Source organism: Dufourea novaeangliae, unplaced genomic scaffold (assembly GCF_001272555.1).
Source record: "Dufourea novaeangliae isolate 0120121106 unplaced genomic scaffold, ASM127255v1 scaffold16, whole genome shotgun sequence".
NCBI classification, from domain to species: Eukaryota; Metazoa; Arthropoda; class Insecta; order Hymenoptera; family Halictidae; genus Dufourea; species Dufourea novaeangliae.
In genome coordinates, this window is record NW_015373891.1 from 1,286,150 (window position 1) to 1,358,238 (window position 72,089).

The following is a 72,089-nucleotide window of genomic DNA, read 5'->3' on the forward strand; positions in this document are numbered from 1 at the left end:
AGCCAACTTGGGTAACGAAGAATTTCACTGTATTGAGAAAACATAATTGAGGTCATTGATGGAAAAAAGGTACATATGCTAAAACACCACTTTAAAAAAATTGACTTTAAAGTTTTCATTACAGTATCACTGAATGAAAAGTAATGCAATGAAAGCCAATTTTTTTTAAAAGTATAATAAAATATCCTTCAAACGTTCTAAAATAGAGGTTATTCGTTTACAGTATATATATTGCTTTTACCATTAAAAAATTGGTTTAGGTGGCCTTTTTCCATCACTGGCTTCAATTACAAGATTCTTTTCTGAAAGAAAAGTCTTGCGAAGGATACCGATTTATCTCCTCGAAACATCTCCAAGGATCTCTCGAATCCGCGCGTAAACTCCAGAGGCGTCACGACAGAAAAAAAATTGTTTAAGGATAAACGGTACATGAATCACTCGTCGCTGCCCGTTAAGCGGGAGTTTCGGTGACGCCTCTACGCGCGATAAGGCGCGCGCCCTCCGTTCACGGTCTTTCACACAATGGAGCGAACGGTGTTTCGGTTAACGAACGTTCCTCGAACTTTCACGCTCCCCTGGCTTTCAACGCGGCGATTTTCCGTGATGGCGGAAAATTCTCTAGCTGGAGTCGGATCGAGATTGACGGTACACGAGATAAATGTACGACGGTGGGCGCGGAAAAATGGCTTCTTCCGGCTGATCGACGCGTGAAGGGAATCGTAAGAAATGGTCCATTTGCGTGGCGATGTCGGGTATCTCGATTGGAACAGTTTTCAACAAAATTTCGAAGATTGATGCAAATATAGCAATATGGTAACGAAATTGGGAGACTTGGATAATTGAGGATTTATTTTATGATTGCCGTTTCGTGATTCAGAAATTGGAGCATTCCATACAAATTTTGGGCAAAACTGGGGTCGACACTAACGATCATTAGACAACAGCAGTTTATAGAAATTCACAATTTTTTATACTAATAAAAGATAAGATTCAAAGTCATTTAAAAGCCATGATGTCAGAGGTCGTTAAACTTTTAATGGTAACTGCAACGTCACAGTGTAAAGGCAAATATAACTTTCAAGATTACCTTAGGGAGACTTTTTTCTCATCATCGCTAGATGCACGTTCTGAAACCATATAAACTTCTGCTAGTCATTTTTTCTTACTTCCAATAGCAGCGGAAGTAATCTAGATGTTTATTACAAGTAGGACACCTTGTATAAATGTCAACATTGGAGAGAATTTTGTTTCCTGTACTACAGGCTTTAGTAGGTTGATAGCAATATATAAATAGTATTAAACTTTATTGGAATGTTTATTTCAGTACGTTTTGCAAGTTAGGAATGCGCTATAAATGTACAAATACGAAATAGTGATTAGTGAGATACAAACTAGTTTTTTTGTAACACAGACGTTACTCAGGTAAAAATCGTTTTACAATAGTAAAATTCTCAACCTACAGAATCAATAAAGAAATGGAAATGGAGTGTTGACAGAGAAGGATAAATAATTATTGCCCAGTGATGTGTTTCAATAGGAATCAGTGTCTGTACGTTCCTTAGGAATATTCCCAGCCGAAATCAATTGTAAGCAGGGTAACGGTATGTTTTCGAAGTCTTGATTCAGGATGAAAGAAAATATGTCTTGTGGTAACATTCTGCTAGCAAGATAAACAAATTGACCGAGAATAAATGCACACTGCCAGTCAAAAGTCTAGAATCACTTATCTTTTTCCTTCTTAAAAATACATCGTACGATGTTCAAGGTACCTCCGAATGGTTCTTTTAGTCAAGAAAAGGATGATTTTACGTAAAAAATAAATCGAGTATAGATAGCAACAATTTTTCACGCGAGATGTGGTTTTTCAAAAATTCGTGTTTGGAAATTTTGTCGAGCAGTGCGTTTGGGGGTTTATGTAATGTCTGACCATTATATGCCATTTCTACTTGAAGTAAATATTGATCGTGATACGATGTTTGTATTTCATCGACCTTGTTTTCTTCCATTAATTTACATGAAATTATTGTAGAAAATAAATAATTCATTGTCACTGACAATGCTTACAAACAACAATATAAGTGGATATAACCTGTAACAGTCAGACGCGTGAGCTAAATGGTGCTTAAATGCACGCGTACGGCGTAATGTTTCAACAACGATGTAATAAAACTCAAAGCCTCATATAAAGTTACTTTACAGTTTCGACTTACATATTCAATGAAAACTCACTTTCTTCTGGATTGTACTAATACTTCGATAAAGTATTACAGCGACAAATCATAATTATCACTTTCAGCAACAACATCTGAAACCATAGTAACAAATCGTGTATAATTCAATTTTCACCGAATTTTCAATTAAATATTCATAATTTCCATCAAATCAAAAGTAACACTATTCGCAACCGATCACCACAAATACAAAGACATCCGGTATTTTCACAACTTTCAGCGATGCTCACTGAATTTCTTTTAACCTTCAGCTCCATTTTCATGAACACAATTATTTATAGTTACCGGAATTTATTTGCTCAACGTCCATTAGATCACAAAGTGAGTTGAATCTCTCGAACAGCAACGGAAGTACATTCATACAGAATTTATTCAATTCCTGTTGATCGAATGTATCTCCGAAGGAAAATATTTGCAAAGTTATTCCCCTGACGTTGCAGTGCGGAGCATTTATTTTTTGTTTTAGCTTTCGATGATACACGGATTACTTTACGTTGCATCGCTTGGGACATCGATATTCATTTTTTTTTTTTGTAATACCAACGGGAATACGTGGAAGACGTATCGGAAACGGTGTGCCTCCTTCGCATTTTTGTTTTCAAGAGATTTCAAATTGCTCGTTCAGTGACACTCGTGCTCCCCCTTCTACAAATATGATTTATCCGCGTGATATCGATTTCTTCACTGGCGAGGCAAATGAGCCACGTCGGCTGGGAACTGTTTTCCATTTTTATTTCTCGTCGATTCTTATTACGGCTGCAATATCGGGAAGGAGAGGTAGACATGTTTTTCGATGGACGTAGAAAATTGCTCGTCCTGGAACGAACGATCTCCATTAAATCCGGTGTTACTGACAAAGTGGTCTCATTAACTCTGACGAATGTCATGCGATAATTGGATGAAATAAATTTCATTCGCGAATCTGTTCCGTGTAATATCGAGAATGTTGAAAAAGTGCTGGGGAATGTAGAAGACTTATGAGATAACGTTTTCGGTAAATTGTTATTGGTCCGAACGAAATCGAATCTGTATGTTTTCTTTCTATAATGATTATGTTAATACTTTAATATCTTTAATAGATTTGTAACCACAAGCTGATTTTTCTTCAAAGTTTAATGTACAACGATCATTCAATAAGCAAAGTGACAAAAGCTTTATTTTAAATAATATCAGAATATCATATGTCACCAGCACCGTGGGTGAAACGTATCACGTTCTTCCCATTAGTGATTCGCCAAGTAAACGTCTTAACTAATTAGATTACCGTCAGAAGTTTCGCCAGAATTCGCGTGAAGTACGCGCTTAAAATAAAGATTTCTGTGTGCACTACGTGGCAGAAATAAGTTTGGCTTACGGTGTTCCTTAATCAGTTTCCTGGCTTGGACTACTTAGTCTTGTGAGGGATGATTGGGAACTTGCAGTTTTCAGATGGGGTTGCCACGGACCAATCTCCGAGGAAGTGAACTCTGGGAGAGGGGAGATTTCTGGGGATCATTTACGGATTATAAAACGATTGATGTCTTAGCTAGCCTTTTCGGTTCCAACTTCTGTAACTACAATAATTTTGTTTCTTTTTTTCTTGTAAATCGTTGACACACTTTCGAAATAACAGTTGAATGCAAAAATTTTGATTAGATATCTGTTTATGGATCTTCGGTGTTTTTTGGTTTGGCATTCTTTTGGGATAATTTTTTCTTATTTTAAAGTAAAATTCGGAGTTCAGTACGTATGTAATTCAATCGAATAAATGCGACAGTCTTCCGTGAACAAATTTTTGAGTCGTATTTCTGGGTTCGAGGAGAACAGATAAACATTAATTTTGCGTATTTTTCACAATAAAGTTTAATAGAAAAAAAAAGACAAATAAAGTTTAATAGAAAATTAACGTATACAACGATATATTTCTCACATTAATGTTAGAAAAACAGACCTCCAGGACAGGAGATTGCTCCACGTGCAAAAGTAAATCGAAAAATATAGAATAAAACTTTTCCGCTTGTTACTTCGTTTCGGAGATAATGGAATTTGGAAACCTGCTGGAAACGCGTGCAATCCTATTGGATTTAACTACGGCGTCTGTTCATTACATTCTTCTTCTATTTGCTGTCCGCGCGAATGCATACGTATTACATGGAGTTGGAAAATTGATTATTGTGAAAACAAAACATTAGTAAATCGGAAACATCGAATAAAACTTTTTCGTACGTTACTTCATTTCCGAAATAATGGACTTTGGAAGTCTGCTGGAAACGCGTGCAATCGTATTGGATTTAACTACGGCGTCTGTTAATCAGTTCTTTTTCTACTAATTTTTAACTTGACTAAACATTGGACGAACTTTCAATTCGATTATCTCTCTAAAAAATGGTATTCTCCGTTTTCGAAATATTTTTGCATGCAGCAATGCAGGTAATAAATTCATGTTCAGGTGTACCACCCATTATTGCCCATCCTGTACAACTGAACTTTGCCACACTGTATTTCACTTAATTTCCAACATTTCCGACATTTCTTGATTTTAAAATACGCGTTATATCCACCTAAATGATTGCAAGCCGTGGAAATGGTTCGTATTATGGTCGTTCTTCGATCCAACCGAAAACAAACCGTTCATTTCACCCATTTAATACACATGTACCCTTTTAAAAGATCGTGAATTTGTGTTACGGTGGCCAGAACTACAGAATAGGAACCAGTAACGCTTCATTATTGTCGCGATAAAGAAGAACACTTAATGCACCTGGAATCTGCATGCAAATGAAATTCCCGGAAGCTGGGAAGGTCTCTGCGCGTTTAAATACACTTTTGTCCTACCCTTAGCCAGCAAAATAAAACGCACTCGGGTCCAGGTAAAAAAAAAAATTAACGTTCGTCGGTCCCTTCGTTCTCGGGGATTTTTACGACCTGCTCGAGAACTTTTATTTATTCAATGATTATTCGAATACGATTTGCCTGCTGACGGATTATCGTTCGTGAGCGTCAATGGGAACGCTCGTCTGGCGGATGAAATATCACCGTGGAACCCCGTCGAGGCGAGACGACGGAAATTACGCGTGAATGGTTAACACAAAAAAACGCTCGTCTTACGAAACCATTCGAATCTCCGGGCTGTTCGGCTCCGCTCGTTCTTATGTGTCCCCTCTTTCGATGCTCGGAAAAAGCTGGGGTGCCGGAATACAACAACGTTTTCGTGCGGTTTTTAGGAGGAATTTTTCTACGACTTTTCACGGAATTGTAATGTAGTTTTATACGTTGGATGTTTTGCCTCTTGACAATGAAGAATCGACGTCAGTCGGTATTGTTAGGGCTGTGATCCGGGAGCACTATGGCGACTGGCGTCGTCACATTATATGAAGAAACGTTCCACTTCAATGGTGAAAATTTGGACAGTCAATATTTTAATGTCTTATACAAACACGTAGTTCGGTAAATATTTTTCCAAACACCCTTACGCAGAATTTGATATTTTATCTGAATACGAGAATAAATATTAGGCATTCTATTTAAGAAATTGCAAGTGACCTTCATATCTCGATAAAAATGCAAACTAACAATAAATCGATTACAGAACCATGTATCATTGGCGTAACTAGAATTTTTTCTGGGGGCGGCCAGGTCCCCTGACTTTTACCAATTGACGAATGTTGTTTTAATATATTCCCATAACTTCTGGACTACCTAGTTACGCCAATGCTATGTATCCCCCTGGAAACCATGCAACTTCTGTGTGAAACATTTTTTCGTACAGAAAATAATTTAACGAATTATTTGAAGTCGTCATGCTTCGAAATTCGTCACGTATAGAAACAGAAATTTCATATGGCACAACCCAATACAGAAACGAATCTGTTAGCCATCCTATTCGCTTTGACCAGTTCCGATCAATTTATATTACCAGACATCAAAAACGCTACTTTCATTACCCAATCACAAGTCAAAGTTCAAAATTCCTTAACGACCCTAAACGTACGAAGTCACTGTAGCACGAACTTCCCCGACGACCTAATAAGAGGATAATCCCCTAAGCACAGACGGTGAAGCGGAAACTTCGAGAATTCGAAAGTTTTCAAATTTGTAAATTGGACAGATTTTCTGTCCGTTCTCGCGAAATCCACGAAATGGAAATTGCTCGCGACACGTTCGTTCGCGAGGGACGTGTCCACGCCCCTGAAATGAAGTTACACACCCTCCACCCTCCTCGAAGTAGCCCACTCCCAACCGAGTGAATTCGTTTAGCAAACAAACGAGAAGACCCCCTCGGTGGCGTCCATCGTTTCCGTGTTTTTCTTCCCGGTACGCCCGTCGTTTAAGCGGCACGGACCGCTGGAACTGTTCCGATAAACAAAAAAAAAAGCATTGACCCTATAAATCTCGCCGGTTTGGTTCACCGAACGGGACGACGCAGAGTAATCGACTCTTCTGAAAAATGAGACAAACATGACAAGAATTATTCTATAAATTGAAGAATTTTATTTATTAGTATCTGATACGTGTAACTGACAAGTTATTTTTCTGTTTGATCTAATTTATAACTGAACAAATTGAAGTAATTGCAAGTTATTTCAATTTTAATAATAATTTTTCTATTCCACTGAAATGAGAATATGTTCCAAATTGTTGAAAAATTGGAAATCTGTCTTTAAACTATGACCATAATCAACGAATTATTTAGACAACGCGGTTTTGGAATATCCTTTAACAAGAATACTGGTACGTATTGGAATGATTTGTTTCTTATTGCATATAATAGAATAATCGTAGAATAATATATTTTTTTAGTTCTATAAGCTGAAAGTCACAAATTAGCTGAAGTGCCCTCGAGCACTTGAAGGTGGTCAGAATGGTTTTTGGCCATTTGACCAGCACAGGAGTTTCTCAGACACACGTCGGTGCACTGTTATCTCTTGAATAAATTTGGAAAATCTGTTTCATACGCTTTGTATTACGTCGAACCCCGTAATAATAGGCCTCATAGTAATTTTCATTAAAAAAAGCTGTCATGCTCAATGCCAACGTTTAGGCCTTACTTGACAGGAATGATAGATTTATGTACGAAGATTAACCCTTTGCACTCGGAATTTCTAATTTTCCATTCATTTTGTCGTCTCAAAGGCGACAGTCGAGTGCAAAGGCTTAAGAAGTATGTTTAATACAATTATTTACCAACAAAGTAAGTTTTCAAGTAATACTGATTTTTGTACTAATTTTTAGAATAATCGACCATTCTGCGACGCGGTCCCTCATTACGATAGTATACCAGTTACCGACGATTTTCCTCGCGGGACCACGTGATTGGAGAGTGACAGGCCAGGGGGATATACGTTGATTTACGCGAATATCTTTGGTTTATCGGCCTCGTTCCAGGCACACGAGTTTCGTTTCAAGGGGAGCCGTAAAACGAGAGACCGTCGCGGTTAACTACGCTGTGGTCTGTTCCTGGCTTTGGATATAAAATTGTTTCGTTGTTCGGTTCGACGACGGGGGAGGGGAGGGAGCGTTTACGAGTGGTTTAAAAATCTCGGGGGTCGAAGTAAGGTGGTCCTGGTCGCAGTCTTCTTTGATGGTTTCAGAAGGCAGTAGAGTCGGAAGGAAGTTATTGGAAAATCGAAAGCAATTGGCCAACAGTGCGTCGAAAGGGGTTTTGTAGAAGGGAGCGCGTTACAGTTGATTCTCGTGAAAAAGTGAATGTGCAACTTTGTAAGAAGATGCGAACGAGTCCAAATAGCTTAGGAAAAAGGCTGCGCTAAACAGTTAAGTGAGTGACAAAATGTGATCGGACAGTTAGGACGTGGAAGTGAAAAGAGGAGTGTAGTTTTTGCAATGATTAATTGACTGACATATGTGCATATCATCTCATATTAGACACCAAAGTTATTACTAGCGAATATTCTTTTATTATTAACGACATAGACTGCAAAATTATAATCTGTTGTTCAAATAATAATAGATCATTTTTATGGTAACAGGAAGGGGCATTAATATACAATTCAGAATAAGCATCCATGGATGCTTTGTTCTCTGGATTTGTTATTTTTAAGATTTGGTTTATTCTAGTCAAATCGTTTCTGCAGGTCTGATGGCTTAAATCTTTGCAGTCTATCCACTAGATTTTTGTCTAGTACGTGCGGTACTAACTCTTTAGAGAAAGTCTCGAGTCTTTTTACGTAGTGGATAATGTATCTACACCAGGGATGGTAAATAAGATTTGATCTACGTGTCAATATATGGTGAAATTTATTGTGATATCAATAAGTATTTCAAATATTTCCACGCGTGCCATTTATTTGCCATCCCTGATCTATACCATAGGTTCCAAAAGTGGGCGATACGGTGGGCTTAGATGAAATCTGAGGGGGGGTTCTAGTTATTTAATTTTCTTTAATTTCAATTTAACTATTTAAGATTCAAAGGTGACATGCACTATACTTGGAAATTTTGATAAGGTGATGGTAATCGAAAAAAGCCAAAAAATCTTTGGAAACCATGATCTATATATTCCAACCCACTAAATATTTCATCCAACCAAATTTTAAACTGCAAGGACAGATTTATTTTAAAAAAAATCATTATCCAACTACCAACAGAAATTCCATAACGACGAAAGTCCATAGTTTCGAGAGCCCAACATATTTTTCAAACTTTAAACATGCTACACGAAAAAAAAGGATGGGTTATCCTCGTGTTCCGAGAGGTACGAGGAAAAAATGCAGAATTCATTTAACGCGGAAATATTCAAAGCGCGAAAACTTCATTCATTCCAGGCACCACGTGCGGGGACTAATGAAACACGAAAAACGGCCCGACGAAATTCCATCCTTTGTACGGCGAGCGGGGAAAGCGTTGGAAAGAAAATTTTTTTCGTATCGTCGAAAGCGTAATTAGCCTCGGCCCGCGGTTTCAGGCGCATCGACGATTACGGCCCGGTTTCGTGCAAACTCGTCGTTCGCGTGGCCATCCCCCTGCTACCCACGTTTTCCGCATACGGTCGCGGGATCAGCGTAATTACAGGTGGATTCGGCCCCCACCGCTGGAATCGCGGTGCACGAACGAATATGCTCGGCCGTTCACCGAATTCCGCCTATACGCCAATTTTCTCGCGTGTGCCAGTCGTGTTCCAGCGCGCGAATTATTGCGCAACTTTGCCGTGAAGATGATTGAGTAGCCCAATCGATCGTGCTGGTCGCTGACACGGGTTTATTGCACGGTTAGAGATTTTTTTTTTGAGTCCATTAGAAAGCTTGGACGAAAACGTGTCCCCCTTTTTTTTTTTAATTAAATGTGCGGTATATACACGCCTTTGGAAGGGTTTGTATGATCTTCGATGTATGATTAACCACTTGCCCAATGATTTTCCTGACGTCTGCAGTTTCCCGGATTATATTGTTATCAATAATTTCCCAGAATCGAAAGGAATTCTATATTTATCGCAACTGTACTTTTATTGTAAAAGTTATATATTAATACCAGCCGGTACTTCACTTCGACTCGAAGAAAACCGTATAATATTCTATCTTGTTGAATCGATTTTCAAATCGTCAACACAAGTCTGACTCGATTTTATAGGGCAAGGGGTTAATATTCCTTAACTTCCTTGAAGTCGCGTGATTTTTCCGTGCATAGTGACTCACCGATTTTTAAATGGTCGATACATGGTTATATCATTGATGAATATAAAAGACCCAAAACTTTTTATTTAATTTTTAATCAGATTTATTAGATTTTTCGTATACACATAAAGTTCCGTTTTGAAAAATATTGCCATTTCTGCACCAACTTAGCAGTTTTTAAACGAAAATTCTGCCTTTAGTTATCTTGTAGAAAGTAGAGAAGATTTCAGTGGCAATGCATTCTCAGGTATTGTTTATAAATTATTTCGATTTTTTTTAAGCACACTCTCTTCCTCTCTGAATTATAATCATTATTAGATAATATTTTATATCTAGAAGCTAGGTCTCAAGTTAGGTATGTGTAATAAAAGTTCAGAGAAAATAGTTCGAAAAGTTTTTCGACTTGTAGGATCGATTAATCCCTACTTAGGAGTTTTAGGGTTAAGGCGGGACGTCAGATGATCAAAGATAGTGTATCGTGTTTTTAACACTAATCGATCGCATATTTTCGACCGGAAGATACGTCCTATCTGGTTGAAAATTCGACAAAGAAGCCAGTCGTGAATGGAAGGCTCAGCAATGAGGCGAACTTTCTTGTAGTCGTTGCGGATGCTACCAACAAGTCTTCCCTCATTTGCAACTTTTCTTAACTTCCACTCGGGATTCGAGACAGCAGCCGGCGAATAATTCCCTTCCCTGAAAGTGGAAACCCTGAAACTTTCTTGACAGACGCGGTTGGATCGAGGAATAAATTACGCGACTCGGGACAGGTCGAGGTATTTGTATGTTCTATGTGTTCCGATTGAGATTGGGCGAGCGACAATACGCTGCTCGAGACAATTGGCGGAGCATGTGAACGTCTCGAATACGAAACTAGATCGACTGTGTGAAACGAAAAGCGTGGAAAGTTGTTTATTGTGTCACATTGTTAAATAATTAGTTTATAATCATTATTATTAGGAGGTGATAGTAATATTATACGTACACAACACAGTTCTTTGAATTTTTATTTTTATTGAAGCAAGTTTTTCAGATTTGACTTATCGAACATCTGTATAATGTAGTAGAGACTTCAATAAGTAATGTAGAGTTGTTTCAAATTTTTAAAGCCTAAAACAATAAAATAATGTGGCTTGGACATAAATGGTCTGGGTTAGATATACATATACGTATCATACTTTGATTTATAAAGATATATATACACTTTAAATTTACAATTAAATTTCCCTAAAGTTGATGCAAAGTTACGTCTAAAAGTAAGTATTTTTAATTATTGTAAGTATTTACTCATTTTAATATACAATAATCCTATTCGCGCAAACGGAAGGTCAGGTGAAATACGTCCGCTGATGAATACGAGAATTCGAAACAGTCTATCAAAGTTACTCATACTCGTTCGAAATTACCCTATATATTCTCTAGTTTATCTCTATGTCGACTACAACTAAATTTCGATGAAAGTATCCCTAGGATTTCAGTAATTATAAAATAAGAAATCTGAAATTCGTCATTTTGACGGGTTCGGTAATTCCAGTGTTAGCGTCTGGGTAACAATGCTTGTAAGGGTTCTGTGAAATAATTAAAAACAATGCGGATATCTGAACGGCCACTTTAATTCGAGGACCATATAGACGAAGGAAATTAAATGGGGTTCGTAAGCGTGTAACGTTCCAAGAAACCATGTTGTAGGTACGCTTCTGAGAAATGTTTCGTCGCGCAGGTACGAAGTGTGTGCGCAACAGGTGTAGCAGTAGGCTCGACTGCCGCATAGGCCGACCTGCAGTTCCGTCCTGGCACCGATCGCCGATTAAGAGACAGATTCCGTCGGGGTTTCCCTCTACGCGACTCCATTAACCAACGCCTCCGGTTCGAAATCGAGCGATCTATCGATCTATCGATCACGGGACAATTGGCCGGTAGTAACGTCTTCCATTTGCCAGGGAGATCGTATTCGAGCTTTAATGGAGATCTAAAGAAGGTTATTAAAATGATCACAAGTGCGATTGTTATATTTTCGTGACGGGAACAGGGAGGCTTTATGATCGAGTAGAAATTCAGGCCGTAAATGCGACGTTCGACATATGTTTGCTTTCGATAATGATCTTGTTCAGTTGTTCCGAATTATTATTAGAGTATACAATTCCTGAAACCAAATTAATTGATTGTGTTTTCTACATGTTTTAACAACATGGAATTCGTAGCTACAGATTCTGTAATATATTTTTTACGCATTATCCGGTGAAAATAATTTCTAAATAGTGGAAGTCTTACGTACACCAAGAATAAGCTTGTAGATTCTCATCTAGATTTTATGATAGTATAGTATTAACCTTTTTGCTTTCATATTTCTATAGAGAATTTGTATTCGATGTCATTAATAATTTTGTAGTGACTGTCAAAGTTTGTTTCGTTAATATGTACGTATGGATGGCAACTCCGGTTTATGTGAAAAATGCATTGTGGGGTATGTATAATATACAATAAACTAAAAGTAGTAAATATCTAGCGTGTTATCATAGAGCATGTTTTGTTCCATTTGAGTGTATCTAACACCCTTTGAAATATTGAAACGTGCACTTTTGGAAGATAAATACACGAGCACTTATCGAATATGCAGTCAATGTTAATCAAATTCAGACAAGTTTCCTGTCAGAAGACTCTCCATCGTACAGTATCATTTCCTTCCATGAATATACATATAAACACAATGCAAAAAATATGTTATATTGTTCATAAAGTATACCATGCTCAAATATGACAAAACTTTTTCCAAAAAGCAATTTCTTAGGGATAAATGCGTAAAAAGTAGTGCGCGTTCTAGGAACCCCCCTGGGGACTTCACGTGACTGTTCGAGACTTGGGAGTTCTAGAATTAATATCCCTTAAACAATATTTAGTTCAGACTTTCAGTAATTTTAATAATTCCTTGTAACATTTACCACATATGAGTAACCGAACACTCAAAAACGGAAATGTATATTATTCTTATTATTAAGAGAGAACCTTCTTGATCGATTCTTCAAAATTTACGTTCCCTTCGAGCTTACTTGCACACAACACAAAATCCAACGACTCTTCGGCCCGCTTGAGATTCCAGCGATCCTAGTATTCAATAACATCACGGTGTCCAAAGAAAACAACGTAAAATCCCGTTCCACGGAACGTTATACCTCGCGAGTGGATTATCGATCACGTTGTTCACGGTAGGTGGAATTCAAAAATTTATTCGACGATGGATTCTTATTATTCCCGGTCGCGGTAGGCAGCCACGCGCGAACCAATAAAGACCGTCCACGATTATTTTCGAACCGACACGCTCGGTGCACGCTTGCCACGGGTTCGCCGAAACTCGTCTATCGTCCCGGTGTGCTCATTCACACAGGACTTTATCGATCGAAAAGCTCTCCGGACGAAACACGCGATCCGCGCCGCGGTGGAGCTCAACGACCCGTGCGGGGTCGAAGTTCCGACGTCCAGGGAACCGCAAAGATAAGCGCCCTCCGCAACGCCCTATAACACTCGAGCCTTTTAACGTTGGAGTACCTGAAACAAAGTATCCTTCTTTTGGATAATTACCATTTTTGGAAGGGAAACAATCGATTTTGAGAAGTAAATATTTATCATTCTAGGGTAAGGGATCGAAGTTCCGTCCGCCCTCTGAGGTTTCTTGATTGTTGTTCGGAAATTAATATATGTTATAGTCGGACAAGAATTGTATAGTCACTTTGAAACCGTATTTACGAAACCTTGTTATCAGTCTTTCATAAAAGTTCGTACAAACAAAATCGAAAATAGAAATGATTGGAGTGCAGTTTTCACTTTCCCAAAAAACTTATACTTTATACAAGGTATTTCAAATGATGTAACACTACATGAAAAAATAAGTAGAATGTATAGAATAACATTTTTTCGTAGGATGCTTCGTTTTAGAGACAATCGAATTTGAACACCTGCTGGAGACACGTGCAATTGAATAGGATTTGGTTCCCGCGTCAGTCGATTACATTCCGTTTCTACTATTGTCTCTGCGAATGCACACGTTTTAAATGAACTTTGAAAATTGATTATCGTGGAAACATTGCATCGGTAAATCGAAAACATCGCATACAACTTTTTCGTACGTTACTTCATTTTCAAGATAATCGAATTTGGAAGTCTGTTGGATACGCGTGTAATCATGTTGGATTCAACTACCGTGTCTGTTCATCACGTTCCTCTTCCACTTACTGACTTGATTGCATGTTGGACGAACTTCCAAATTCGATTATCTCGGAAACAAGGCATCGTGCAAAAACATTTTATTCTACATTTTCGACTTATTCTTGCATGTAGAATCATCACAACCTTTCGACGTTTACCGCCAGTTTGGGAACAAGTTGCATAATAATAGTGTGAAGGATAATATTTATTTATTTAATTATAATAATGGTGATAATGTTAATAATAATCGTGATAAGTGGTTGAAAATACTAGTACTCAACCGTCCTCATTACGATGGAATTAATTTATATGGATAATGTCTAACAGAATGGTGAAGATATTATTCAACTTGGGACTGCCAATCATTCTGTAGTAATATTGTCCTTTACTTCAGTTAAAGCGTGCTCTGATTGCACTTGATCCTCCTGATCATGTTATTCATTAAATCAATGAGAACATTAATTAACAGCTGAACTATCCGATTGATTTTCCCTCACGACGACTCCATTAAATTTTAAACGTCCCCTAATAAAACCAAGCCACGAAAGATCTCCACAAACTGCAAACTGCAATGTTGCAGCATCATTAGACTTCTGAAGTTTATGAAAATTCACAATTTCAGACAGTTATTTAAAAATTAAAATACAATAGAATTTTTTACTGGAAGCTTTACTGCCTAAGTAATAACACATAAAAAGTATTAAACTTTATTAAAATCTTTACGTGATTGAATTTTCCAAGTTAAAGGATGCTGCAAATGCATAAACTTTCGCAAACATCACACGAAAGTTCTGAATGCTTATATTTCCAAATAGGACTGAAAGTTCCTAAAAATCGTGTAACTTTCTTCATAATAGAATATAATCTCCTGTAAGTCTTCTTTACCATAAAATTTTTATCTGCATCTTGCAAAGACTTCCTTTGAAGAGCGAACGCTTTCGAAGATATTTACAAACTTCATCTTGTTCCCGAGAAACTTCTGGTTACCTCGAGACCGGATCGCGAAAACAACGCGAACGGTCGCCTGGCATACGCTTTGTTCGAGGTATTAAGACGTAACTTGGAACTTTTTCTAGCTACTTAAGAAGTCTGTCTTCCTTCACGGAAGGTTCACAGACGTCGGATGACTTCCGGAAAACGGTCCCGAGGATTAAGCGTGTCTGATGTTTGTTGCAAGCTGGCAAACCAGCGACCTCGCTGAATTTTCAAAAGCTGCCTTCGTTTCCTGCTTGAAAGAATTTCTTACTTTGAACTTTTTAGTTGTTCGCGATGTTTTAATTAAAACCCTGAAGTATTAAACGACGCAGTGGAATGGGGAAGCTGAAGGCCAGTTTCAGAGTATCCCTAGTTTTATGATAATGAAGTATAAAAGACGTCTACGTAAAGACAAAAGACATTTCAAACAGGTTTCGTAATACATGAATATTATTATACGCGGAAAAGACACAAGAGGTGTATTTGTTACAATTTTCTTTGACCTCTAAATGTAGTGCACGATACAAAATATTTTTTAAAAATCGTTCACGAATATAGTTTCCATAATTTTGAGTTTACTTACTTTCGAAATAATAATGAAGTGTAAAACTTGTTAGGCTTTTTTCTTATATTGTGACCTAACAGTTGAGATGTTGGATATAAGGTGATTGGATAAATATAATAAAATTTCCTGAGGAAATTTGTGAGTCACTACACATCTACTGCATTCTCTTCGTTTAGAATCTCTTCTATGCCTGGTATTGTGGTTTTATTTCATTTTTCGACAAGGATTTCTACTTTTTCAAGAACAATGGCGAAATGTTACAGAAATGACATACACTATTAAGAGTAACAGACGTTGTAGCAATGTTCAGTATTAGTAAGTTTTCTCGACGAAAAAATTACCATTATCTTTGCATACACATAATGCTTATGCTCTTTGAATAGACGATTCACTACTTTATGGTTCTTTGCATTTTCCGTCCATTTTCCCGGCCATTCGGTCGAATCTTCATCAAAGCAATGATCCTTCCTGTTCACGTTTAAAGAAAGTGCCTGTTTCTTGTCTCGGATTCCATTTTCGTGAAACAAAGCACACGCACACACCGCCTTATGTAAATAGTTGCTCTCTAATGATCTCGTTACGTAATCCCACCACAACGGCGCGATGCTCGATAAACTAACGATGGAACGTTACCGCTTTCGTAATATATGTATATTTACCCTCGAGATTAATGGCCCCTGAGGAACAAATCTTCGATATTCGCCGGTTAATCCAGCCACGTGTGCGTGTTTTTTCGGTTCGATATTGAACATACTGTAAGAATTCCAAGAGAAGCAGAGGTTGTTCAATATCGTAAATTAGTACATTTCAATCAAGAATGAACACAAATATAGATGGCGATTACATTGTAGGTTTTGTGATAGGTAGCAACTAATGATAGGAAAACTGCTTTGACATAATAAAAAAATAAAACTGGGAAGAAAAGTGAAATTTCAAATGGTTCAAGTGAGAATTATGAGTAGATTGAGAATTTTTCTGCAAAATGCCATTTTACGAAGTGATCTACACTAGATATTTAGATAAGAGTGAAAATCGAAAATTCTTTCTTCTCTCGGGGATTTAATGGAATAGAAATACAATCAAAAATTTATTAAACACGATCGAAGTTTGGTCCTTTACTGTTTTTCATGTACTGTTTGATGCTACAAGTGTGAAAAATCTTAATGAAAAATATTTGACGTTTACCAGACTTAAATGAGCAAGTATCGCGAAAATTATTGTTTCACACAGTCACACTTATATATATATTAATGCTGCTAATTATCAAGTATTCCTTCAAAATTTCACAAAATGTCTGTTAACCGAGTTCATCGTTCAAATACATATATTTACCCTGCTAATTATCAAGTATTCCTTCAAAATTTCACAAAATGTCTGTTAACCGAGTTCATCGTTCAGGTTCGATATATCGCGGCTGTGATTCACAGCGACGTCAAGAGCAACGAATGGCAAGAGTTCCGAAAATTACTTCGCAAAGAGTTTGCGGCAATCGGTTTCTGTGTCTGTGTGCCTCATCGAAGCCAATAAAGGAGAGTGTGTCGCACGATCCATCATTCGTTGCGATTGGTAACAGGGTGTATCCGGTTCCGTTCGTCGTTTTGTCGTTCCGCTTGCTCGCTGGGGAGCACCACGACAATTTTTCGCGCGTATTCTTTATTTGCAAACCCGATAATGTGACGATCTGCTGGGAATAGTGAAAGTTGCGTGGGCGACCACGCGAAAACCATTGTTCCTCCGATTAAATATCGAATGCTTGCGGGAATGGAATGAAGTTTTCCCTCGTCGGCGGACATGGGGATGTGATGTGATTGTTGGTAGGACATCTAGACATCAAGCAATATATTCTAGAACTGTAAGTATTCGGATATGTGAATTACTCGAATAATTCGAATAATTTCGAATACGAATAATTTATTCGAAGAGTTCCAATAATACGAAGTATTGAAATAATTCGAATAATCCGAATAATCCGAATCATTCGAATGATTCGAATATCAAATTCGAATTCTACTGCTATTCGAATATCAAATTCGAGTTATTCGAATATTCCTAACAGCCCTAACCAGGACTTCAGAAATTGCTTTATTACTGCACATTTTTTATGAACACGTACGATTCTAGCATTCCAAATACCATAGCGATGGACGTATCGTAAATCTGGAGACTTAGCGTTATTGCGGACCACGGTTCGTAATTATTTCGCGAGTAGAGAATTAACGTGCAGAGCACATCAATGGACAAACCTTGAACCTAATAGTTAGTTTTTATACTGCCAAAAGAAAAATTCCGAAAAGGATATTTTTGGAGCATCACGGTATAATGACCCCTTAATTGAACGAGGGGTGCATGGTCTCAGGTCAGTTGTGATTCAGTAAGTAGTTCTATATTAACACTTTGGTATGACGTAGTAATACGTCTTTCCAAAAAGAAATGCTGAGAGCGGCAAACATAGTAGTACGTATTTTTTAAATAAATACTAGAATATTAAAAATATAGGGAAAAATCGCTTCTCCTATATATAAAGTTTGACAAATAAAGGTTAAATAGTAGTCTCTAAATATTTTTAGTTTCGCGTATGTTATAACGTAAGCATACGATCTAAAGTCAAACTCCCTCGCCAGAAAAGTGTTAAACGTAAACCCTAATATTTGAAAAACGAGTGGAATAATTTAAATAAAAATAATCCATTTATTTTCCTGCACTACCTCAGAGAATCCCTCGTCTCATTTCAAGCGCCGCGGCAAGGTACTCCCTGAACTCCCGATCCGTCAACAAGCTCAAAGTTGACGGTTCCATCGAAATCCAAACTCGAAGTCTATCGCATCCGCAATATTTACCGTGTACCCACACGTGTCGAGGAACTACTGGATCCTAATCAAAGTTGCCCGTTCTTCTTCGTTTCAGAAAGCGCGTACGAAGATGAGGAGCAAGTCGCGAGGGGCGCGAGATCCCCCGGCGAGACGAACGGAATCGACGACGAAATTGGTGCTTGTGGCGAGGATCGCGCGAACTTTCCCGTGAGGATGGGTACGAACGCGACCAGACCATGGGATTCGAGCGTCGGGGGCGGCTTTCTGCGGACCGCCGGCCATCGGGTCACATTCGACCCAGAGGACCCGCCGCTGCCGCCCCAACAAGCTCACCAACAAATCATGAATCTCCTCGAGAAGCCTAAAGACGACTATAAGGTCAAGGTGAGTGGCCCAGATATTTTTGGTTAATCTGACAGACAAGCTGTAGTACAGTTAAGATTTGATGAGAGTTGAATAGGAAGTTCCTCGTGAGAGTTTTTGCTTCATTCGTGACACTTAGGGAGGGGGAGGGGGGAGGCTATGGAACATTTATTTATTATAACAGTATTTTGCTGTACAGTGAAGACGCAGCTTAAGCAATATTTTTGTGGGGTTAAGGTCAGCCATTTTCTCGTTTTACAATTTGATATACATATATTCAATTCATCTGTCATTTGCTTAGTGGCATTGTCGGAGGAACGACTATTGATTATGCGGCGTGTGATGAAAGAAACAGTACCTAACATGTCAAGATTATAATTTATTGCCATCCCCCCCCCCGTCTATGTTGCTGTGGCCAGGCTTCGGGCAAAAAATAGACTTATGAGGTGTTGAAATGATTCGCGGTGCACCGTGAAAGTTTTGAAATAGTCCTGAGTTTCGAACTCTCATGGAGCCTTCACTGTATTTCGTATTACAGTAGCTGGAAATAAGTATTGTCCCACTTGTGCACTAGTGAGAAATGGTCGTAATTCAAAAAGAATGTTACAATTATATATTAATATATATTAATAACGTTATTTATTGTTTATTCTTCATTTTTTTGTACGTAATTATACAATTACGTAATTTTGACAATTGTTCACCAATGCGCAAATGGGGTCACACTTTGTACCATTAGTATATAATTTCCGCTTCAGGATTTTAATGAAATTCGGAGAATAGTAGATACTTGGAAAACGAATCAAAATGGGGCTGAAAATTATATAGAAGGTGCGGTGGAATTCGTGTTACAGACGAGAACAAGGTGTTTCCTCGTGCAAGAATAAATCGAATGTGTAGAGAAAATTTTGTTTTATTCGTAGCCTCGTTTCCGAGATAATCGAATTTGAAAAGCTGCTGGGTACGCCTGCAATTGAATAAGACTTGGCTAATGCGTCTGGTCATAGCATTCCGTTTTTATTTACCGCCACCACGAATACTTGTTTTTCTCGAAAATGGAGCGTTGTGTAAACAAAATTTATTCTACAATTTTAGCTCAGTTTGGCATGAGAAATTATTCTGTTCTCGCTTGTGCCGCGAAGTTTGCCGTAACCTGTATATTTAAACTTGTAGTTTATTAAATCACGAGGGCAAGAATATTAAATCGTCCAAATAGAGTGTTTGCAAGCTTCGTTACGGGATGCTGCTATGTTTATTTAACCGAATAATTCAAAATTTATCAATTTTATGGTAGAATGTAGAAAAATGTACTGTAGAGGGGTACTAAAAGTGGAGATAAAGAAAATGCACGAGTAGAAATCTCCAAACAATTCTTACACTATATCGTTATTTCGAACGGATGTAAATAACTGTGTGAGTCTTCGTATCTGCTTAAAATCATTTATTGTCGTTCTTCGAAAAATTCGATTCCTCTGATTAATACTAGAACTACCAAAGCAGTCAAAATTACTGGTCAGTAAATTCTTACGACAACGACTAGAATGTGACACCAATGCATTTTCTCGGATTTGTCATCGAAATATAAAATTGAAACTTAGTTAATTTATAAATTTGTATATTTTCAATATGATCCAATCAAAGTTTACAATTTTCGTCCATTTTCGTGAAATCAGCCGAGGAGCCTTCGAGCAGGCATCCAGGATTGACTGTATTTTACTTCGAACAAAATCCCTGATATCAAATTCAAAAACTGATCAATTCGGGCGTAGAATATACTCATCTACAAAAATCTGAATTTCCATAAAGATCCACTAGTACCTACTCATTACGAATGACTTGTGAATCCAGTCCGGATATATAATAATCCCGCGAATCGCGGGACGTTCCGCCGAAAGAAGAATGGTAAAAGGCAGCCCGAACGATAACTGCGTTACGACGTCGTTCCAATTTGCGGTTTGCCGTTGCGAACCAGTGGGGAACTTCCTCCAGCGGTCGCGGTCCGTCCTTTTATTGCTTCCTTAAAAGTTCTCTCCCTCGACCATGCGATTATCCAACGATCCTCGGGATCCACGAGGTTGGAGAATAGTAACGGTGACCCCACCTCCCTGAAGACGCGGCTTAACACTATTTCGATAATCGCTGGGTAATCTGATTCGGGGCGGTGGACGTGGATGACCGCGATTTAAGCAGAGAAAGCTCTTGAATCCCGGACCGAGGAAGTCGTAGAATTATTCCAAGATCCGTTTATACCCCACCGCTGCTAAACGAGAAATCCTACCGTCGAAGTATTGCTCTATTATCGGCCATGAATGGGTCAGCAAATAAGCCCCAAGGAAATTGTTTTCCTCTGCTTCTGCGGTCCCAGGGGGCCAGCAAGAAGGCGAGGACACCGCGTACGCTTAAGCTCGAGCTTTTACGAGTTTCCCAGTGAAGCTTTCATTTTTACTGCCTCGTAAAAGTCGATCGATTTCACAGGGGGTGGGGTGCGCGTCGAAAACGAAATCTTGGGGGATGGACATTCTGGGTCCATGATTTCAGCGACGGTTTTTAGGTAGGATTCTGTTCAGTCCCGAAGACTGAACTACAGTTAATCCTCGATGAGGGTTCGAAGGCTACTCAGCACTGACAAGGAAATGTGCCCAGGTGTAACGCTGACTTTTTAATGAAGCATAGCATAGTGATAGGGGATGAAATTCTGAAACCAATGATATTTGTTTCCGCCGCATACGGCCATTAGTTTATAAAATATTTAATGGTCAATGTCGAGAAGCATTCGAACACTCATCGAGGATTTACTATAATGGACACGTGGATTCGTCTGATATAAAGTTTGAACAATGTGCATTATATTTTCATGGTTAGAAACTAACACTAAAAGTTTCATCAATATTTAAACAAGTCTCGAAAAAAAAATCAAGATTCTGATGAAAAGTTGTTAAGAGATACTTGAAATTTAAAAGTCTATTTTGAAGTCAAAGTCTGGATCAATTTGAACCAGCGTGACAACGGAAGGTTAAACACTCTCACACCACGACCCTCTTGAAGTTTACGTTGTTATTAAATTGTTATCGTTAAATCTCTATCATTTCATCAGTATGCATCTGCCATATTAACAGAGCTTTCCAAGAAATTGTCAAAGTCAACGTTCCCACAGTACCGTCGGGATCAACTATAAGTGAGACTTAGGACCCCGCGAAATTCGATTCAGGGAATTGCGGTGTTCGGTACGTAACACACCGACGAAGTAAACTTCCCCGTACTACCGTCGGGATCTACATAAACGTAAGTGGGCTTTACGTGTCCCAGCAAAATTGAAACGAAGAATTGCTTGTGTGTTCGTGACGTAACAGATTCCGTCTGATCATCCGCTGACACTATCCCCTTATCAGTGAGCCGTATCCCGGAAGCGCGGTATCATCCACGTTCATATGCATGAAAAGCGTCGGTTTCCGGCCTCTTTTATTGCCTCGTAAATGTCCTCGACGAAACACCGGGCCTGTCAACCCCAGTCGGGCTGTACCGCAGTTTCATTCAGTCGGATTGAATCTTTCCACCTCTATCCCGGATCTGCGTCGAGCTCCGCCAATCCGTCACGTTTCCTTTTGTTTCGCGGGACAGTTTGATTCACGGGCTGCATCAAAATCTCCTTCCGGGGATGATACCGCGGTCGAGGGTACGTTGACACGAAGATCGAACGAGAGTCTGCTAGAACCGAATGAATTGACAGGCTATTTCCGGTGATATCATTCGCCGAGAGTAACTGGAACATTCGTACGATATCGTTGCATAATTGTGTATAACTACCGTTTTAATTATTTTTATACTGCTTTTTCTCTCAGAAATAAAAGAAATACGAATAATTGGACAACGTAACTTTTTTAGTGACATGGATAACATCAAAAGTAAATTAACTCACAATCTTTCGAGTGTCTGCTCTTATATGGGGGTGATTTGAAAAGAACACGAGACTTACTACATATCCTAAAATATTCATCTAAATCGACGACCCAAAGTTGGGTTTGTCGGCACGGTAAAATGTATAACAAAAATTCACGAAGATTTTACTTTACTTAGAAACATACAAAAACTTTAACAATGAGAAGAAATTGTCCTTTATGTTCCAAAGTTCATAAACTAGTCCACAGAAATCTATATTTGCATAATCATATGCCAGTCTAGTGGTAGCGTTAACGGTGGTCAATCGAGCGTACAAAATGCAGTAGAACAATTCCCCGGTACGAGTAAACTGTGTGCATTGGAGAGCAGGAATCCCATTTTCCTCGACCATCTTTGCAATTTTCTCCGATTACGGATGAATCTATAATTCACGTACGATAGATCAGTTTATCATCCGTGCAATCTCTTCACCGGTCGTAGTCGGGTGTGCACGAGCGTTGTTGCGTTCTTCGATCGTCGATTGGAAATCAAGCTTACACCTTAAATGCATGTTTCTGACAAATATAATAAAAAATAGAAAGGATATGATTCTACATGCAAACGTAAGTGCCATCGTACCAAACAAGTTACTCTAGATTCTCGACATATTTTTCCACGTAAAATGACATCCTTTCGAGTTGCCCCACCATTTTGGAAACACCCTATATACAATCGAGTACCCCATGCAGCAAGTGTCCATACGTTTACTGCATTAGAAAATATAACTACGTATCCAAACGGCAACGCAATTGCATTTAACGATGAAACCATCCAACGCATCGCCGCACACGATCGACCCGGCTCGAGAACAGAGAATCCATCGTTGAATAGCAGCCCCAAAGAACTCGTCCACGGCCCCGAACATTCTTCGAGGCCTGTTCTCGCCAGTCGGTCCGCCAAGAATAAAGGGAAACCACGGAAGAAAACTCCTCGTAAGAGCTCCGAGATGAAAGCCGACGGAGTGGGAATAACGATGCTAGAGGGTAGAAGCGGGGGTGGGGCTGGTCGAGAGCACGAGGAATACGTGTGAGCCCACGATTACCCCTCTCGGCCTCAAGAAGATGACATACTGTGCCAAGGGCCGTCACTGACAGCGAACGAGTGTTTGCTTGGGCGCACCCTAATTGTCGAGCCGCCACACCCTCCGCAAACACTGTCTATCATCCTCCGCTACGGCTGCCCTCCTCCACCTCCTCCCCCTCCATGCCACCCCCTCCATTACGCCCACCATCGTCCCTTTTCCACTGGGACCAGATATACGTACATACGCAAAGGGGGCGGGAGGTGTCCTTGTGCCGAAAGGACGCGAACAATTCTATGATTAGAGTCCTGAGGGTAGGCTTAATTGCCGGAGACAGCCGCATTAAGGGTACAGGGGGATATACCGATCTCGTCTCGCGTTACAGCGACGCAAAATTTCATTTCCGTACCGCGGATCGAACGTGTTTGCGGATTCTCGCATGGAAACCCCTTGTTTCCCAGGAAGTACGTTCTATCTGGGGGATGGGGGACGGGATACGTGTTCTTGGATTAGTGTCTTGTACGATAACGCTCTCGGGCGGTTATTGTCTCGACGGCTGTGCTGTCGAGGGAACCGGGAAATAGTCTTGTGTGTGTTTAGGTAGTTGAATCCATAACGCGACGTAATGTTTGAAGAATTTATTGCATTGTTATTTACTGTTTTGCATTTTCTTACTTCACGATATCCGTGTATCGATTATCCGATAATCCGTATTTTACATTTCTCAGTATTTTACCATCTATAGCCCTGTGTGACATCACATACCGATATATCAATTTTTTTTTTTTATTAATTTAATTTTGATGCTGCTATGTGGCATGCACATCGTGCCTATAACATCCCTTTGGTAACAGATATGATTCTTTGTAACAATTATCAACTCTAGTTCAAGATTTTTATAAATTCTCAAAATGTAATGGCAGTAGTAAAGTACGTAAAATTTCAAAACACGGCGAACAATGACCTCAACAGACGCACACTAGCCCTTCCATCATCATCCTCAACATTCGACCATCTCGTGGCGCCACACGTCCCCATCGGCAGACAATACCTCAATAAAACTCCCAATATAATCACTCAAACCCACTTAAACAAGCTTCCATAAACGCGCTATACACGCTCGGACAATACTTTCTTCACATCCCACTATTACCCTTATTCCGTTCTGGAACGTCCAATTTGAATTAACAATCAGATCCCAAGGTCCATGTCAAACGGTAATCAGCGAGAAACCAGCGGTTAGAGGTCCACCCGTTTCGTAGGGTATAATCGAAATGCACGTTGTAAGCACTGACGGCGGCCCTTACGATTGCACCGAGCGCGCACTGGAAGATATTATCTCCAGCTCAAGGATTCCCAGCACGAAAGTCCGGTGATCATCCCGAATAGGAATCGCAAGGAAAGTACGCGGGTGTAAAGGTTAATACCGCCTTTGAATACTTCGCGCGCGACCGGGCTCTCCTCATTGTTTCTCTTTACGCTTGATCTTTACGTGTTGCGCTCGCGGCACATCTGGGGTATTCTTTCCTGCGATGCCTGCGATCTAATGGCCGAGGCCCGTAACGAGAAGTTGCCCCGTAACGAGAGCTTTCTCTGCCCCTTCTGGTCGAACAATGGCAGGGCTATCCGTTAGTCGTTAATTGCTCCCCTCGTCGTCTCCCACCCACGATCATCGTCCCAATTTCAACGGGAGAGCTTCGATCCATGTGCTCGTCCTCGGCCACTCGTCGCACAGAATCCTCTGGAAACGGTCAAAACCGAGCCGATGTAACCGAAGGACGTGTGCCTCGTACCACGATCGATTTCTGTTGCTATTCAACCGGATCAAAGACGCCAGCCGGATGGATCACCGACCCTGATCTCCCTCTCGCCGTCAGATGCTCCCAAAACCTGGTTGCTCGAATTTCCCGCGTCGAAATAGACCGCCGTTGTTTACCGGCCTCGCGCGTAATTGCCTTAAAGTTATTTGAATAACGCCGATATGGCCGGACGCAAAACGATAGGCGATCCCGAGAACCGGACGGTTAAACCGCGTTATTGGCCCTGTTGGAGAACGATGAAAGGGTAACGCTGGATCGATGAAATTTCGCGATACTCTTCTACGTAACGGGGCAACGAGAAGTTCGGTCTTGTTGCTTCAGTGGGATTTAGAGCAGGCATCGGCAACGTATGACCCGCGGGTCACCGAATTACCAATGTGATAATTTCAAGTGACCCACTTGAGTTCCGCAAATAAAGTATACTATATAAAAATAAATTATAAAATATAAACATTGAACGAACACTTTGAGAAAATATAAATAATAGGTTAACATTGACCCCGCGGGTCATAGGTTGCCGACGCCTGATTTAAAGTAGACAAATATACAGTAAATCCTCAGGCAGTAGACAAATATACAGTAAAACCTCGGGGAGTGTTCGATGACTCCTCGGCACGGAACATTAAATATTTCGTGAACTAATGGCCATATGCGACTGAAACAAATATCATTGGCTTCAGAATTCCATTAATTTTGCGTGTATTACAACACACAGTAAATCCTCGATGAGTGTTCGAAGGCTCCTTGGCACTGAACACCAAATATTTCATGAACTAACTATTGGTATCAGAATTACAAGCTGTATCACTGTGCTAAACTTTATTAAACAATCAGCGTTACTACTGTGCATTGACCTCTTCTTGTCAGTCCCAGAAGCCTTTGAGCACTCATCGAGGATTGACTGTATTTCATTGTGAACAAAATTCCTGACAAAACTGATCGATTCGGCGTGAAATAGATTCATCTTTAAAAATCTGAATTTCTATAAAGATTCGCAATGCCTGATCATTACGAATGACTTGTGAATTCAGTTCGGATATGTAATAAGCCCGCAAGTCGCGAGACGTTCCGCCGAAAGAAGAATAGTAAAAGGCAGCACAAACGATAACTGCGTTACGACGTCGATCCAATTTGCGGTTTGCTGTTGCGAACCAGTAGAGAACTTCCTGCAGTCTGTGCCGAGGAGCCTGCAAATACTCATCGAGGATTTACTGTACAAGATGCTCTGCCTCGGTTTATCGTTTTACCCACCTACCATATGTATTTCTGTTATATCTGAAATTTCATCAAAACTACTTCATACAAAAATTGCATAATTCTGCGGTACCAGCGTATATAACGATAACGATAGTTTTATTTTATTTTTAATGAAACACTATATTTGATGTTAGGACCCGGCAGGATTCTTCAAGTGCCGTCTTAAAATTCGAAAGTCCACTTTTTAGGGACTAATGAACTGAATTGTATTTATTAACTGTGGCCCAACAATTTACAGGAAAAGCCTTGATAGCTCTTACAAGTTTAATATGTTGTTTTCTGTGTTGAAGAAGATGCATATGGATCAATATTGACCCACTAGGAGCCTCCGCGAGAGTCTGAAGGTTAATTTACAAAACGAAGCCTTGAAATCGCGATGGAAGTAGACAATCGACAAGATCGATGATTGAATTATGCTCGCAACGTTATCACCCCTTGAATATTCTTTTCTGATGATTCGTCTGCCTCGAAATATTCTGCCCTCGTCATAAGAGTTGTCATCGGTGAACCAGTTACCCGTTCCACAGAGTATCGGTGTCATTTCCAGAAACGAAGATGTCCAATTTCCGTCGAAATTATAGCAGTTCTCGAGAGCAGAACGAAGCAGTTGTTCCACTCGGATTATCCTCCACGATAAATCGAGAATTCCGACAACATCGTGACGCTTCGAATCGACTGACTCGCGACCGAGCTGTCCCCCTTGATCCCTCGCTTCTGAATAGAGGAGGGCTTTCGGCTTAAGCGGCTGCATTGAACGTAGCAGCTCATTTATCATCCTAATTTCATCCATCTTTCACCGAAGTTTCGTTCCTCGATCGATAACCGTCATGAAACCCCTCCCCTACAAAGGGTTTCCCCGAGGAATCGAAAGGTTTTTTTGGAAAAAACATGGAGGGGTATCCTGATACAATAACGTCTTTCTATTAATTCACTTGTCGAACTTGCCAGGGCTCCTCTATAGCCTTGGGGAATTGTCGGGATCCTATCAGTGGCAACCGAAATCTTCCAACATCGACCATCATCCCTCAGTCGTTTTTCATGGTCTGTAAGGACCTTCCACGCCCTTTTCGCGTATGTCGTTTACGTTTGCTGCTTCCAAAGAATATCTGAGAACCATCCAGAATATTCTACAACTGCTTAATGAGGCTTGGTATCTTTGAATGATCTTCAGTGATCACCCAGGGCACCTTAGAGACACCAGATCCCCTTTTTTTCCTTTTAGGTAGACTATGTAGCCTTTTTTAGACTCAGGCATTCCCGTTTACTTTCTTCTAGAGACTTTTGTCTGAAAGATTGACTGAAAGTCAATTCTTCTCAATGATCTTCAGGAGCCATCTAGGACCTTCTGCAGTCAACCGTTCGCATTTACTTTATTCCACGTATCTTCAAGGATCTATCTTATATATAAATATTTAAATTCTTCTAAAGTCGTCCACTAACTCTCCACTTCTCTCGTTAATCATCAGAGACTATCCAACCCAGTTTAGAGTTTGATATTCTCCTCTGCCTGCTTCAAGTTATCTCCAAACACTACATAGACCATTGTAGATCGATCTATTGACTTTGAGTACCTTTGAATGAGCTTCAAGGGCCATCTAGATTACCACGTATATTCAGCAAAAGCCACCCATTGATCCTAAACCGCTTTCAGCGATCACCAAAACACAATAAAAATGACCAAGGTGGTCTGGGAAGGGAGTCCAGAAATGGCAGAAAGGCTAAGAGTGACTGAAGAAAGGAAAAGAAAGACGGTAGCCATGAGATTTAAGGAAAGTGATCGATCTAGTTTAAGGGCGTTAAAATAGCTGAAAACAGCTATAGGGGTCCCGCAGGACGACTAAAAGGTGGTCTTTTAAGACAGTAGGATTCTTCGAATAGATCAGACTCCTCTAAAAGTACCTTCGACCAAAATGTTGAACGGAGGCTTAGAATGATAAATTTAAATTGTTACTTATTTCTTTATGAAACAATTAATACAATTGCAATAAGAATATTAGTGGGAACAGAAGCGAAATATACACTTCATGTAAGCCCTTAAAAATTGATTTCAAAAAAAGCTTTAACATTGATTATTTGCTGACCTATGAAATAATTTTTGTCTTCAATTTTTACAGGATAGATACCGTTCGAAACTGTTTCTTTTATTTTTCGTCTTATATTAAAGATAACTGACATGTAACACATTTTCTACTATCTTTTGTCCTGCACTAAAGATAACTGATATGCAGAACTGTTTCGTTTTATACTTTTTGCGAATCAGTTCCGCGAATTACGACGGTATCGATTCAAGTGGAAATGTAGGGCGCGGGGAAGTTTCATTTTTCGAACCGGACGCGATAGCATCGACGCCAGGAGTGTAATAAAAAGTTACGACGATTTCAGAGGCACAGTATCCATGGGATGAACGAGGAAGAGAACGTGGTGAGGCCGCACCAGGAAATGGCCAGTCTGTCCTGCCATGAGAAGAAATATCTTCTCGCGGTGGAACGCGGTGATGTGGCCTCTGTGAGAAGGTGAGTCCTCCTAACTTTCAAAGAATTCTGATATCACGCTCTCCACTGGGAAATAGACTGAAACCATTGGAGATCAAAAATCCATTTAGATGTGGGTACACGAGATCCGCTGGACTTAAGGACGAGATAGTTGCATAAATTATAGATTATACGCTTTTTTGTTCGTTTTTCAAATGATGAATGTCAGGACTAAAACTTTGCTTTGTGGTGAATATTAATAGAATGCATGGGATTCTGGGGATTTCTATTACCGATCAAATGACTTTTACACTTTTCTGAACATTCAAATGATCAAATGTTATAAAGTGAAATAAAAGTTAATTAATAAATTACGTACGTACTAGCCTAGATAATTTTTTATCTTTTACTGCTAGTTGAACACATGTATCTCATATTTTCAATTTTTAAGGTTTTAATTTTTTTTAAATAGATTTCCATTTGCAAATCAGCAGTTTTATTGCAATTTACAAGTTACATTGGTCAACTATGGAAGAAAATATTCTGATTTGCTTAATGGTCAAACTGGTATGAGGATCGAAACTTCGAGGGGTGGTTTTACCCCTTAAAGTCGCGTCTCAGCCGATAAAAAAAACTACGGATCCCTTATTTTTGACTGCTTAACAGACGCACGAAGTTTCATTAAAATCGGAGGGGGACACTTCCGTGCCTTCCCTTGTTAATCCATTACAGGATTGCAATAATCAGTCCTCGGAAACGAGAGAGTTCATTCAGTCCATTCTAACGCCCCCGCACTCATTAAAGAAACCTTAGCCCCGAAGAACTCGATAAGACTCATCCTCGTGCACGTACCCGATCCTTTCCGTCGTTGTCTCCTCGAGGAACTCGTGATTGCTCGTTATACGAATCTGCTGGATACATAAGGTTAGACGAGCGTTTAATCATTCGCAAATAAGACGCACGTGTCTCCGGTCCACCGTTTGTTTCCCTCGTTATGACCGTCTGTGCCCGAGCACGTGCCTCCCGAAACGTGCTAAAACGTGTGGAACGCGAAGAAAACGTAGATGTCAACGTAAAAACGATTTTTTTATTAAGCTGGCATTAAATAAAATCAGTCGTTTTCCTTTTAAATATAAAAATAATTTTCATTGTTGCGACAATGACATGACTCGAAATTTGGAGTTTTTTTAGTTATTAATATAGAAAAGATCGTTGTTTTTTTGTACTTTCTATCGGTTGAATCCTGTGAGTGAACTTCCAAAACTTATAACATTAAGACAGTCACTTTAATCATTTAACGCCCAGACCCTTGAATCGGTATAACGAAATTATGAGACTGGTATATACGTACGTTGTATCTTATTATTTTAAACTCGAAAATATCGATATCAAACAGACCTTTTTTTTTTCCATTTTTTTTTTATTCTTTTTTAGAGGACGTACTTGAATTTCTCAACTGAAAACGTGGAGATCTACTGTAACAGACAAAAATTAGATATTAACCGGCGACAGTCTTCAAAATGTCAGCCATCTTACATCATGACAAGAATAGTTCGCTAGTGAAAAACCGAACCTTCGAATTTAGAATATTCCACACAGAAATCAGTTTAAGCACAATTCCAATTCATAGAATTTCCTGTTGGATGCCCGTTACACGAGCACAATTCCATAATAATCCACCGAAAATCACAGAAATCGTACATAACCTCACATTCCTCAAACGCCCCAGTTACTCGACCCCTGTCTTGTCCTAGACAGAATAAATGAACTTTTACTGTACTTAAATTTCCAGTCGTCGTAAAGTACCGCGAAATTAGAGTACCCCTTCCCGTTACTATTTCAACCGGAAATGGTGTTGGAACCCTCGGGTACAGCCGTGATCGCAGCTGAGTATCGTTGTTTCCATGCAAACGAGCATCCACGGGGCGTCCAGCGGATATCAGCCGGATGTATGTAGGTCTCTGGTGCGTTAAAGAGGACGAGAAATCCCGTGGGGGTTGGGAGGAAGGTCAAAGGCGCGGCGGATGTCCCAGTGCCGCGACGACAAAGGATCTAATTATCCAACGAGCGACCGTTCCGTGATCCCGAAACTTCCAGGAATCCTTACCGCGGTGCTCCTGACGCAATTAATACCGATTGCGATCTACGAGGGAGTTTCAGCGGCCATGGAATTCTCATTTGGCTCGGTCTGGTAAACGGGACAGACCGAAATACATACGTCGTTTCGAACTGGCCGGTCTCGCCGTTCGTATCACGAGAATAATGGCGGACACCGAGTGTCACGGCTATGGAAAAACGTCTGCAGCGTGATTCGGATATCGGTAACATCGGATTTCCGGGTGTATCTTTCATCCCTGAATTAAAAACGTGTCGATTCTTCTGTAACTTCGATCAATTGTTTATGGGACCAAGCTGAGAATTATATCCTATTTGATTGGTGCTACTTTCAGACTTTAAGGGAAGAATCATCCTTTCTATCCGAAGACGTCTTTTTACTTACTTGTGACTCGTAAATTACAAAAGATATTGAAACAAAGTTTGGATAAATTTTACATCGTTTCTAGTTGTCCATATATCGATAGGAAGAAATTTAAAAAAAAATAATTTCTTTTGGAAATTTTTTTTTTAAATAATATATTTTCTGAAAAAAGTAAAAGTAAACTGTATTCTAACATTCTTCTGTTGTTCCTGACCTCGTTGAGAACATTGATTCTCGTTCTTCACTCCTTACAGGGTATATGATTTGACACTCATCTTTTGTTATTGTTGTCTCGCAAAGTACCTAGCTGTTTTAGGACTAGAAGGGCCTATATTGTTTCAGTCCCTTCAAACTTTATGAAGCGGATCGTGTGCGTTAAGGCTAAGGGCGGTTTTTTAATTTTTGACAAAAGCTAATTTCAGGAATCCCAGATCGATACGTACTACCAAACATAGAAGTTTCTCCTCCATTCGAATTTCTACCTTCCATGTGACACACCTACAACTACGATGCTACTAATCGGCCCCAAAGGAAACATTTCGGTCTTCGTTAAAAATTAACTAATGAAGAAAAGTTTCTCTACCACTCAAATTTGTGTGTTATCACAAGAAAATGAAAGAATCGATCCAACTCCTGAAGAATTTATTAGGTGCACAAATTATTTCGTAGCCTTCTTTTCATAGATTTGTTGTTTATTCACAAACAACCAGAATACAATCTAGTCTTAAAAATATTCCTCATCACTTTCCAGACACTTACGCCATTCCTAGGTCAATTGGTGAATCTCCTTTCAAAAAAATAATGAAACAAAAACAAAAGTCATTATATTACACCTTCAGTTATCGCTGCAAAAGTCATCACATCATTGCGGAAAAAAAATGTAATATGAAATAGGAATTTTAAAATGAAATTGTAAAACCAGTCATTTTCACTGGTGTGATAGTTCTAATATTAATATACTGGCTTAGAACCAGTACCAGGATTTACAAAAATCCTCCAAGTAAAACAAGAACCAATCAATCGTCCTTGAATCTCGTTCACTGTGGGTCAGTCTCGCTAAAACCAGCGGTTCGTGTACCCACGTTTGTTAGGCGAAAAACAATACTTTTCCAATTCTTCTATTCAACGACAACAAAGTCGTGATTAACAACGGTCGGATCTGTTTGTTTCAGGATGCTCCAGAGTGCCCAGGAAACCGATATGAATATCAACTGCGTGGATCCTCTAGGACGATCGGCCCTTCTGATGGCGATCGATAACGAAAAATTGGAAATGCTGGAGCTACTGCTCGAGCACAAGGTCGACACCAAGGACGCTCGTCTCCACGCCATCTCCGAGCAATTCGTCGAGGCGGTAGAGGTTCTCCTGGAGCACGAAGAGACACTTCACAGAAACGGGGAGCGTCACGTTAGTCGAATTCCGTCATTTCTATCACAAAACCGTTTTATCCTTTCGGAACCCCTACGCTTCGATCATTCGTTTTTTTTTTTCATCTTGATCGCCGTGCCTCGTAATTACGTCATGATTGCGTCCATTCCCGTGAGGCAATCTCGTTTCAGTTATCGAAATTCCTCCGTCGATTCCCTCGGACAGGCCAGAGAGGGACGGGTTAAGTAGATTCCAACGACAAATAGGTCGGGCTACATTTTAATCGCGCCAAGTTTTTTTCCAGGCTCGTAGCGAGCTGCTGGACAAAGAGAAGCGACCGGATCCCATCTTTGACGAAGCTCACTAACGCGTTCGAGCACTCGAAAAAGAAAGTAGGAGACGAAGGCGGAAAGAGACAGGGTATCGGAGGATTTAATTTAATCGGATTTTTCTGGGAATCCGCTTACGCGGAACTTCGGGAATAATTGTTGAAACGGACCTTCCCCCACCAGGGACGACGAGCTGTTTATTGCGTCCAGTCCGTGGAAAATAAAGCTTCTCGTTAACATCGTTACCGTTTTCCCGTTTGGGATTGTTTGGACGTCAGCCCGTCGTTCCGTGGTCAACGTCACTCGATTCTGAACGGTTTCCACCAATCATTGGTTTCAGTCGAGATGTAACGATAAGAAATCTTTTAGTGGCTGCAAGTGCAATCATCTGTTGCCGATAGTTCGTCGAGGATAAAAGGTGACTATTGTCACTGGTCACTGAATTTGAACGTTTCGAAGGTATAGTCGACCATAATCGAGTTCTCGAGCTGAAGGGTTAAGAGGATTTTTTAGCAGACATTGGGGAGAAAAAGCGATTTCCGATTTTATTGGTCTTAGTTCGATGGTATCATCGGTTTTTTAGAAGAGTGACAGAAGTAAGAAAAATCAATTTTCATAGTACATTATTAATTATTTAGTAATGAAAACAAATTTTTTTAGAATTTGATTTAATTGTCTTTGGGCTTCAGGGTCTCTAATAAAAGATTCTTCATGTGTGTTTTTCTTACTAGTAAACGAATGGTTAAAACAGGTATATTCTACCGTCGGGGTAACAATTCAGTCAAATTTCATGTCGGTCCAGAGTACAGTAAATCCTCGATGAGTGTTCAAAGGCCCCCTGGCATGGACAAGGGAAGATCCCCAGGTGTAATACTGACTTTTTAATGAGGTTTAGCACAATGATAGGGGATGAAATTCTCAAACCAATAATATTCGTTTCAGCTCCATATGGTCATTAGTTTAAAGTATATTTAACGTTCAGCACCGAGGAGCCTTCAAACATTCATAAAGGATTTACTGTAGGTGTCCATAGTTGTCACGTTGCATACCACATAAGAATACATTTCATAATTCGAACTTTATTTGCGTACCGAATCCAGGTCAATTTTTAACACCCTGGTCTCCAAGCGCCAAGCTGGTTGGCTTCGAAAGGTTTACAGCTCTGCTCCAGATGCCAACTCAATTGGCAACTGACGATGAAATCGTACTATTATACAGTATAATAAGTCACGTAAAAATTATTCATGTCGGACGGAAATCTCTGCGGCATTACACAAGAAATTCAGATAGGAAGTCGTTCGAATGTTATGGATTTACGTGAGGGGAAATTGTTGTTTGCGTTTCCAGAGCTGGGAAGCAGTGCCGCCGGACACAGCTACCTTCACGCCGGACATTACACCCCTAATTTTGTCCGCTCATAGGGACAACTACGAGATCATTAAGATTCTTCTGGATCGTGGATCTACGTTGCCTATGCCTCACGATGTTCGTTGCGGGTAAGTGACACTTCAAAAATAATAATTTCGCCATTTATAAATACAATAACCCTTCGAATTCTTCGGATGGTTCGTAGAGTTTCAAGAATAAAACTACGATCTTTAGTGGTCAATTTATGTATTATAATATTTCCGTTATAACATCGCGCAGTCGGTTGTGGAAGCAGGATCTTCTAGAGCAGTTAATACAATTTTGCGAACAAACAACAATTTGCTGCTTACTGCTAGCTAACACCACGGGATAATAGGGATAACAGTGCTAATAATAAAGATATAGGAGGCGACTAAGCACGACCTTATAAAGGAAATAGAATAATTTATTGTGTAATTTACTTCATTTTCTCGAATAATTTCATTAAACCAGTTAAATAAAGTTTCTATCCTGCTGGTTAGAGAATATTTCAACATGATCGTGGATAACACTCGAGTTTACAAAATCTTGTGAATCTAAACGAAAGATCATTTGCGAGATCAATATCTGGTAAATTATTATTATCATTAAGTCTTTATTCGCCCCAACAAATACGATGCAATAATTTTATAAAAAAGAAAAGGAAAAACTCGAGGGATAAAGAAAAAATATGTTCATATATTATGTTTTACAACCTAACCCGGAAATGTCCTAAATAAGGTAGACGCTGTAAAATTTCCCAGTGGAAGTAGTGTATTTTTTCATACACGTTTAACGTAGCATGACGTAAAGTCACTTTGCGCTTACTCATCCTTTTTCATACGTATCTCACCGCAAAACAAAAGTGTAGATCCTCTCTCAGGATAAATTCGAAGCATCCCTCCACGACAGTGTATATTCGTACGATCAATCGACTTCTAACTCTCTCGGTAAAAAGATAAATAGAAGCAGCCTGAAACGCTACGAACCTCCGAATAATAAAATACAAGTTGCAATAATAATAAGTAAAATAGAATCTACAAAATTTTTAATGATTATTTAACGAAGGTCGCAACTAAATCCATAAATGACCTCAGTGAAACGTATACATGGGGAGCTACAATTGCTCGTTAGGTATACTATTTCGCTCCGATTAATTTCCCCAGCCTGGTTTAGCATCTTGCCCTTGCAATCTTCGAGCAGAACCCACGTAAACTAATTAAGTTAGGCTAGATGCACTGCGAGGCTCCCCTATCAGGCTCAAATTTCATCCAGCGAATTGAATTACAGGATTTGTCACATGCGATGAGCCTCTAACCCCTTACCGAAAATACATTTTGAATATCCGTAAACATCGGCTAACATAGTGTACGATAAATTAACTCATTAAGCTGATGATGATATTTATGGTACCAAGTGGCAGTCCAATAATTATTTGAAAATCGATTGACAAAAACTAGGTCAGCATTAATGAACTTAAATTGATCTAACGAGAATACAGAAAATACCCGTTAATAATTTACATAAATTTTTCTTAAGATTTACAAGCATTTTTGACGTTCAGTTTCGTCTCATCTGTCATTCACAGGTGCGACGAATGCGTAACGTCCAGAAAGGACGATTCCCTGAAGCATTCCAGAAGTCGGATCAACGCCTACAGAGCGCTGGCTTCGCCGTCCTTGATAGCTCTATCCTCAAAGGATCCTATTCTGACTGCCTTCGAGCTCTCCTGGGAACTTCGGAGGCTCTCCTTTCTCGAGCACGAATTTAAGTGCGAATACCAGGTGAGACAGAAAAATGTACGGTTTACGTAACTGTGAATATTCTTTAGACAATGCAGAATCGCTTATAGTTTCGATAAAATTTCGATTTTTTGGAAAATAAAATAATGTATTGTTTTCGAAGAATTCATGTGTTCTTCGAAAAAAATGACAGGTTTTCGTCACTACTGTTTCACTTATACAAGGGACTTCGGTACCCCGAAAATTCCGATTTTTCTTTTAAACCCTGCAGGTTTGTAGGAAACCTTAATAGAAACGTCGGACAATTTTTCATCCTTCCTGATAGTCGGTTCTTCAGGGTGAAACCACAACTTAAAGTCTAATATGTGTTTTCCTATTTTCCTATATATCTTGAAAACTATAGTAAATATCAAAATACTATTACAATGAAAATTTAATGACTTCTTATGATTTACAAAACTGTGTCATGAAATTGTTAAAAATTTGTTTGCTTATTTATTTATTTATTTAAAAAATAAATTACCAACAATTTTATTGCACAGTTTTGTAGAGCATAAGCAACTACTAAATTTTCTTTGCAACAGTTTTTTCATATCTACTACAGTTTTCAAAATACATACTAAAATAGGAAAAGACACATTAACATTTAAGGGGTGGTTTCACCCCGAAGAATCGAATATCAGCAAAAACGGAAAATTATTCGATATTTCTATTGTGATCTCCTACAAATCTGTGAAATTTTTTTAGAAATCGGAATTTGCGAGTTACCGAAATTCGTTTTTTAGGGAAGCTACAGAAAGAATTATTTCTTCTAATAATTTGTAGGGCTGATTCTGCAACACATGCAGATTATATTCGAAACCTTGAACCTTCGATATCATAATTTGAACAGTTATCTGTTTAATTTCAGTAAATTAACCATACGATCCTATATTTCCACACGAAAATCCACTATCTAAATTACCACCACGAGACAATTAATTCAAGTCAGAAACAAGTTTTGTCAAGCGTGCCGATCTCCCCCCTAAAGCCCATTCTTCTTAAGCAGGGAGATTCGGTCCGTTCACCAAGGCACCGAGCAACTTTTGATTTATATAAGAATAAATCACCGTACGGTCCATTCCTGACACGCTCGCCTCACTGTAAACTCCATTCTATTCCTTTATCCCCTTTTTCTGTCGCATATTTTTACCCGCACCATCTTCTATGTTTTGGCAAAAATCCAAAGTGACTTATTGATCACGAGATTCTACCCTTCGCGATCTCAACTGTGCAAACAACTCGATAATTCACAATCTACGAATAGAAAACTTTGGTTTGATCCTTTCGAAAATCTCAGAACAATCGGAAGGGGATGTTTGAAACAATCAAATCGATCCAGTGTACGTTTTTCTGATGGTAAACGATAGCTCAACTTGAAGAAGTACTCAATTATGCTGGGCAGACCGCGAAATTCAATTTGCTGGTAGGAAACTTGATACCCAGGCCGAAAAAGTGTCCGCGAAAAGATGTATAAAACAACCCCTCTGAACTTCGGGGTTTCACTCCGTTTCCGTTCGCTCTAGTTTTTCCCTTCGATTACGTTTTTTCGCTCGCGTTCGCGACCGATCCGTTGTGAATCGTCGAAGCGAAGCTCGCGATATCATATTCGACGGTTTCGTTCCACCTTTCGACATTGGATTCGAGACAAATTGCGCCGATTCGCCGGGAAAAGCTGAAAATGTTCCCGGAGGCGCGACGTCTCTTCGACGGTATTTGGGAAATGGGAATAGATGCCTGCGTTCTTTTTTTTTTTGTGAACACGAAAGGAAAGAGGTACGGGTGAAACGGAGTCTCCCTTTTGTTCTTCCATGTATATACCCGTCATTGATTTTATTTCTTTGAAAGATATATATTCTTGCCCCGCAGATACGTTCCAGACTTCGCGCTGGAAACTCGCGGAGCTTCGAGATTCGGGGATCTGTCTACTGGAACTTTCGGTGTTCTTTTTAGTTGTTTAAGTTTAGTTTTTTTTTCGGTGAAAGAACCGCCATTATGTTTACATATCCCTAATAATAATCATTCGTACTCAGTATACATAAATACTGATAGTATTGCTGACCCTTTTGATCACTTTAAGTTCCACTAAACTGATTATAAGTGTAAACGTCAGTGATATAAACAGGAATTGTACGAGTATCCTTATATACTGATCTCCACTATTTTGTTCAGCCACTGAAACTGTCACAATTTCCCACGGTAGCTGAACACTTCAAAAATAAATCCTTCAACATAGAAAAAACTTACCAAATTTAAAAAAAATTAATCAATATTTGTGAATATGAAAAAATAACAAAAAATCAATTGCACATCAATTTCAATTATTTCTCACTACACGAAACTGCATACAATCAGTTCCACAGAATATTATCAACCCCAAATTTAAACTGAATTGCAGTCCGCCATCGCTATTGTCGAATACCAGCATGCAAAGACGACACAAAAGGAATTCTCGCAGAGAAATGGAGGCGAGAATCGCAGGAAACGGTTTCTCGGGGTCTTCCAGTTTCGCGCACGCTTTGCTTATGTCTCGCGGACAACTTTGTTGACACAAGACGGTCGCGTTTCCCGCGTAGCAAACGGGGCCGTTGTTAATTCTCGTAAACACCCGAGGAACACGTGGGTCGGATCCGGAACGTCTCGAAATACTGCTCGTGGATTGTCTCAAAGCGGGGATCGGTAGGAAAATCCAACGGAACCAGAAGACAGGGACACGGTTGTCCCAGGGTTTTCACGGTCGCGCGATATTAACGTTCACCGTTGAACTTCGTGGTCGTGCGAAGTACGCGATGCACTCGGTGATATTAGGAAAACATACCGGTCGCTTCGTATATCGCTTTGATGTCGCAAATATTTGTTTTGGCGCGGAGCCGCCAAGTACGAGGCCTCGACGCGCGTCGTTCCTGATCTTTCCGTCAGCGATTTCCCATCCAACGTCGCCTTTTTTTGCAGGAAATCGTCTCCTTTACTCGAATTCTATACGGAAATTGAAGAACGCGAAGATTTTGGGGATTTTTAAAATTATTCTCTGCATCAGGAACCCACATAAAACAGTAAAGTTTCGAGAATAACAGTGTTCAAGAAAATTTTGAAAATTGTAAAATCATGCTGTGAAACTTTATTTACTTTATTTTTCTAAATTTATGTTAATATGCAACAATTCATTCGGATTAATATTCCTGAATACAATACACTCTTTGATTACACAGATTGTTAAGATTGTTCACAACACTGAATGTAATTTGCATTTTCTCTACAGTGAGAATAATTAATAAGAATTCGTTTGTTTCATCATCGGTGGACGAGATATCTCGCCACGTGATTTCGTTCGTGATATGCTTTGGACGATCTTCTGAAAAAGCCAGGTTGAGCGACAAAACAGTGTGTGCTGTACGTTCGAACTCGCAAACTGGACAAGGATCCCAGACGAGCCTTGATCCCAGCATCACAGACTTTCCATTGGTAGTCTAATGTACCGGAAAATCGGTTCCATTTATCCGAGTTCCGTGGAGTAATCAATTGGCAGACGCGCAACGTCAGAAGACCTTAAGATTCCTCTGTGTATCACGAAACTTTGACATCGAAGATCACCCGATCCCCGACCTCTCTGGGAACGATGTCGAGGCTGAAATAAATCATCCGTGGTAGCAAATTGATTAAGCCTGTCGCGGGATCGGTAAACGATTAACGAAAATAGATTACACGAAGCAAAGCCCCCTTCCCGCCTTCGCCTTTTTGCACGGCAAAAAAGTGGCTATACCTGCTGCCTGGCCCTTTTTTCCCCCATTCCTCCCGAATGACGGTCTATCGAACCATCTTGAGATCTCCTTCAACGAACCGTCGAATAGACGTCCGACGATACCCTGTAGAATCATGTTTACCTCGTTTTTTTTTTTTTTTCGATTTTCGTTCGTTCGAACTATATACCTTCTACCATTTTCCTGGGCCATTAAACGAACCCTCCCTATTGGCCCTTCAATTTAAAAGCAATGAAGCCCGTTACGCTACAAATTGTAAGGGATGATCGTTTAAATCTTCCAGGCGATCGGTACGTATCGAAGGGGAATAAATTATTGTCCGATCTTTTCGTGGACCTCGTTTCATAGTGTCCAAGGTAAAATGGGGAAAATGGTGAATTGCCACTTCGGGCACCACTTGGAGTTGAAAAATTGTTAGCCGAATATTTAAAAAAATCTTTTATAGAATGAATAGTGTGTCGTCATTTATGATAAAAAATTATAAGTATATCATCATAAAATACAACGTTTATGGTTTTGTTATTAAGTACATAAATATTGACACGTTGTCTGGCATAGTAAATCAATTAAGGTTTTTATTCTGTTGTGAATTGTAGTTACAAGATTGTAATTCTTACGGTTTAATAATTGAAGGTCCTTTCATATAATTTAATGGCGTCAAAAATTAACACGTTAATCTTCGTCTTATTTCCACATTTTCACTTCATCTTTTACAACTTTCCCATTCACTACACAAAATGGCCATTTTCTATCATTCTCCTTTCCCTTGAATTTCTCGAGGCAATTCCTTATTACAAAGGTGCTGAATTGGTACTCGAGCAGCGGGCACGCTCCAACTTTTTTAATCCGTTCCTTCAAGTAAAACGCGACGTTCTTTCCAAATTCTTCCATAAAAAACTTTCGAAAGTTCCCCAGTTAAAGGCACTCAAGAGCGTGCAACGCTGACTTTGATCATGCTCGAGGGAACGTTGCTCCTGGAATAAGTTTCGGGACGCTGTGTCCCACCTGCTGTCGAGTGGCGCAGGGAAACGAACTCTCGATCGATGAAAGTCACAAGCTCGCCTTTACAGTATCTTGTCCCGTGACTTTGTTGATGTTGTTGTTCACGGCTCTCCCAATTCACGCGTGTCTCCACACCGAAACACTAACGTTTCGCTTACAGGAGCTTAGAAGGCAGTGTCAAGACTTCGCCACCGCGTTGTTGGATCACACCAGAAGTTCCAAGGAGCTCGAGATCCTCCTGAATCACGATCCCACGGGGCCAGCTTTCGAGCACGGGGAGAGGATGCACCTGAATCGCCTGAAGCTGGCCATCAAGTTCCGACAGAAGAAGGCAAGCAAAGATCCAATGTCTGTTTAATGCAAACACTGGTGAAAAAATCTTTAATTTTCATACTTTTCTATCTGTTTGCTTCTTACAATTAGCCAGAGATTTTTTTTTGAGAAGTAGGTACAGTAAATCGTCGATGTGAAGTGAAACCACTTCTTGGTATATCTTGTAAACCGTAAAATATAGGACAATTCTTTTAATAGACCAGTTTCATAGGTTTTTATGAACAATCATACGCTTTCAGCAATTTCTCCAAATTACAATTTCTTTATAACAAAAAGTTCTTTTATAACCGTATTTTACAACTTATTCAAATTTACAATACGGACAAAAAGTGACGGGCATTTCATTCCAAATCTTGGTATATATATTTATGAAAATGCCTCCTACAGTTTCTCAGATTCATATAATTCATATCCCATGCACACGCCCGTTTACACAAACACAAAGTTGCCCTAACTTTACTAAACAGATTCAGATGACTCGTGGATGGATCACTTACAGGATTGTATCTATTTACATTTCTAAGTCCACTGAAAGTTTCATAAAAATCGACGGCCCCAGCCCCGGCCGTCGTCCCCTTATCGACCTTCCAGCGAATTCGGTTCCCAGTTCGGTTAAAGTACCCCGTAAATATTTGATTCGGCCGTCGAAAGTTCAATCGTATCGTCCCGAAGGGAATCGGACGGGGTCGAGCCGCGAGTCGGTATCGACGTAATCGCGTTGGTCTTGAAGGGATCGGACTCGCGTCTCCGCTTCTAACTCCAAGATTAGATCGTAATAAGTAGAATTTCCCGGCGACATGACCGAAAACTGTCGGCCGACATTAGATTATCCCCGGGTATTTCCAGTTCGTGGCGCATCCTAACGTGCAGCAGCTACTGGCGTCGATTTGGTACGAGGGCCTTCCGGGTTTCCGGCGGAAAAACATGGTCCTCCAGGCAGTGGATATCGTGCGGATAGGTGTACTTTTCCCGTTCTACAGCGTCGCGTACATCATCGCGCCGCACAGCGTGATCGGGCAGACGATGAGGAAACCGTTCATCAAGTTCATCTGTCACTCGGCCTCCTACTTCACGTTCCTCTGTGAGTATATATACGCCCCGGTTGTTCACTTCTAAACCATTCGACGATTGCTTTTGCATAATATCCCGATTGAATTTCATGGTTGCTAATTTATTCGGTTTGTTGCTCACGGAATTAAATAACGAACACGTAGAGCATTTCTAAAGATAATTTAACACTTTTTCGTAGGAAATGTCAATGCAGGTTACTTATATAATTCCATTTTAAAAACCGTGTGTCACCTTGATATCACATCTACAATGAAATTAATTACACAAAATTATGTTCATCTTGAAATTATTCACTTCTTGTATGGCCAATTTTTCCATACAGTGGATTGTACGAATTGTATGAATGAACTAGACACCCTCTATAATATTCATACGGTATCTAGCCGCGAAAGTCTCGAATCTCCAACTCAAACATCTTTCGACGGACCAGAAACCTTCTTCTCTAAACGGTAACATGAAATCTACGGCCAGATTAGCGGTGTCAAGTCGAGTCAACGTCGTCGATCGGTACCGTAAACCGTCGTTACCTGCGGTTTACACACTCGCAGCTAACCAAGATTAACCGGGCTCCGTTCCTGAATAATCCACCTACACTCTCCGCGATCAGGAGGAGTGCATTACCTCACACGGTCGCGTGGTATCCGCCTCAAAATATCGTTAACCTAACTTCCGGGTAAATGACTATCTTTCCCCCTGAATCCTTCGAGCAGATCGCCTTCTGAAAATCGTGCACGAACGAATCTCGCATTCGCGACCTAGTTTCGAAATGGAAAGAGTCAGTCATTTCCGACAATTTTTTTGGGAACATGATGAAATAAATGGAAAATTCAATATGAAGTATTTTATTGTATATTTTTCGACGGAAAAGGTCGTATTTTTTGTTCGTGTTTTTTCTGACAAAATACAGGGACTAGAACTGAGGTAAACAACGCATATTTTCGAGCGACGGTGTTCGAACCTCAAGGCTACACCATTTGACCTGGAGCAAAAAACCAAGGATTTTTATTCTCTGGATGTCAACAACTAAAGAAATATATATATGAATTTTGCGATGTTTTTAACAGATTTTTAGTAATTGACACTTTTGTACTAAATTTTTCTGCGAAAAGATGTACTTGATGATACTTTCTCTTCACCATTTCCGCACAGATGAATACTTCCAAAAATCAATAGATTTATATTTTTTTAGTTTTTGGCATGTAGAAAATAAGAATCTTTGGTTTTTTGCTCTAGATCAAATAATATAGCCGTGAGGTAGAACACCGTGGAGAACGGCCTTGGGAAAGATGTTTGCGTATCTCGGCTCTAGCACCGCCATTTTATACAATCATACAAACAAACAAAAAATACAACTTTTTCAGTCGAAAGCGGTACACTAACATTTATTTAAATATCTTCCCAAAAAAAATTGCCGAAAATGTCTGACATTCATCCAAAGTGGTCCAACCCCTTAAACGACCGAAGGGACCATGGAATAGGAACAAGGGACGCGTGTGTCTGTCAGCCGGTAAGTGGATTCCGATCGCAGGAATTTCAGGGTGGGAACCGCCAGAGGGAACCAGAGGACCAGCAGCTTGTAATGGAAGATATGAGAACGGAAGAAGAGAGAAAAGAAGGGGATCGTTTCATCCTAGTAGTAATGGTTTCCCGATGACTCAAATTTAGAGCATTACCGCGTGGCTATTATTGGTATGTAGTGAGAAAGGTATTCGTAAACCGCCGGTACTGAGAGGTATTTGTAAACTGTTTAGAACTGGGACCCCGATGTTTGACTGGCCGACGTGCCGAAAGGTAAAATACGTCGCAGGAAACGAGGCCGACCGGAATCTGATAAACTTTCGGGCGAAAAGCGGGATGTATGTAAACGGACTTCTTTTATATCCGTCGTTTACGGAATGATGCTCAGAGAGAGAAAAAGAGTACTGATGCGGTCGTCAATCATTATTGGTCCCTCACATGACTTGCTTTGTAGGCAGTCACCTTTATCGGAAGGTTGTAGTTTGGCTGCGTTGAAGTTCGTCTGATTAACACTTTGACTGCCACGTCAACCCAAATATGGTTGACACGTACAGTAGATCGTCGATGAGTGCTCGAAGGGTCCCCGGCACTGACGAGGAGAGGTGTAACACTGATTCTTTAATTAGGTTTAGCACAGTGAGCTCGGAATTGTGAAGCCAATAATATCTGTTTCAGGCGTATATGGCCATTAGTTTATGAAATATTTAATGTTCAGTGCCGAGGAGCCTTTAAACACTCGTGAAGGATTTACTGTACGCTGCAAAGAGGCTAGATTATTTAAATACCGTCACAAAAGTTTTCCATAAAATTAATATTGCAGCATACTTTTAAAAAACGAAGTAAAATTGTCTGACTACGTATAACCTTTTCCACTGTTGCAGTCGGTGTGGTTAAGAGGCTATTATTCGTGGTTACACGTATTTGATCGAGGAAAGTTAGAGTTTGTAAAGAAAGTAAATGAGTGCAGTTAATACATTGATACATTGAAAGTAGTAACATATTGTGGAAAGTCTATCATGAGCCTAATACTTTGCACACCTATGTACTTCTTTGGTAACTAGTTCCAGGATGATTTTGAATAACGTAAATGACAATTGTTAAAAGAATTTCTGTGATATCATTGCTAACACGTTGACTGGCGGACAAATTTTACGCCTCTTGCCAACAGAGTTACAGCAATATTTTCACTGTACGAAATACATAATTCTAGAATATAATATAAAATGATCAAGGTAAGCCGTGCTACCATAGTTTGTACATTTATTTTGCTAGGGACCATATATTTTGGTCCGATAGTAAAGATAATATTTATAATGAAATGTTAAAAAGAATAGATTTTTGTAAGGTCTAAGAGCTTCAAGAATCTGTGACTTGTTGGTTTGAGTTAGTTGGTTTATTGGTTCGAATAAAGTGAAAGCAAAATGTTGCTTTGATACAGTTTTTAGTTTGTTAACGCATTCACCTCCATAGCGGACATCAGTGACCGGCATTAAGCTTTCTATCTAACTCACAAGTAGACGATCATTATTATTTGATCGTAAAATAGTTCAATTTTGGACCATCAGAAATAAAAATAATTCAAATATTTCAAAAGGGTTTATTGATCAAAGTTAAGAAAAATTGTGTTTTATTATGTACAATAACATTATAATGGGAATTATTACATGTAACTCTGATGAAATTAAAAAAAGTTGTCAAAATATAACAAAATATAATGAATAAGTTAATTAGTTCTGATATCATCGGTCATCGATGACCCTTGGTAGCGTATTTGGTAAATCTGTCGTTGGTCATCTGTGACCTCCACGGCAATCAACGTGTTAACATGATAAACAGCAACGAGCAAATTTTCACCAAGACTGCGAACAGAATCTAACCCCGACGCGTTCTGTCCACAGTCATGTTGATTCTAGCTAGTCAGAGGATAGAGAGCGTGATTGGCAACTGGATGGGCCACGGCGTCGTCGAGCACGACGAGCCAGCGCCAACGAAACGGGGTGCAGCGCCCACGATCGTCGAATGGTAAGGCAATATTTTTAACCGTTGTTTCGTCGACATTGCGAATAAAAACCGGAACGGATGCCCACTGTTATTCTCCCCCGCGAATCTCTGTCAAGGTCACATACCACGACGGGGGAATCAATTCATTCGGCGATTTCAAAGCCCAATAGAACGGGCGGGTAAACATGTTTTCAGAGAAACGGCAGACGCGATTGAAAAGTAGTCCACGGCGAAAGTTTATATCCCCAGTCATCGCATTCGCGGATCCCACTGTCTAAAACTGCATCGAGCCGCAGAAAGTTTTAAGGAAAATAAACATGTACGGTGTGAATCAAGTATATGAAGCTGGTGCACATGCAACCATGTTTTATGTTCGAAAGGGAAAATTAGGCTGATGGTCCAGAATCAAAAGTTAGCAACCCAAGTGGCCAAACACATATTTCTTTTATCTTCCAAAAATCGAAGGTCAACTTTTTATTAACCTCTTAGTTGGGGTGCCACTTTTTAAAAGTGTATACATATATCAATAGAAGATAGAAAAAAGATTCCTTAAAAATTCAGACTTTTATAAGGATGCTGCGAACACTGTGAATGGATGATGAGATCGTCAAAGAGGATCCCTAGAATTGATAAAAATTTGTTCATTTATCCTACTTCTATTCACATAAATGTTATATGATTTAGAATTTTTTATTGCTCCGTGCTGAATAATTTGATGTACTGTTAAATTTTGATACTGAATCACTGTGTGATTATCCCGAAAAGCTTATTATACTAAATACAGTTTCTAACTCCAGATTCTTGAATTGTGTACCATATTTCAGTGAAAGGTGGAGAAAAATAATTCCATCCGAGTTGCAATCGTAAGAGGATGATACTTCATGAAAGAAAATTGTCTGCAAAAGAGATTTCATTTTAGAAAAATGTATTTTAATGTGTCAGGTACACGTAACCATTGCACAGCCCTGCTGACGTCTGTTCACTACATGCAATTTCTACTTATTGGGAAAAAGCATGCTTATCAGACAATTTTCTCGAAAATAGAATATTACATAAACAAATTTTCCTCAAGATATTCAACATACTTTCTCATGAACATTGATCCCTTTGTGGATTCCACTACCCATTACCGACCATCAGAGTTGGTCATAATTTTATTCGAAAAGCTACAGTCTCTAAAAGCACTATCCTGAGTTCTAAACAGTTAATGGCATTAAATATTTCTTTGCCAAATATCTTCTCATTCAAAAAGAAGTATTATTTCATCATAAAAATTGTAATTTTCACATTCAGACGATTAAAAATAACGAAGTACTTCCCTACCTCCTATTCGTTATTCGAAACTCTATATCTCCATAACGAATTTTCCCATCTCAGCCGACGATCCTGTACATTCCAAGTTAAGTATCCAACCATACAAAAATTTTTAATTTAACCCCTCGTTAATCCCACGATCCCCAACTTGTCAATAGCAAAACATAAAAAAAAAGATTACCAAAAGCTCGAGTAGGTCGAATAGAACGTTTAAAAAATATTTCATCTCCGCCGGGACAGACAGAGAGAATGATCTCCTTAAAAGTGAAAATGCAATCCAATTTCGCGATGTTTCCACTCTCCTCCGCGATACACTCGAGTTCCGTTCCACTCGTATCGAAGAGGGGGAACGGGAGCATCGTCGTCGTCGTCGTTCGAAATTACATTTCTCGAGGGCCTTCGCGTTTTCGTGCCCGATGTCGCGAAGGACAGCAGGGAGACGCGATGATATGGAGTCAGATCGGGGTGTGCTATATTTGTGTGTCTTGCAGGTTCATCCTGGCGTGGGTGTCCGGTCTGATTTGGTCCGAGGTGAAGCAGCTGTGGGACGTCGGCCTCGAGGAGTACGTGAACGACATGTGGAACGTGATCGACTTCGTCACGAACTCACTTTACGTCGCCACCGTCGCGTTACGTGTAGTTGCTTACTACAGGGTGCAGAAGGAGATGGAGAGCCAGGAGGCCGGTACCGTGATCGAACTGCAACGCGAACAATGGGACACGTGGGACCCGATGCTTATATCGGAGGGCCTGTTCTCCGCCGCCAATATATTCAGGTCATTAGTCTATGGCAATTATTTATTTATTTAGATAATTATTTTACGGGTTTAAGGATAGTATGCATACGTCAAAATTAAGAGAAAATAAAAATATGAACTGTTATAGGAACATAGTATACATATAGCAGTGAGAGGATCTTTGGTGTTTCACAAAAATTTTTCGAGATTATTAATTGAATTATTTTCGAAAGTAATCGAAAGTTCAATGAGTGTACATATCAAAATTACGTATTTAAATTGATTATACGAGTGTATCGTTGTTGGAAGTTTAACTGTGGGTTCAAGTGTGCCGTGAGGGAAACGAGGTTGAAAAACGAGAAGTTTTAATTAAATTATATTCGACAAGAGAAATTATTGAGTAAGTGAATAATGAAATATTCGTTTAAACAAGATTGGTGTATTTAGTAAAATTGGTGTATTCAGTTCATCTTTCGATGCAGTAATTTTGCCTGCATCAGGTATATCATACGGTTACACTTAACTTATTGTACCGGTTGCAAAGAATTCTTCTCACGCGTAACACCGCTGTCTTAATTAGACGAGTAATTACGAATTTTTCCGTTTCGAAATGCCATTAACGTGCCACAGCGTGAGTTCCACCCTGGGAGATAATTAGGGATTTCTCTTTCAGCATTAATTTCACTCTGCTTAAAACGCTGCCCTGTCCTCGTCAACGCCCTTTAACCGCGTCGTATAATTGAACAGAGAGTCGTTTCATATTCTTCCAGCTCTTTGAAACTCGTCTACATTTTCTCGGTGAACCCTCATCTCGGACCTCTGCAAGTCTCCCTGTCCAGGATGGTCATGGACATTATGAAATTCTTCTTCCTCTACGTGCTGGTGCTGTTCGCATTCTCTTGCGGTAAACAGATCGGAATCCTCTATTGAATAAAAAAATATCTACGAGCACCGTGTAATAGATAATTTGGCGATGAAACGATGTTTGTCGATAGGTCTGAACCAATTACTTTGGTACTACGCTGACATGGAGAAGAAGAGGTGTCCGTCAGCGATGTCTTATTCCCCTAACGCCAGCGTCACCACCGACTCGAATGCCTGCATCGTGTGGCGACGTTTTGCAAAGTATGTATTTTAATATTAATAAGCCTGAATTGGTTGTTGATGAAATAATATTATTGTAAATGGTAATGTGTTGGAGCCATCTTTGTAAGAAGAAGATCTTAAATTTTATACGGAGAACAGTGGTTCCCTTGACATATGTTCACAATCGAAAATTTATTGTAATTTTCTTTGTGGTTACACAACGGACGATTGATTTCGATAAGAAGTTCTTATTACAATGACACGTTGTTTGATAAAATTGGATGGCCCACACTACACGACTGTTAAATGAAAACTGACGTAACTTCAACAGAGAAAAAAGGTGGCAAAATGGTAATATTGCCTCCATGACACCTTCAATTTACAAAAGACATAATCCTATATTTAATTTTCATATTTATCGATTAATCGATAAAAAGTATGAAATTACATAAACATCTGTAGTCACAAGATCGTAAATTCAATAAGAAAACGAACGTTGGTCTAGGTCATAGGTTCTGAAGGGGTGTTCTAGTTATTCTATTCTCTTAAATTTCAATTTAAAGTTTTAAGAAGGGGGCAATGAACAAACAAAAACTTTATAAAGAGGATGGTGAGTCAAAAAAGATTGGGAAACTATGAGTCGAAGTAGTTTTCCTTTCATAAGGACGAGATTATATCCCCACAATGAACAATTTATAATTAAACTGTATTTCGGATAACATTCTTTTAATTCCCACCCGCCAGCCTCTTCGAAACAGCGCAGACCCTCTTCTGGGCGGTGTTCGGTCTGGTCGATCTCGAGAGTTTCGAGCTGGACGGCATCAAAGCGTTCACCAGGTTCTGGGGTATGCTGATGTTCGGGACCTATTCGGTGATCAACATCGTGGTGCTGTTGAACCTATTGATCGCCATGATGAACCATTCCTATCAGCTGATCTCCGTGAGTGATCCTCTATCTTTAATCCCTTTGGATTCGAACGAACGAATCAGCGTTTTCGTGTGACCATCGTGTTCTCTGATCCCAATCAGGAACGCGCGGACGTCGAATGGAAGTTCGCCAGAAGCAAACTGTGGATCAGCTATTTCGAGGAGGGCGGAACGGTCCCACCACCTTTCAACATTATTCCAACCCCGAAGAGCGTGTGGTACATGGGCCAATGGATGTACCGGAAGCTTTGTGGCCACAGCCGAGCTGCCAAGAAGGAGCACATGCGAACGATTAGGGTAAGATTAATTCCGTCGAACCCTGAAAAGACCCTGACGGAGATCTCATCGATTTGACCGATTGAAAAATATTTTTAAATTATTGATATTACATGCATGTACATGTGCTTCCTGACGAAAAATATATTTGCGTAGATGCACTAGTGAGTAGTATTAACCCTTAACTGGTAAAGTAGGAGTTTTTATTACATATTACTTATTACACAACTGGTTGTTTTGCATTCTCGCACAAGAAAACATCGAAATAAACAAGCATCCTTTTAAAGTAAGTGCTGAGTAAAATGAAAATATTCTAAAAATATTCATGGGATTCCTTCGATCCTCGTCATACCATATTTATTACCTCGAGGCGTCAATTTGATTGATTATTAAATTAATAATATAAGGTTAAAAATAAGTACATTAAATTAAATATTGAAAATAATATTAAGGGTTAATATTGGCCCAAAAAATTGAATGAGTTTTTCCTACGTATTCCCAGTCGTGCCTAAAAAATATGAAATATCTAAAAAATATTATTTATCATCGCCTGTGTCTTTAGGATTAATGTTTAAGAGACAGCTTGATTTCTTTGACAAAGGTGACATTGTACAAATGGTCACAAAAGTTAGTAAAATAATATTTCTGTAACTAAACAGTAACGAAACTGAAGATGAAGATGGTTATTTGAAACGCTTAACCCTCGGAAGACGAATGGTCCGGGACCGACACGATAAACGAATGCAGGGTCATTCTGACCCATAGTAGAATTTCCATTGTACGCAGGTTTAAAGAGGAAATTGTGCATAAAATTTTACGTATATCTTCAAGTTCATATATTACACATAACAACAAAGAATATAGCAATAGTTACAGATGCATCAAAGCGGCCCTGCATTCGCTGTACGAGGGTTAATCTAGAACATTGAGTACCAACAGAAAATACTATATTAATTGCTGAATCATTACTGCCTAAATATTACATATCAATCTTCCATTCCTTCTTCATACATATTCTATCATAACATTCCAATTATTTACTTTTATCGAAAGAAAACCCATCGTAAAAATAAACGAAATAAAATCGATTTTCTCGAGTCAGCTCGTGCACAACGAAAATACGAAATTCCGTGCGCCTCGGGGTAATAAATACGGCCCGGAAATTACAAAGACGATCCTTTTTGTTCGTTGCCCGCAGCGGAAGGCGAAGCAGGCGTCCGAACGGGACTTCCGGTACCAGAGCATCATGAGGAATCTGGTTAGGAGGTACGTGACGGTGGAGCAAAGGAAGGCGGAGAGCGAGGGCGTGACGGAGGACGACGTGAACGAGATCAAGCAGGACATCAGTGCGTTTCGGTACGAGTTGATCGAGATCCTGAAGAATTCTGGGATGAACACGTCGACAGCCAGCGGAGCCGGTACCGGTGAGCTTGGTTGCACGGGATAGGCGATCGCGTTAACGCACGTGCCCTCAGTTATTCCCCATAATTTGCCTAGAACTCTTAGTGCTTTATACACACGCACAACAGCCACGATTCTTCCTCGTCTCTCTTTGTCCCTCGACAACTGGGTTCGAGAAACTTCAAGTTCACAAGCATCACGGCACGAATAGAAAATTCCGAAGATGGATGTGTGCCGGTGTAGCTGGCTCGATCTCCATCTCGAACGAAAGTTCCGAAGTTCGTTACCTACCAACGTCTATTAATCATCCGGCGAACTGCGGGGGTCTAATTAATGCAATCAAGGATCGTCTGGCGCGGATATTACGTTGTCGTTACCTCGGGGTTCAAGTTGAAATTAAGAAGATCGCGCGTGGTTCGGGACCGAAAATCTGATGGTATATCGGTAATTGGATGATGGTTTAGACGGAGCGTGGGTTGGAACGGAAGCTAATTACACTTGTTGGTTATGGAGCCAAAAGGGGATGGTTAACACGTAGCTGGCACGCTTTAGTTTCTTAAGTTTTCCTTTAGGTTGACTTTTTTTTTTCGTAGTAGCTGCTTGAGCGTAGTCCGTTGGTTTTCTGTCTGCCCCATAGACGGTAGCCTTAAAGAGCTGTCCATAGGTGCGGGCGGTAAGAAGAACCGTCAGAAGGAGCGTCGGTTAATGAAGGGATTCAATATCGGCCCTCAGCCTGGGGGGAGCGGCAGTCTGCCGCCTGTAGACGAGTTCGTATGCTTGGAACAGCAGGTGCAGCACGAGAACTCGCAAGAGTTCTTTGGTTCGACGTTGAGCGGGATATTCGGGCCCGGGACCACGCCTAAGAAGAGTCCTCATAGCACCAGCACGAACAGCGTGCCCGGATTGGCTTGCAGGCAAGTTCGAGAGATGAGAAACAGCTCGAGGAAAAAACGATGGGGGAACATCATCGAGGCGGCTACGACTGGCAGAGTCTCCAGGTTAATGAGTAAGTTGGTTTCGATGAAATATTTTCACGTGTATTTTGTCCACTTTATGGACTCATTTTGGTCAGTTCGTTAGGTCAATAGTCATGATTTATTGAAAAAAGGTGGACACTGTACAGGGTGAACCACGAATCGTGATCAGTAGAAATTACTCTGTTATTAGCGGTTCGATCGAAAATGTTTTTATCGGGTATAACATGGTTTCAAGAGAGCTTTAATGTGATTATAGCAAATTTTTTATCAGATCTTTTTTTTCATGATTTTTCAAGGTTACCTTCAATTTTTTGGAAATATACCTATCATTTTTTTACGCCTATCTGTTAGAAGATTTTAAGACGAATTCGGTATCATGACATAATATGTGTTACTTTTTGTTTAATTGAATTTTTGAAAGAAAATTGTAGGTGACCTTAAAAAATCATGAAAAAAAAAGATTTGACAAAAAATTTGCTATAATCACGTAAAAATTCTCTTGAGACCATGTTATACCTGATTAAAACATTTTTGATCGGACTGCTCATAACAGAGAATTTCTACTAATCACGATTTGTAGTTCATCTTGTATTTCAAACAAGTTTTCAACGGCTGTAGAAACAACAATATTTGAAATTTTCAAAAATCCTTCCACATCCGTTTATATATCATTAAAGACTACAACATATCCAAGTGTCAACAAAATTTGAAATGTTATTCCAAAAAGTGTTGATTTCGGGTGGAATGTCCCATATGTGAATGTCAATACTAGAGACTGGTCAAAGAATCAATACTCGCTAAAAGAACTGGTGAATCACATCGATTATTAAACAGGGTATAAGAAAAATTTTGAAGAACCCAGACTTGTGAGTTGATTTAAAACAAGTTTTTCCTTAACAAAAATGTTATCCGAGGCTTTGTTAACGAGATATTAACGAAAAACTCCGACCAATCACAACGCGAGTCTCTCATTTCCGGGTCCTCCATAATTTTTGTTACACCCTGTACAAATGATTACAATCTTGAATCATTCATCGCGACTCAAATCCCAGGCGTAATAAAATAGTATCAACAACAACAATAATAATAATATTCTGAAACATTTAATCACTTAAATCCTCAATTCAGAACGTACGCAAATCTAGTAAACATATGATTAAAATCTCATCACAAATTCCACACGTTAGATTGAAACCTCCATTTGAATTTCCCCGCTTAAAAGTTCTTCCTGATATTCGATTCGGCGTATCCATTAAAATTACTCTCGCCGTACACAGGCCACCGTACCTTTATATCGCCAGTCACGTTCGAGTTGTATATTTAAATGTGCCGCATCTACCGAATACTAAGAGGCAATCGTTCTTCTGTTCCCAGGTAGATCTCGTTCGGAGGACTCTGTGTACTCGCCCGGTTCGGAGGACGGCGGTTCACGGTCCGAGGGATCCACGGACTCGAAGTCCTCCTTGGAGACCGCCGGACGCGATGTTCAGGCCCGCCATTCGGATCGACCACAACCGTCGCAACATCACGAAACCCATCACATGCTCCCTCACGGTCTGAGCGCCCTGGTCTCCCTGCGCACGAAACCCGTGCACACAATCGCCTCGAACTTTGTTTCGAAGGTGTCGAAGAAGCATCCGTTGTACAGAGCCAGTAGCGTTCCCACCAGAGGACCAGATCTGACGCAAGCTCCTCCTAGAAGACACGAGGGAACGCAGAGCCAACAGCCCAGCATCGATAATCCTGAGGGCAACACTGCTAGCGAGCAACCTGGTGAGTTCATTTTTCAAGATTTTGTGCTATTTTTCGTCTTAAGTTTGATGAGTCAGAAATAGTCGTGTTGTATGCAATAAGGGAGGATGAGTGTTGTAGTTGAACTGGCAAAAGTTAATCCTTAGCTACGGATGACTCACCTTCAGAGACGTGTTTGAATTTTTATTTTGAAAGTGAAGAAATTAGTCAATTTCTAAATTTCTACATTTTCAAAAGTTTTTCACGTCCATCCACCGATCGAGGCAAATATGTGTTTATCGTCCGTAAATCTAGTGTTAAATTTCTCAATTGAAAACATGAACATCTACTTCGAATCAGTGAAAGTACAGATCTTTGCTGACAAAAGTTAAATATTAACCGACTACAGAATTTGACGCCCTTTAAAAATGAGTGTTTCACCAGTCCAACACTGAGCGTTAAAGGTTTAACAAGCCCCTCAGGAGTAGAAACATCCCCTGCAGTAAACATCCGTATATTTTTCCACAGCAGTGGTCACCGCGGTCCCGTTGACTCCGTCGACCACCGAGGAAAGCGTGGTAGCCAGCGGGTCTCTTTCTGTGACGCTGAAGCGAAACGGTTCGGCGACGCAGTTGCAACGACTTCAGGGGATCGAGCCGATATCCGGTCACGATGTATCCAGCGGATGGCTCTGAGACGATCCCTCGGTCGCCTAGTCGCGACGTGTCAACTAACGGAAGAGAAAAAATAAAAAAAGACAAACGGGGGAACTCGAACGACATCGACGAGATCTATATTCCCAGATTTGATTTTTCCACCAGCCGCAAAGGCTGGGACGACGACATCGATCGGGACACCCGATTCCATGGATCAGAGATCGCGTCGTCGTCGTCGGCACACGCACAATGATGCCTTTCTAACGACGACGGCACTTTCCCGAGACAGAAAAAAAAACAAGCACAGGAACTATAAAATCTCGGAACAACGCTACCGCTCGTCGACCCACCGACGAGCCCAGAACCCTTCAAAACTCAGAGCCTGACTTTGGATACGAGCGACGTTCCACGCGAGAAATCCTTCGGTTCACACGGGGATTCATTTTCGCGCGGTCTCATGAGTTGCTTCTGACAGATGTAATGGGAGCAGAGAGTTTGGTAAGCGGTATTTGCTGGTGTGACGCTTAAAAATTATCACAATTTTTGGAAATTTTTTTGTGAATCCCTCGATGAATGCGACACGAGCAAAGTTATCCCCACCACTGAAGCGGAGGCTCGATTTTGTGTAAAAAACAAATTTATGAGGGTGTGAAAACCTTTCCGCCTTGCCACGAATGCTCCAAAGTGGACTCGAGTACGTGGCACTCATCGGGACATTACTGTAACTGTATAAGGTGTCTCGATGAAACTTTTGACGTTTTATTCAACTATATTTAGAGAATAATTTCCCTTTTTTTATATAGTCATACAAACATGTTTTCTTGGTATAGAGCAACAGTCGGAAACGTGCGGCTCCCAAAGCTATTTTGTGTAGCTTATTGAAACCTGAGACAATATTCGGTTTCATTGTCATTTTTTCCAAAATTTTGACATTAGTAATCTATAATACAAAAGATAAGTACAATTTTAAAATAATTCGAATAGCTTAATAAAACGTACTATAAAAAGTTTCATCAAGATATCTTATACAATCATTCAGAAAAAAATGCCAAAAAATTGTGATCATTTTCAAGCGTGAAACTAACAGATAATAGCGTTCGACGAAGACGTGATTGTTGTCAAGCGGAGGGAGAGTATCGAGGCGCAGGAGTAAGTCGAGATCCTCCAGGACAGGAAGGAACTTCCGTCAAGATCATCGATTCCACCCCGTGTCACACACGCGATGGCCCTATCGTCGCCTTCATCCCCACCCTCCCTGATGGAACTCTCGCCCAGTGAGTCGAGATTGCGCCGTCAAAGTTAATTCCGTCTGCGTTGCCCTTAAGCAAACGTCGTTCACCTAGACGATTTTCTACCGCGTGGAGAACGACCGGAACGAGCGGGAGCGTCTCCATGCGACGAGAACGGTCCTGTGTACCGGTTATCATCGAACCAATCAGGTCGTCGTGGAAACGGGTTTTATCTGTTCCGTGTCGTTCTACGATCTACTACTACTACTAGTGCCAGAACGGGAGGGGCGAGTGGGTCGACGATCACTAGTCTAGTCAGCACTAGTCTGACGACATCGTACCAATGAGGAAACGGTTATAGTCGGTTTAGGATTTAGGTGGCTGCTCGAGCTACCACTTACAGCTCCTCGAATAACGTGAAATTCAATCCCAACTTTTATGGATCAAAGTAAAAAAGACGTCTGTGAGTAGGGAAGCTAGGTTTGATCCTGCTTCCTGCTAGACGCACACGATGTGGTTTCGAGATTTTAATGTTTCATATTACATTGTTTTTACTGAATGGTTAGGATTTTATGGTCGTAGTAGTTCTCAATGTTACTAGGAAACTGTATAAATGTAAGGGAATGATGTGCGGGTACCTTCGAGAGAACTTTGATAGACCTATCATAGGTTCAAAGAATTTTGCTGGACGGGGCAAGTAGAAGAGATAACAATGGCGGAATAGCTTTAAGAGTCGTCTTTTTCAAATCATTCTCTCAAAGACTCTTTCTAATTTCTCAGTGTATATTAGACTTAAGTATTATAACAGCTGCGATGCTGGACCTTGGATATTCGTCGTTTTTATTGGGTTATTGCACGAGTCTTTGTATTCATATTGTTTAGTTGTTAATAACCTGGGGATCATTCACATTCTTATAGATTTATTCATTTTAGACATTTACTGATCCGGAATTAAGACAGAGATTTATTAGGCCTAAAGTACGGCAAATTTTTTACTAATTGCTCGCATTTACGACTAATGCATAACTCTTTTAGCACAATTAAAACATAAAACGATGAGTTAAAGAACTAAATACTATACGATACCATCACAAAAATGATGGAAGTTCACCGAAGGTCACAAAGATTATATAATTTAATCAAGAAATTATTTTGCACAACTATTCTTCTTTCAATTTCAAGAAAATTCTTGGACGTTTGCAATAACCCAAAATTACCCTCGTTCGGTACACAAAAATTGTGTCCCAAACAGAAACGAGATAGAGTTAGTATAAATAAATAATAAGCGATATATGGATGATCGAATAAACGATACACTGGGGATAATCTCCCTATCGGTTGCCTCGAGCTGTGAACCGACACCGATCCAACTATAACCGTGTTCCCGCGTTAACGCGTACGTAAACAGGTGACTATTACAAATAAAAGAGAGAAGATTGTTATCGCCGTTTTAACGGACTCTCGTAACACGTCGAATTTATCCTAACCACTTCAGGAAGCTGGTCTACTGAAGATCCCGGAGCTTTTCTATCGTTAAGACGGCCTCACCTGACGTTTCTTACTTTTTTATTTGCCCGTTCGTCACGAACTCTAGTCACACATTCTAATCGAACCTTTCTTTCCCAATCACGATGGAAACCCGTCTCTGTTTTCTAACAGGACCTCGATTGTCCCTCGATCGATGCAGGGCTAAATCGTTCCTTCACCTGGAAATCGCGTGGCCCAATTAGTCCGAGGTAATCGAGGTTCCTTCGGCTCGTATTGACTGAAAGAAGCACAAAAAGGGGAGTTCTCGTGCTTGAAAACCAGGACGACAGTCCTTCCGATCGATATTTCGTTCCTCGTGGAATAATTGTCAGCGGCGAGAAAATCCGCTGTGCAATCTGGAGGAGAGAATAGGATCGGAGCGAGACGAATTCTTTCTGTATTTTCAAGGAACCTTTCGATCACGATGGAGCTTCCAGCGGAAGAATTTCCTTTACCTCCGGACGCGACGTATCGTTGTCGCGACCGGTTTGATAAAACATTTTTATTAGTTAGTTTTTAATTCGGTCTAGTCCAGTTCTTCGACAAAAAAAATGGAGGACGAAGTGTATTAGGTGTCACGACCAAAAAACGAGCCGAGTAACTTAGTCGAGTAGAGGCCTAAAATGATGACGAAAGATCCGTACTATTACCTTAGATATTACGTGTACGTATGATAAATAACGAATAAAAAACTATTAATGTTAACGCGTTGTCGGGATCGCGATCGAGCGACAGGGGAAACTACTTAGAAAAAAAAAAAAAAGAAACAGAAAAAAAATCAAATTCGAATTTACGAATCGGCCAAAGTCTTTCTCACGGGGTTGCTTTCTGTCGTGATTCGCGAGCCTGACACACGGACCCGCACGGACAGAATTCTACCGTGCGTACTACCGCCTACGTGTATTATTTATGAGATTATTATTGTAAATGTAAAGTTCTAGATGTCCACTTGGCAGAAACAAAGTCGTAGTGAATGTTATATTGTGAGCGGTTATTATTGTAAAGAAACAAAAGGCAAACTTATATAAGAGAATGGAGGGAGACGCGTGGGAGATGAACAAAGAAACCAAAATATGGAACAAAATACAAATATACGGAACCAATTGTTTTATTAACGAGATAAGCCGGCGAACGTGTAGAGTCTATCTTTCGGAGAACGAACAATAGTAAAATACAAAATTAGCGGAATTTTTTTACGATATCGAGATTATATTATATCGTTTCTGACCGCATCCATCACGAGAAGTTCAGATGTTTTGCGAGGAACTACGTCCTGTCGGAGACAGGATTGTTGTACGTCGAGTAACATTTATAAAATTGAACGTTTCTTTGATAACAGCGATTCGGGAAGCGTTGAATAGACCTGTAACGAGTTTTCTATAATCATCAGGGTATGGATCGTCGAAAGAAGAGAATCGAGAGACACTCGAATAGATGAACGCTGATTATTCGAAGGAATTTGACACTTTTAGTATCGGTTGCTTTTACGAGGATTTAAACCGTTTTGTTTTTTTTTTTCTTTCGTTGGTAATTGCAAATATTTCTCCCTAGGGATACGTAAGATTCTTTCGATTACGAACCATCGCTTGGCATACATTTGTTAACGACGCGAACGCAATAAGCCGGAACAATACCGATTATGTTCGTTTTAGCCACGGCCTGCGTATTCGGATAATTCGACCGGGAGTAGGAAGATCACAATTGACCATTTAATAAAATACCATTTATTCTGATACATCGGTTTATTTCATACCCATCGATCTTTTTGTAGAAAAAGAAAACTTACACCCAAGGAATTCCCTTTTTGGTGACACGAACGAATACCTTGGGGGACCGAAGCTGACTCGTTCGTGAATCGAGTTACTTACGTGTGCCGCGAGCCATTTACTTTTTAACGGGTCACGATCCTCTCTGAAAGTGTGAACGGCGTGTGAACCCTGTCGTCTCTGTTTGCTTGTTTTAGCTTCGCTGCTCTTGAATCGAGTTTATTTGAAGTGCTACTCGCACGGGGCGAGCTGGCACCGGGAACGACGTTGCAGCTTCTTTGGACAAGGACGGCCGCCGTTCTGTGGCTCTTGCTGAAAATTCAGAGAACCCCGCTACTTATTCGTGCAAGCTTCGACTTGGAATTTATTTAACGACAGTTGCTTGTCCCACAAAGATCGCGTTAACCATTTTACCACTTATACATCTAGACTAGCCAGAGTGTATTAAGGCACACTTTTCAAAGTTTAATTAAGCGAGAAACAATCACTACCTTCGAAATATTGAATGGATTTAAGACGAGTCTCTATAAGTAGAATTTATGAACTTTGCTTTAACCCTTGGACTGCGGCGCGATATGCGAAAAAATCTATATTCTATGTTAGATCAGTTTAATAAAACAGTAAATGTGTTATAGTATCAGGTATAGCATGATTTCAAGAGAGCTTCAACGTTATTATAGCAAATTTGTTGTCAACTCTTTTTTTTTCATGATTTTTCAAGGTCACCTTCAATTTTCTTTCAAATAAATTCAATTAAAAAAAAAAGTAACACATCTTATGACATGATACTGAATTCGTCTTAAAATCCTCTAACAGAGAGGCGTAAAAAAATGATAGGTGTATTTGCAAAAAATTGAAGGTGGCCTTGAAAAATCATGAAAAAAAAGAGTTCACAAAAAATGATAGCTCTCTTGAAACCATGATATACCTGATAAAAACGTTTTTAACAGAGTAATCTCTACTGATCAGGATTCGTGGTTCACCCGGTATACGCCTTTGGTACATACTGATAGACATGTGAGGGCATATATGTACGCCTTTCGTAGTAAAAGGGTTAATATGAACTTAATATAATTTTTAGAAAAATGAAGGACTGAAAGGTTAACTGCTAATGGGGGCATATGATCAAACTCAAGACGATCATTAAATATATCAGTACGTTTTACCTTAATTGTTCGGTGACTGCTGACGCGACCTGTACCGCAAGTGACGCTACAGTGTGTCCAAGGTGACCAGCTGGAGACAAGACAATCGACTGGAGCTTCAGATTGCGACGGTCGCAGAGAATTGGTATTGTTCAGCGGTTCACCAGTAAGGATTGATCGTACCTGAAAAAATTATTTTCCTATGGACTGAAGCATCGACTTCTAGAGACATTAGAAATTAATGTGAGTAATGTACTAACGATTCCGCAAGTGTTACTGCACTCGTCGGCAGTCAAGAAGTTGTTTCTGTTACCGCGGCAACCACCGTATCCGAAAGGTACGCACATCAATTTTTGAGGAACGAACGCCCATCTTTGGAAGTAGCCTCTGCATGGTCCAGGATCTGCCTCCTCCATGCAGACCACTGAAAATGGAATAGAATTATTGAACCTTCAGGAAATTAATTTTCTATGAATTTAAAACGAAATTAAGAACTCCTTTGTAGAAAGTTAGTCTTAATTTCAGAGAGAAGAATGGAATATTGTTCCGTTACAGCTTTGTTTAAAACCTATTTTAACCCGTGTGATGATTCGGACATATCGAGTACAGCAAACATTATTTTAGAATATACATTTGACAGACGTCGATCAACAAATGATCAATACTTCAATAATTTCAGTACTCAGATCGGCCCAATGACATTTTGAAGACGGCTTAAAATGTACGTCTTCAAGGCGTCATGTCCTATCTGGGTATTATAATACATGATTATTTAACTGAATAGTGTGATTAGATACATCATAAGTAGAGGAAATATATGTTAGTAATTTAAGGTAAGAAAAATTAGTGACACTTTGAGGTCCTTTCAGTTGCTTAATGCAAGTGGGTCAATTGCAATAATACTTACAACCTTTTTATAAAAGAATACAAACACTGTGGCCCAGAGTCTATTTTTCAAGACGAACTTGCACAATTAGGATCTCTGGAATTCTAAACTGAGAACAGAATTATCTCGTGTAACCAGAATCTTGAATTCCTACCTTTCGCGGTGGCCATATCAAAGGTACAGTCAGCCTGTTCCAAACAAGGTCGCTGCTGAAGTAGCTCAATCTTGGAGGAGCACTTGTGTTGCTCCGAAGGTTCGACCATCAGCAATCTGGTCCTCAATTTCACCCCCTTTCCGCAAGACGCACTGCAAGGTGACCAGTCGGACCATTCAGTTACCTTAAGAAAAAAACAAGTTCGATCACTGGATTTAATTTACCTACAATAGTCCGCAACATTGGTCGGGAGGAGTAAAACATTAAAGAGTGGATCTGTGCAGGATTATTTCTAAAACATACCTTGCACGTAGGATCAATTTGTTCCTCGACGCCGTCCGCGCACGGAGGCTCCATGCATTTTTCTTTCTCAACGAGGGAGACGTGAGGGCACCTTTTACGACCCATACGGTCCTTGAACCTCCTCGTTCTCAACTTCATCCCGATCCCGCAGGAGGACGAGCACTCGGACCACTCGCCCCATTCAGTAGTTTCGCAGAACGCGTTGTTAACAACCCCCAGCACGCCATCGTCTCCCTCTTCTTCCCCTCTGAGGACACATTTGCAACAATATTCGTAGACAACCGTCGAAGTGCACCGGGTTTAAAAGTGTTATCGAACTTTGCTTTTTAGAACCACGAAATAACAGGGGTAGCATAGCTTTTATACAGAGAATGACAAAATACGATATTATAGAAGGATAGCTGTATTTGATTCCTAACGATATTACTTCTGATTTACAATTTATAAAATTGCTGAATTTATGATTGTGAATCAGAGGATTTTTGTTGGTGCACTTACGGGCATTCTGGAATCGATGCAACACACATCTCTTTTGAGACCAACTGCCTATTGCACTGGAACATGGCTGCTTTCTGCGGCATCAAGTAGGACCTAGTACGCATCCTCAATCCCTTGCCACAAGACACCGAGCAGGTCGACCAGGCGGTGTAGTCCGTGGTCTGACATTCAGCTTCATTTTGCAGAGAGAAAGAAAATTGAGTCAGGGTAATATAACAAACTCTTGGTACTTTGATATTGTGAAATTGGGACCCCTAGAATTACAATCGCCAGAAAAATTAAAAGGCTATGAAAAGTAGGTCAACGTGACTCGAGTGATTAAAGCACAGTTGGCCAGTGAAAGAATCACGTCGAACATGGATCAAACCCATGGGTTTGAATTCCACTTCCAGTACCTCACATTTCCTTCAATTTAACCTCTTGTACTATCATATTCTACTATCATAATCAACGAACATTACGCGAAGAAAAGACGATGTGTGTACATTGCATATGTTTAAAAAGGTTATCTCACTTAGGAAATTTAGCGTCGATTTCCATAATAAACCTTTGGACAACAAAGCATGGAAGTTCACAATCGGAGTCGACTTTAACCCATACTGAAAATTTGTTCAACCTTCAAGTCTGTTTCTTTATGCCAGTTATTCAGTTGTTATCCTGGGTCATTCGAAACTATATCTAATAAAACTGTGGGCTAGTATAGAAACATCAGAACAGGATCACCTATTAAAATATTTATATGGTTCCCAAATGCCGCAGAATAACTTCTGCGTCAACTGACGAGACTCTACCAAGAATAACAGAGAAAAGAACTTATTGTTATAAAGAACACGAGTCTTCAATTACTCAATTCCAGTTATGAGACCATTAAGTATGAAACTTCTCACGTCTAGAGGTGTCCTCGGTGTTCTCAGCGACCTCCAGTTGCGACAATTGCTCCTGAAGGCTCTCCTCGTCGCAGCCACGTGGGATCAGCTTCTCCCTGTTCAAGTACAACCTGGCCAATGGGAGCATAGGTCGTCCAGTGGGATCGTAGAAAGGTGCTCTAGGATCTTCGGGGTACAGTGTGGTGATGGGCTTCATCTTCTCCCGCGGCTTTGTCTCGGAATTCGGCGACATGTATGAGATACCATTGTCGGTGCCCGCGTCCCAAGGGTACAAATCGATGATTTCACTTTTCGTCCAGGTGCAGTCCTTTCTGCAGAGATTCAGCTTACTGACACCGACCACCCAATCCGGGGACGGTCCCAACATGGAGGCCACAGAGAGCATTGGATGACCTTTGTCCACTCTGAAGATAGAATCAATTCCAATGTGAGAAATTGTCTTCATTGTTTGAGAAAAATGTGGTATCTGCCCGAAGATATAAATTTTCTTCGTTATCTACAGCTGTAAATCAATATTTTCGTTAGTGCCTATGATGTGTCGGGATTGATTAACATTCTGGAAGAGCTAACCCATCGAAACCTTGAAAATTTAATACTTTGTATAACTTCAAAGAAACAGATTCCGTATCGAACGTAGGCCGTAATTGTATTTAATTTGCCTTACTATGCTTTTATTTATTTATTTATTTATTCAGTAATTTAGTCAAATTTCGTTTGTACGAAATTGCTGGACAATTAAGTCTTAGCATTAACCCTCATCCGTCCCTCGTGTCAATTTGACCCATTTTTCCCTTAAGAAATGATACCATTCTGTCACGTGTAGGTAAATTTAGCTGAAACTCCGTGACTTTATTTTGTAGAAATTGCAAACTTAACTGTTTATCTCTTCGTTATATTAATTTTCACCACTCTGTCACTTTAACATTGTGAGACAAATTCAGTTCGGAAAATGAGGGACAGAAGAGAGTTAAGTATTAGGTGTACAAATTAATTCGTGGCCTTCTTTTCGTAAATTGGTTGTTTATTTAGAAAGAAAACCAAAATACAGTCTAGTTTTGTAAATATTCCTCGTCATTTTCTATACATTTACGCCATTTTTCGAGGATTTGGTGAATCCACTCTCGAACAAATTATGGCAATTTTTAGTCAATAATTAATTGTGGTGACCACGAATTAATTTGTACACCTAATACTTACCAGTAGATCCAAACAATAGAAACAAGTGAATAATTACACAGGGAGAACATTTACCTGAAACTGGTGCTCGTGTTACTGTTTACGTTGGGGTACCAAAGGCCGGCGGCCTTGATCAACGTTCTCAGTTTGTTCGCGTTGGCCCTCAGTTCAGCCTCCACCCCCGAGGCGGATCCCCATTCGGCCAGTTGTCGGAAGCCGTCGGTGGCTATATGGTCCTTGCCCCAAAAGGAGAAGCTAGGTACATGGGAACCGCCGATCACGTCGCTGAAGTGGGTCAACCAGACCGAGAACGGGAAGTCTTTCGGATGGGTCACGTTCGACCAGATTCCCTCCATAGTCAACTGAAACGGGAGTAGGAACCACTGGAGACGCCGCCAATGAAACTTTGCGCGTTGGACTTGAATCGACCCGTGGAGAATAAACAGCAACACTGAATTTGTTGGAACACCATGCTACACTGGTTAAACACCGGTGTGACTCGATTCGATCGTTGATTGAACTTGAATTGTGTCTGAGCGAACTACCACTTTAAGGGTAGTTTCTGATCTTTTACTATTATTGATGATTAACTTGACAGCTAATTTTACGTCATTGAACAGATTTATTCCATAGACGGTGCTCCACCTAACCTGAGCATCCTAAACACCTCGCTAATTTTTTATAATAGGGAACATGTCAGATGGTGAAAGTATAAGGTTCGACGGGGCAAATCTGATGGTAGGCAAAAAGTTTTCTAAAGGATATCTTCTTCGAAATTTCTAGGTCACTGCAGTTTTTGTAAACGGGGGTACATATTTTTGTCATAACTATATGATAGCTAAGGAAGGCAAATCTAATAATCCAGCATACTATGACCTTCAGATGAGCTTGAATACAAAAAATTTATAATAATTGAGTAATGGATGAAAATAGTAAACTAATAACTGTAATTTAAAGACTAATGAAGAAAAAGCTATTTTATTTTAACAAATGTTCAACATGATATCTAAACTGATTATAGTAAACGAAAAAAGAAATTATCATAATAAATAAGCGAGATGTTCAGGATGCTCAAGCTAGGTGCGACACCCTGTATTAATTAATTTGCTTCGAACATTTCTAACATTCAATAAAATATCGTTCGATCATTGCAATGCCCATTGGCCATCGTATCAGTTAACTGTTAGACAGGTTTCAAAAATTAAAAAAAAATTGTAGCTTTCCAATGTTAAATGTCATTATGCTCAACGCCAAGTGAACACTCATTCGACATTTTATAATTAGACTGCGGCTTCTATGCATTTATAGCCTATAGGTTTCTGTGAAATACAATGAAGGACAAAACTTTTGTCAAATAACACGAGTTCTCAACTTTCTTTTGGACCGATACATAGGGGAAGAAAGAAATTCCTACTTTTGTTTTTGTCTTTATGAGCAACCTGGTAAATGTGATTATGCATAAAAGTCCGCAGTCTACTCATCATTTTCCCTCTTCAGATGTTCAAGCGTTTAACCTACCGAATACTTCGCCTCGTCGCAGGCGCAGCACCTGTCAACGTCGATTGTCTCGACCTCCTTGGGTCCAACCTCGCAGAGGGTTTTGGTCAGGCCGCCGTCCTCGGCGTACCATCGAACGTTGTTCTCCAGCACCATGGCGGTGAAGATAACGCATCCTGATCCGGGCGGTGGTGCCTTCCACATCTCTTGGATCTACGCCAGGTGGTAAGAAACGTTTCAGGACGTCTGGTTTGCGGAAATCGCGGGTGGGGCCACGATAACGCCGAGAAATATCGGACACCATCGGACGCGTTGGCCATCGGCCAACGGCTGGAAATCTGTCGGCGATTTTATCAACGGTGGGCACGTCGTGTTGTACGTAACCGGACATGGATTCTGGACGTTTGAGGAGACGCGGAAGATGCAGTCGATTCTTCTGGAGTAATTGAGCGGGGTACGATACGATCGATGCTACTTCTTTGTAGTGTACAGGGTGAATCATTTAAATGGCTCCCCTAGAATATCTTCGAAGCCGTTGATGATACGGTGAAATGTTTAGGATAAAAGTTGAATGGTTTTGAGGGAGGAGTAATTTGATGTCAGTAGTTTTTGTGGTCGAACTTGTGTGTTTAAGTGGAATCATATATTTTTATGCTGCCCGTTATTCCCTATAGATAGGTATTGAACTATGTTTGCTAAAGGACTGTTAGTTTAGGAAAGATTTAAATTTTAATATTGCTCAGCATTGACTAATGCATTAAAAAATATGTTTCAATTTTACCTCCGTTTTCGGGAAATTGGAAGCTTCCGAGACGGTGTTTACGCAATCCTCGTTGAACGTGGTCAAAGTGTCCGGGAACAATTGGAAGTAACCAACCCGGGCCGCGGGATTGTTCGGTGCATGCTGGGAATGCACGGAAACCGTGAAACGCGTGAACTGTTGCAACCTTTCATGCGTTCTCGATCCTGAAATCAACAAAATCTCCATACTTCATCTCTTACAGAACATAAATTTCATCAAAATTGAAAGACATCCACCGTAAATGGAACAGAGCAGATCATTAGAAGATCAAACAGGCCTTTGTAATTTTAATTTGTACTTCGAAACGGTCTAATGGAACCAAACCAGAGATGGGCATTATCTATATAAAAAATTAGTTAAATAACTACTTGAATAAAAGATACTTTATCTATTATCGTTACTCATAGCTTGAATAAAAAAGTAACTTTTACTCATCGAATAATTCTCGTTGAATAAATTTATTAAATCGACGCTCGTCGATAAAGTTACTTTTTTCTTCAAGCTTTGAGTAACGATAAAAATTTGTTTATCCTTTTTCTTTATTCAAGATTTTTATTTAGATAAAAATTTTGCCCATCTCTGGACCTGACCACGCGATCTCTGAAAGGAACACCAGAAAACGTGAAATCAACGACGTTACCTTGCAAACTGATTGTGTAGACAGCGTTGGGAATATACGTGTTACCGTCTCCGCTAACGAGAATCCTGTAGCCACCGTCTCCGGTGGTCCTGGTAGCGGTGGTTTGTTCAGGTGTGGGCCTCATGGGGCATCCGGCCTGGACCGTGATGACCAAACATGCTGTCACGGTCAGGAACAACATCGTGTTGCTTGGAATTGTCGATCCACACTCTGCATCAATTATTCAGAAACACGTATCATTGCCCGTTCTACGATTCTACAGATCGGAATTACATCGACCGAGGAAATAGTTATTTACTCCAACCTCTGCTTCCCAGGAGACGCTACGGAAAACACCGGTTTCGGTCTATGGTCTGTGATGTCGATGGTAAAATAAGTTTAGTGTCTCGCGAATTCAGGAGTTAACTAAAAAAGTTATGTGTGGTTTATGGAACCCGTTCGAATATAACACGTAAGAATGAATATAGGAATATAATATAACTGTTATATTTTAGTTTTACTTTGGTGCGTAAGTCTTTTTTCTTTATTGTTGAACCAGATCTATGTACAAGTAATTTGCTTGTTGCCTGTATAAGATTTACGTAACTGTAAATTTAGTGGTTCATAAATAAATATAGTACGCCGAATGCATGAGAATAGTAGATTTAGGTCGTAAATTGAAAGTTGAAACGAATTTCTTGTGTTCTAACTTTTTAATTATTTTATTCTATACGATTATACTTCTGGTCTATAACTTTCAAAAAGGAAAATATAAATACTTATGTATTAAAAATGTCGTATTCCGATGATTGGGCCATCGATATACAGGGTGAGACAGGATGGGTGGTACAACCGAACAGAAGATGATTCTATATGCCAAAATAAGTCGAAAATGTAGACAAAAATTTTGTCGTATAACGCTTCATTTTCCAGATAATCGAATTCGAAAATCGCATGGATACGCGTGGAACAGGACTAGGCTACCGCGTCTGTTCAGTACATACCGTTTCTACTTAGCGCCAGCACGACTACATGCGTTTCAGCTGAATTTAAAAAATTCATTATCTTCGAAACGAAGTATATATTCGACTTATTTTTGCACATAGAATTACCTCCTATCCGGTTGTATCAACCAATAGCAGAAGTGACGTGAACAATTATTTTCTTCGACGGTGTGCACCACAGAAACCAAGCTAACGTTCACGAAATTATAAGCACTAAAAACCTGCTCGAAATTCATTTACCGAACGACAGAAAAGTAAAACGAAACTTCGAAAGTATCTTTCTAAAGACTTGGACTGCTCAAAGGAAACACTCGAAGCAGTTTCCACGTTCTGCTCGACTGAAACGCGAACGGAAAATTGCCGGCAGACCAGTGAGCTGCCATGATCGAGCGATCCTCGCGAGGTCGCATCCTTGAATTCACGCATCGTCCGTTTCGCCAGTGAAATAATAACGTGGCAAATCGTCGGTGTAACAATCGACCGAGATCTCTTTATTTTTCTCGACTACACAGATCCTCGAAAACCTGCCCCCGTTTAGGGCTGTTCGGTTTTCACGATTACGCGATAGACTAACCGGGAAATCGAGAGTGGAACCATGAATAACTACATTCGTGTTTCCTGATTAAACGCTTCCGCCGGTACAATATCAACGATCCCTCTTCCATTCGCGATCGATCGACGTTTCTCCTGATGGACGAGTTTTCATCGATCGAGCGCGCTGCTTGCGACACGAACGTATTTCGCGTTTCTACGGTGTCTGACGTAACAGACGACGTTACGAGGCGATGTAACTGACCGTGACGAACGCTGAGAAACATCAACGCATTGCGATTAACGGTGCAACGGCGCGTAAGTGTGGCCAGTGATGAGTTCGATCCTGGTATGGCGAATTGGGAAATCTTTTCGAGGGACTTTGGACCATGTAAATCTAGGATTAGAGGGGGTTTATATTAACTTGAGGGAGCAGGGTAAAAAATACTCTTGGTAAGAAATTGTTAGAAGAAGCTAACCCAAATTTAGGTACACTTTTCTCCGATTTGAATACATATTGTTTAAGCAACAATTTTCTTCTGAATGTTCGTCATTTCGCTGAGAAAGTTTTAATCGCTCGGGCATGGGACACATTTATTTGCCAATTTTTTATATGAATTTTTGGATAATGTTTTCTTCTTCCGGTTGGCACAGTAAAATAAAAATGTTTCGGTGCATGGGAATCGATCTCAGGACCTCCGATTTATTATATTAGTCGAACAGATATGTAACCTTAGTTGTTTATATCTTCGAAGTTATCTAGTGGCTACACCTAATATTCATTAGGCACACATGTATATCATTAACCCTTTCATTTCCAAATAATTGAAATATCACGAAAAAAATATTTGGTTGTATTTTTGTCGATCTTCAACGACATGTAAATAATTCACAAAAACATTCTCATTATAATATTAATATTCATAATAAAACCTCATTTTTCTTACCTTCGATCAATAAACCCCCTTGAGAAATATCGATATTTTGGAAAATATCATTTTTACTATTGTATTTGTAACAACACTCAACATTCCATCAAACAAAAGAAACAAAGGACCAATAATGTCATATTTTACCAATAAGCCTTCAAATGCAATATTAAAATCCTGCCATACCACCCATACAACAGTAGAAAAAACTATTATATACTCTCAGATATAAAAAAATACGTGATACTAATGTTTCATTTCATAATTCGGAATACAGGAACAAAAGGGTTAAAAACCTGTATACATATCATCATCTTACAAACCCCCGTTAAAATCGAAATAGGTTAATCAGGGTACTTCCCTTGTAAATGAAGACTATTCACAGCCCACATTTCAAACAATTCCAATGTCTTTGGGCCCAAAACATTAGTAGTTTAGACTTTACGACCGTCCTATATTCTGTCCACCGGGGGAAGTGTAGATAGGTAACGAGAGAAATTGCGATAATAAGCGCATCTCGTTGCAGGACCGGTGGGTACAATAATAAACGTGGCCAAATGGCTAATAATCGTGGAGAACTAGAGATGCATCGGATTACGCGTGCGTATCCCAAGCAAGTGGGTCGGAGGGTTCTCGAACCGGCTCTCGAGATCGCCGTTCTCGGGCCATGTAGGTGTAGGTTTCTAGAACGCCAAGTCTCCGTGGAAATCGTCGGAAACAGGGACACACGGAACGATATCGGGGAACCGGAAATTGCCACGGGTCGAAATCAAATTTTGAAGAACCGTTATCGTAAAGCACACGGACCAGCGGTGGGGCTCTTGGCGACATTGGCGTTTCACCTTCCGAAAAGTGAGGATCGTGGGATAGTGGGGAACCTGGAGCGTGAGTGCTTGTGTATGAGTTCGGTCAAATTCGTTAGGAATTCTTTTACAAGAAGCATTGTGTGGAGACTGGTGTACCGAAAATTGTGAAAGTGACGGAAGTTACAGTGATATGTAGGAAATTTTTAATAAAATGTTAAATAAGTAGGCTGTGGATTTTTATGCAAAATTAGATTTTGTAAAGTAGTTCGTGTAGACAAGTAGAAATATAGGAATTTCTTGCTTTTCATAAGTATCTTCTAGGGTTTACGATAAAACGGAAAACTCGTTCTATTTGACGAAAGTTTTGTCTTTAATTGTTCTTCATAGGCTATGAATGCATAAAATCCGCAGTCTGGTGATAAAGAATTGAGGTTAACGAAAGTAATTTGAATCAGATTTTATTACGTGTTGCAATAAGTAATCTACAATTTTTTAAATTGCGAGATGACGTATTGTAAATGAAAAGTATATCTCCAGTTAATTAACTGAAAAGACGTGATTTTCTAGTTATCATATGAGAGTGTTGCAGAAACACTGCTCGCTCAATCATCAAAAGTGTAATCTTTTAGCTTCGTAAGGTGACTGACAGCGAGCAGTTGTGTCATTCTTACTGTTCAGAGTGATACTATGATTTATGATCCTTTGTATTTTCCGAGAAACTAATGTTTACGGGTTATGTCGCCTGTATAACAAAGATACGATATACAATCTGTGTAGTGAGAGCGTGACCGGCAAAATTTGTACCTGGATGAAGGTATCATAAAAACTCTGGTGAATCCAGGTAGCCTGACTCACGATCTTATTAGACAGATTGTACGTGCACAATCTATCACAATGTTATTCGTTCAATACATGCGCCTAGAGCACTCAACAAGTTAATGAC

The 72,089-nt window shown here is 39.9% G+C and overlaps 2 protein-coding genes across 2 annotated transcripts in view; one reads left to right on the forward strand and one right to left on the reverse strand.

Moving 5' to 3' along the window:
* Positions 1–29,170: 29,170 nt before the first annotated feature.
* Positions 29,171–55,689, forward strand: LOC107187679 (transient receptor potential-gamma protein). The gene is made up of 16 exons (XM_015575825.1): positions 29,171–29,298; positions 32,908–33,156; positions 34,755–34,928; positions 36,407–36,602; positions 41,520–41,690; positions 42,539–42,773; positions 46,180–46,303; positions 48,088–48,372; positions 49,104–49,237; positions 49,329–49,458; positions 50,164–50,359; positions 50,449–50,643; positions 51,821–52,046; positions 52,661–53,029; positions 54,375–54,773; positions 55,263–55,689. Exons 1-16 carry the CDS (start codon positions 29,186–29,188, stop codon positions 55,424–55,426), a joined length of 3,360 nt encoding a protein of 1,119 aa, XP_015431311.1. The 5' UTR covers positions 29,171–29,185; the 3' UTR covers positions 55,427–55,689.
* Positions 55,690–59,876: 4,187 nt separating this feature from the next.
* LOC107188284 (spondin-1) overlaps positions 59,877–72,089 on the reverse strand; it is a 15,869-nt gene continuing 3,656 nt past the window's right edge. Inside the window, exons 2-12 of the mRNA XM_015576556.1 lie at positions 67,898–68,107; positions 67,237–67,421; positions 66,477–66,668; positions 65,034–65,320; positions 63,783–64,186; positions 62,896–63,067; positions 62,398–62,644; positions 62,095–62,278; positions 61,315–61,478; positions 61,076–61,237; positions 59,877–60,221 (exon numbers count right to left, since the gene is read on the reverse strand). Coding sequence (XP_015432042.1) covers positions 60,141–60,221; positions 61,076–61,237; positions 61,315–61,478; positions 62,095–62,278; positions 62,398–62,644; positions 62,896–63,067; positions 63,783–64,186; positions 65,034–65,320; positions 66,477–66,668; positions 67,237–67,421; positions 67,898–68,078 — 2,259 coding nt within the window. The 5' untranslated portion in view covers positions 68,079–68,107 and the 3' untranslated portion in view covers positions 59,877–60,140. The remainder of the gene's footprint in view (positions 60,222–61,075; positions 61,238–61,314; positions 61,479–62,094; positions 62,279–62,397; positions 62,645–62,895; positions 63,068–63,782; positions 64,187–65,033; positions 65,321–66,476; positions 66,669–67,236; positions 67,422–67,897; positions 68,108–72,089) is intronic.

Bases quoted from the DNA above. Each gene is read 5' to 3' on its own strand.
- LOC107187679 (XM_015575825.1), top strand. From the start codon at position 29,186: ATGAACGAGGAAGAGAACGTGGTGAGGCCGCACCAGGAAATGGCCAGT. The intron at 33,157-34,754 runs GTCATTTCTATC...GATTTACGTGAG, and splicing joins CGTCACGTTAGTCGAATTCC to GGGAAATTGTTGTTTGCGTT. The intron at 54,774-55,262 runs GTGAGTTCATTT...TTTCCACAGCAG, and splicing joins CACTGCTAGCGAGCAACCTG to TGGTCACCGCGGTCCCGTTG.